At 37.3% G+C, this 60,948-nt stretch overlaps 2 protein-coding genes across 4 annotated transcripts; one reads left to right on the top strand and one right to left on the bottom strand.

The window, feature by feature from the left end:
* Window positions 1-13,152: 13,152 nt before the first annotated feature.
* Window positions 13,153-36,083, bottom strand: Proser1 (proline and serine rich 1). 2 transcript variants are annotated; one of them, XM_076872449.1, is made up of 13 exons: window positions 35,290-36,083; window positions 33,376-33,441; window positions 30,951-31,019; window positions 28,612-28,706; window positions 27,297-27,390; window positions 25,239-25,349; window positions 24,593-24,676; window positions 23,256-23,334; window positions 22,550-22,645; window positions 20,168-20,212; window positions 15,667-17,449; window positions 15,035-15,188; window positions 13,153-14,459 (listed from the first exon to the last, which is right to left on the bottom strand). In XM_076872449.1, exons 1-13 carry the CDS (start codon window positions 35,332-35,334, stop codon window positions 14,337-14,339), a joined length of 2,844 nt encoding a protein of 947 aa, XP_076728564.1. In that variant the 5' UTR covers window positions 35,335-36,083; the 3' UTR covers window positions 13,153-14,336. The 2 variants fall into 2 exon arrangements, with proteins under 2 accessions (XP_076728564.1, XP_076728565.1); XM_076872450.1 differs by lacking the exons at window positions 27,297-27,390; window positions 28,612-28,706; window positions 30,951-31,019; window positions 33,376-33,441; window positions 35,290-36,083 and adding an exon at window positions 26,840-26,906.
* A 426-nt stretch (window positions 36,084-36,509) lies between these two features.
* Nhlrc3 (NHL repeat containing 3) lies at window positions 36,510-47,010 on the top strand. 2 transcript variants are annotated; one of them, XM_076872049.1, is made up of 7 exons: window positions 36,510-36,781; window positions 37,093-37,245; window positions 37,555-37,702; window positions 39,731-39,931; window positions 41,381-41,472; window positions 43,823-43,935; window positions 45,209-47,010. In XM_076872049.1, exons 1-7 carry the CDS (start codon window positions 36,698-36,700, stop codon window positions 45,459-45,461), a joined length of 1,044 nt encoding a protein of 347 aa, XP_076728164.1. In that variant the 5' UTR covers window positions 36,510-36,697; the 3' UTR covers window positions 45,462-47,010. The 2 variants fall into 2 exon arrangements, with proteins under 2 accessions (XP_076728164.1, XP_076728163.1); XM_076872048.1 differs by lacking the exon at window positions 36,510-36,781 and adding an exon at window positions 36,822-36,921.
* The last annotated feature ends 13,938 nt before the right edge of the window (window positions 47,011-60,948 follow it).

The following is a 60,948-nucleotide window of genomic DNA, read 5'->3' as shown; positions in this document are numbered from 1 at the left end:
GCATCCTAAGTTGGAAGTGGGGGCAAAAAGTAGGCAAGCTGTCAGTTTTAACCAAGTCCTGGCCACTTGGGGCTGATTCTTACAGAAGTTGTTTGGCTTCCTGGATTAGAGATAGCAATCTGGCTTTCTACAAATCTGAAATATACAGGCCGGCTTCCTGGGCAAATAGCTGCAAATTACGGGCCAGAGTTCCATGTTTATATATGGCCTGGCCATTGTCCCTTTGTACATTCAGTCTCCCAAGTCAAACACTCAAGATATGTATGTCATGTTCCAATAAATAATTCAAATACAAGCCACAGTATATAATACTGGGCTAGTTCTGGGGATGGAATTTCAGTACTTGCTCTGCATCCTTAGAAAGAAGAGAATAGAATATACTCAATAAAGCCAGCCCGTGGGCAGACAGAGGACATGCAGAGCAGGGACGAGAAGTACAGGCCCTGGGCCAGACAGCCTCTTGTTCTGTCCCAGCCCCTCTCCTCTTACATCTTGGTTTCTTCTCTGTAGCATGACCATAATGACAATAACAGCTAGTTGTGAGGATTAGGTAAAACAATGCATGGGAAGAACTATTAGTCACATGACTGGGCTCTGTTACCACCCCTACCCAGGGTTTTCCAAGAGGTTGTGCTTTGAACCAAGACAGCCTTAGAGCCCCTCCGTTCCATTCAACTTTTGACAGGCATCTTTCCTTTCTTAGAGCATTTCCCCCCAAAACTTGTCAGTGTGAATTCTTCCTATGCATCTTTGAGATCTGATGTGAGGACTTCAAAAATTCTCTTCCCAGTTTTGCAATCTGAGACTCTCTTTCAGAATTTTTTTTTTTTTTTTGCATGTAAGCATCAAAGAAAATAGTGCACTTCTCTCCCAGTTTCTGTGGGGAGTAGGAGCTCAGTTTCAGTGGGCACCTTTCTCTCCATCTTATAAATGTCATATTCCAATAAAGACCTGAGAAGCATATTAGTGAACTCACATGGCTAAGACCCCCCCACCCCCGCCACACCACACACAAAGTCCTTCATAACTTTTCTTTTAGCTCACCCCAACCTTTAAAATCCCAATCACCCTTAGTTTTAGTGAGTTGGGCTCAGACAACCTTCTGGCTTCTCTCCTCTGTTGAGATAGCTTTAAGTAAAATCTTCCTTGTTTGATTAACTGCTCAGTCAAGTTTTTCTTTGGCAATTTATATTTTATTTATTTATTTATTGTTACCAAATAAATAATATATTTATTTTGAGGAATTTATTTCACTGAGTCATATAATTCGTGTGCAATAAAACTGACCCTTTGAAGTTGTGTACTTATGTGATTTTTCATAGATTCACAATGTTGTGCAGCCACACCAATATCTAATTCCAGACTACACGTCCACAGCGTTCTCCTTTCTCAGCCCTTGGCCTTCTCTGTGCCACCGCTTTCTCTGTGGGGTAATGGTTCTTATGTATGTGCAAGAACTAAATTTTCAATAATATACAATGAAACATTTAGATTGCTGAGGATTTTTATCTGCTAAAGTAACCTAGCTACTGACATTTCAACCACTTTCAGATAACTTTTGGAACCTTAAGAAAGAATGCAGAGAGGCAGTGAGTGACTCAGGAGGCTGAGGTAGGAGGATTTCAAGTTCCAACCCAGCCTTAGCAACTTAGCAAGGCCCTGAGTGACTTAGGAAAACCCTGTCTCAAAAACAAACAAACAAACAAAACAGAAAAGAAAGAAAAAATTGCAGGAAAACCAAGTCTTTGGTTCAGAACTACTAAGTCAGAGGTGGATGGTGATCTTATCATCCAGGCTAGCCCTGTGAGAGCACAATATGATGTTATCCTGAGAGTCTTCTAAAAGATGTACATTTCAGTTCCAGAATTTGTGCTTAGCAGTTGAAGCATACGGTTTCCCAGTGGATGAAAACATATCATCCACTGTGATTTCCTTTCACCATTTGGTCTCTTTATAAAGAAATACTTAGGATATATTTTGAAATAGAACATTCAAAAACTTGTAAAAATAATGCATTTAATGCCTTATACCCAACACCCAGCTTAAGAATTTAAACATTGCCCACAAAGTGCAAGCCCCTTCGTATAGTCCCCTCCCTGGCACCCATCTCCCAGTCATGCCCCACAGCTCCCTTTTTATGATTTCCATTCTTTCCAGCCCAATGCATCTACAACCCCAAGGCTGCCATTTAGAAACAGGCTTGACACACAGGCTCTTAGCACAGCAAGCATTCAGATTCTCAGGTGGCAGGGATCACAGTGGTCTCCATTATGGGTCCAGTGACCCAGCTAACATGCTAACATGACTAGAGAAGGACATTCAGGTTTTCGCATATATTTATCCTTTTGCCTTTGGGTCCCCAGCCCCCCTCTTGCATCCCACATTCTCCCCTATGTCACCTAGCCTCAGGGCTCAACTTATATCACTTTCTTTCCTAGGAAGGTGACTCTCATCCTCACCCTTGGATTCCTCTCTTTTAATTTCTGAGCCTACCTCTGTCATCCCTTTTCCTATTTCATTGTCATTTTTCATTAACTCCTGTGTCTTCCCTATACATTTTTAGTGCTTTGAAGGTAGGTGTTTTATTTTTATGTCTTCACCTCCTGACCCACAGTAGATGCCATACAAGTGAAGTGAACGGTACCCGTGTACCCACTTTGAAGTGTCAGAATAATGCTCAGTAACATAACAGAGTTTGAACTGCTCTTGTCTGGAAATAATGATCCATCAGGCGAGATTCTGTTTTCTCCCAAGAGAGTCAATTAAGCTGAGAACCGTATGCCCTCGCATTTTCTCCATCGTGGTTTCTCCCTCTCTTGTCCCCGCACCCCCACATCATTATGAGAAGAAAATGAAGAGAAAATGTTTTCCTTGCATCATTCTCCACTGTCCCCATGCTCCCCCCACTTCCAGTCCTCTCTAAAATAACAGCACTGCTAACAACAAGTACAAGCACTTTGTCCTTAAGATTTACGCTTAAATATTCTCATGATGGTGTCATTTCTACCGGCAGTAAAGTCGAAAACACGTGGAGAGCACAACAATGGCGGGATAATTAAGTGACCCCTGACATACACACACACACACACACACACACACACACACACACACAGAGTTTCATGTTATGCATAATTGCTTTAAAGTTTAAAAAAAAAAACATGGGGAAATCATTATGGTGAAATGTTAAGAGAAACATGTAGTAGAATTTTATATAGTAAGATTTTATGGCCAGTAAGACCCTAATTATAACAATACATGCATGCATAGAAAGAATTTTAGAAGAAAATTAACCAAAATATGAAACGTGGTTATTTTTGAGTGGTGGAAATACAGTGATTCTGAGTTTTCTTTCTTTCTTTCTTTCTTTTTTTTTGAGTTTTCTTAATTTTTGATAGGTTTATAATTCTGAATTTTCTGGATTTTTAATATAATTCTTAATATTTATTTTTTAGTTGTACACAATACTTTTATTTTGTTTATTTATTTTTATGTAGTGCTGAGGATCGAACCCAGGGCCTCACAAGTGCTAGGTGAGCGCTCTACCACTGAGCCACAACCCCAGCCCTTTAATATAATTTTTAAAAGTAAATTCAAAATAAAAAGCATGTCAAGTGAAAAAAAAAAAAAAAGATTTTTGTGTTTGCAGAAAAGAGAAGACCAGATTATTTCCTGGAGAAAAATAAAAAGTGTTTGGAGTGAAACAATCACCTTCCTGGGTTTGGGAAGGGGTGTTATCAATTCTCTCTATTCACCTTCAGTCCTGTGAAGATTAAACTGGCAACAGAATTCAGCAGCTTTCTGGTTCTTTCTGCTGAGAATCAAGGGTTTTGAGCATCAAACACAAAATCTAAGTAAAACCCTAGGGGTAAACACTTTCTTTTCATCATCTGAAATTCAGTTTCCCTCTTGTGTTTTTCTCTGAACTAGGTATGAACCTATTTCCAAAAAAAAGAACATTTTTCAGGAAAGTTCAAAATTGCTTAAAAAAAAAAAAAAAAAAAAAAACAGTGGTCAGAAAGCACAGGCTCTGGCAACTTCTCTGGAGCTGGTTTAGTTGCAGGATCTCAAACCCAGCTGGACCTAGAACACTAGAATTTTTGGGAGGGAGGGACCAGTTTGCATTTAGACAAGCTCCCCAGGAAGTTTCTTTTGCATATTAATACATTAAGAAGAATATTTAAGACTTGGGTATTCTAGATTCCAATTAATTTCACTTTGGAAAAAAGGGGGCAGGAGTGAATGTCAAAAACTAGTGAGTAGCAGTGTGCTAGGAAATGTTTAACAACATGGTTACTGGAAGGGGGCAGCCCTCATTTGTAGGCACTTCTAATCATGTAAATAACACCTTCACCCGCCAGCCCCCAAGCACCAGTTGATTCTAATGCACCCTTGTGATGTCATGAACTTGAAGTTAGAGATGTGCATGAATGTTGCTTTCTTTCTTTCTTTTTTTTTTTTTAGTAGGGGGTACTGGGGATTGAACTCGGGGGCACTTGACAACTGAGCCATCTCCTCAGGCTTATTTTGTATTTTTTATTTAGAGACAGGGTCTCACTGAGTTGCTTAGCACTTTGCTTTTGCTGAGGTTGGCTTTGAACTTGAGATCCTTCTGCCTCAGCCTCCCAAGCTGCTGGTATTACAGGCATTTGCAGCGCACCTGGCATGAGTGGTTTTTAAAGTTGGCATATGCCAGCAGCAAACTACTGGTAAGACGACTGCTGGGGGTGATGGCAAGGACTCAGTTCTCATTTAAATCCCTCACCACCTGCAAGTAGGAATTTCCGTACTATGTAGAAGACTGTCTAGTGCATCCTAGTTGGAGGAGAGTGAGGACAAACTTATTCCACAAACCTCAGAGAATGGTCAATACTGCATTTCTCCCAAATAGCCCAAAGCTCAGGAAATTGGAAACTGTAAACTAGAAGTCCTAGTCCTGGTTTTTCTGTCATAGTGCAAATTTTTCATTATATTAAAAGATCAAAACCAAGAAAACTTATGAATGCTTTCAAATATCTCACTGGTGATGGAACTTCAATCATGCCACCTTCCCAGCCACTGCCTTAACCTGTTAGAACGGAAACTTTACTGTCTCAAGGAACATCTTGTTTAAAAAGATGACAAAGGGTATCCTGGAAGAGACCTCCACTCCACTACCATTTCCAGGTGGTATCTGCTGCCTGCAGCATATCAGTGTAGCTATGCTTACTTCAACAGCATAAATGACTTTAAAGTACACTTTTTCTTTTATAAATTAATAATAATAAATGTGTTCTCAATTTCCAACTTAGACTACGACTTTTTGGTCACATAAGGTATAAAGTGTGCGTTAGATACATATGCACATATGCACACCATCAACACCATCATCATGGTTTTCCGGACCTTCAAGGTTTTTCTGGGGTTTTTGGTACCATGGATTGAACTCAGGGACACTCGACCACCCCGAGCCACATTCCCAGCCCTATTTTGTATTTTATTTAGAGACAGGGTCTCACTAAGTTGCCTTAGTACCTTGCTTTTGCTGAGGCTGGCTTTGAACTTGTGGTCCTCCTGCCTCAGCCTCCCAAACCTCTGGGATTATAGGTGTGCGCCACTGTGCCTGGCTGGACCTTCAAGTTTTTAAACCCTCTAAGACTCAGTCTTCTCATTTGTAAAGTCAGATTATAAGAGGATCTACTTCAGAAGTACTATAAGATTTGAAAACATAACATAAGCAAACTATTCTCTAATATTTAATAGTATGTAAGGTAGCAGTTAGTACTTAGGGGCTGGGTTTCATTTTCCACAACTTCTCTCCATTTATCAAACATGATGAAACTCAAACCAGCTTTTTCTTAATCATAGCATCATCAGATGTATTTGAATACATCTTTAATATATCTTTGCTATTTAATGTGAAAAAAAAAGAATGCAAAGATAAACATCAATTCCATCTCAAAATGAAGAGAAGGAGCAAATTATAGACGGTCACTCAAGAAGCAAATAGAACCAACATAAGCAAGGAATCCAAAGTGATGGGCTCTAAATGGAATTGGAGCCAATTTCAATACCTATACCCCGTGCTTACTCTGTAACTCTAAACTATAATTCTTGCTTTGCTTCCTCTGTAACATTAACGTGCTTAAAACAGGAGAGAGGAACATACCCACTAAATTGTCTTTATCCTGCTTCTCAGGCGAAGACATGCCAGCATCCATCTCATGCTTGGGAAGCTTTTATACTTGGCAACTTTTCATGGGTGTAGAGCCAGGCCTGGACTGTGGGCAGCACGTCCGATGTGCTTGCGAGACGGCAGAACAGAAAGAGTGAGAGAGCCAGGGAAGTTCCTGCTCTTCAGTGAGCACCCTGAGGACTAGTTACCCTGGTGAAGGAAGCCCAATAACATAAACAAAAGACTTATCTAATGAGTTCACAGTGTCTTTGTTCATAGAGGAAATCCAAAAGAATATGAACTTCTGGTGGTCGTGTTTCCTATAAGATATAACTGTGTGATTCTCTGTGTCATCTGTGTTTTATGAAACGTTTCTGTGTACCTTGTGAAATTGGTCACTATGATGAAATGCCTGATACACAAGGCAAGTATATCCATCCTTATGTTTTAAAAAAGGAAACTTAATCCAATTCATTCAACACAATACAGTGAGACATCTTTTAAAACTTATATCTAATGCTGTTATCTTCCTTCTTAAAATAATCCACGATGGTATAAACTATTAGGACAGTAAAGGCCAAAGTCCTGAATGTTCTAGAAGACCCTGCTGGTCTGTCCCTCCCTCCTTTTCCAGCTTCAGTCACATGACACCCCATTCATTCCCGCTATCAGTCCTTCTAAGACTTGATGTGTCTTCTTGCCACAGGGACTTTGCATGTGGTATCATAGACATAAATATTTGACTTGAATCTGTTTTTTTCTTGTAGACCAGGGAATGGCAAACTACAACTTGCCTGCTAAGTTGCCTCTACTACCTCTTTACTTTTTTTTAAAAAGTTAATGGTTACTGGAACACAGCCATACCCTGTATTTCTGTATTGTGTACAGCCACCTTTGCACTGTATCAGTAGAGTTATTTGCGACAGAGACCATCTGACCTGCAGAACCTTTAAATATTGATTAGCTATTCCTTTGCAGGAAAAGCCTGCTGTCCCCATCCTACACTGCACATTTCCTTGAGGGTAGTGATTAGGTTTGGTATTATTTACCAATGCATCTGCAGCATTTAGAGCAACACAGGCCCATAGCAGATGTTCAACGATTGTTGTTGAATGAATGAATAAATAATTGGTCAAGGGTTATGGCTCATTGCTGGGAGCCATCAGCCAAGTAGGTATGACAAATTCCTTGCCAGCTTACTCCCATGCTGTCTAGTGGAAGGACTTCTGAAAGGTGACCTTGCTCAAGGACCAGGGCAGGATCCGTGTTTAGGGTGTTCCCCCTTTAGAATAGGGCAGTTTAGCATAATAGGAGAGTAGGGTGTTTCCCCTTTAGAATAGGGCGGTTTAGTAATAGGAGATTAGGGTGTTCCTCTTTTGGAATAGGGCGTATCCTGCTGCTGAGTTCCTCTTGAGTGCTTAGGGTCAGACAGTATATTTTGGGAGACAGAAGCCCATGCGGAGTGGATTTAGGCAGGAGAGGATTTGGGCAGAGAACGGAGTGGATTTGGGCAGAGAACGTGGATTCCCCCAGAACGTGTTTGTAGACGGCCGGTGTGAGTTCGGGAATAAAGAATTGCTGTTTGAATCTACAAGCTGTGTGGAGACTCGTGATTTGTGCCCAGCCGAGAGACTGCGGCAGCTCATAATGGCAAACCCCTTTCTTGAATCCAGAGTCAGGCTCCTGGCCAGGACTCTTTCTTTCATCACATCACATGGAATCCCAAGAACCATGTCAAGCTTATTCTAATACCAAAAACACCAGTTTTCCAATTTCCCAATATTTATCTTTCTCATAACAAGATCCTAAATATTGTGTCCTTTGTGTGAAAGCAAAACAACACAAAACAGACTCCAATCTCTCCTCATTTTATCTCTTCTGTTTTCTTCCTAGCAACATCATCTTAAAATATTTCCCAGAGTCTGAGTTACTTTCAACAAATACTTAATGATCTGCATTGCATTGTCCACTAATTCAAATTGCAGTAATAATGATGGCTGCCACTGTGGTTTTATGAGCTAATGTGGAGCTTGGGAACTTCAGGGAAGGAGACTGAGGACCAGAGACAGATGAGAGTAGACACATGCGCATGGTCAGTGTGTGTCACCTTTCTACATTTTCTTCTGAATTGACCTTATTTACACCCTTGGTTATGGCTCAATATGGAAATGATGCCAGACGCATGGGGTGGGGGGGGGTAAGAAAGGAAGCTTTGTGCTCACATCACACTGCTCCATGGAGAGAAATTCTTGCTCCACTGTGAACCCTTGAGGTGACCTTGGGGAGGTTATATAACTCCTTTTTCTTTCATTTTTCTCATCTGTACAATGGAGATAATAATATCTACCTGAGTTGTCTGAGAATCACATAAAATGTTACATAGAAAATTCTGAGAGTAATGACTGGCATTCATAGACTGTAACCATCATTACCCTGTGTGGGACCTGAGCTATATATCTCAGGGTTCAGTTATCATCTAAAATAGGAATATTGGGTTCATTTTCACAATGTCTCCCTTTCCCCCTGGTTTCAAGTGAATGCAAGATTGGCAGTTGATTCAGAATGTCAATACAGTCCTTGATAGTTGATTCAGAATGTCAATACAGTCAGCATCTCTTTGCTTCCTTGTGGAGTCTAGGGTTATTGTTTGCTACAAATTTGAAAGCGCGAGGCCCATTCCTGGGCTTGCCTGCCTGTCAGTACATAGATTCTATCTTGTTTCTTTCTAGCCACCATGTCATCATCACTTTGTGATGAGAGCGACAGAAAAGCTTCCTGTTTCCAGCATTTCTCATGAATGGGCCATGCCAATCTTCCCTGGAATGGGAGGCCCCTTTGCCTTTGAATCAGATGCCCCTCCACAGCCCTGCTGCGAAGGCTCTAGGTGAGCTCATTTCTAAATACATTTCTCCTTCATATTGGCCAAATATCATTTATGCTGGCCCTGCCAGTCACTGAGGTATAAGGTTCAAAACAACACAAACAATAATTGTTCCCAAGGGACAGCTGGAAAGAACCTCAAGGGACCTTGCTACATACATCCCCTTGGAAGATGACTAAGCAACTGTTTTTCTTCTTCCTGCAAAATATTCCAAATGTCTTGGCCTAGAAAGCATGAGAGATTTCAACCAGTAATGAGCATCAACAAGCTGGGTCTCGGTACAGAAGGACCTGGGGAAATAACACCCAAGCCCATTCTTAAGTTGCCTCCTTCTTTGTCCATAAAATATCCACAATTACGCTTCAGATGATGAAGCTTTATGGAATTTTTCCCCACTTCATCTTCAAGGAGTGATGGTGGTAGAATTGCTGGAAGATGCTTCTGATGAAGATTTTTCCGTCCCTACACAAGTCCATTCCTACACTAGTGAAAGTCCTGAAATGAGGAATTTCCCCTACCTCCTCCAATGTTTGTAAATACTGTGAAGTTTCTACTGTCTTGATAGCTATATCTGCTGAACTTTCAATAACAATAATTGCTCATATTTACTGAGCTGGTTTTCTGTGCCATTTACTGTTTCTAGCTCTTTAAGTGCTATCTTTTATTGAATCCTTACAACATTCATGAGAAAAGCACATTACAAACTTTTTCCCTTCTTTTGCCTGTGCTGAGGATTGAACCCAGGACCTCATACATGCTAAGGCAAATGTGCTACACCTGAGTGACATCCCCAGCTCTTTCTTATTTTAAGAAAGGGTCTCCTGAAGTTGTTCAGGCTGGCCTCAAATTTATAATCCTCCTGGCCCAGCCTCCCCAGTATCTGGAATTAAAGGCGTGCACCATTATGCCTGCAGACAGCTGTTTTTAAATGTTCAAATTCTAATCTCTTTTGACACATAGGACATCTATTCCTAAGTATGAATATTTGCTTTTCCTTAAATGATCATCTTAGGCAAAACTTTTGCTTGAAACAATTCCTTTTATCCCTGAGTCTTTCTCCTTTCCTAAGCATCCAGTTTCAGGAACATTTTTTGGCCAGGTGTAATTCACTATGATTTCTTGCTAAAATGCACACAAATATTCCAGGATATTTGCTACTTCCTTAGAAAATTTTCCCTTTTCTTTAAATAAAGAAGTTCTCTGATTTCATTAACTCTTCACCATACACACCATTCACTGTATCTTATTTCTTTTGGAGGGAGGGACTTTTTCTTAGTTTTATATATAATATGTACATATACACACTTCATACATTATACTTAATATATAAATGATACTTGACAGTTATGAGTGACAAATATGCTTTCCAAATTCTTTTTTTTCCATTTACAATGTACCTAATATCAAATATGTGAAGTTTCAATGTATTCAATTTCCAAAATAATTTGTTTAAAAATCCTCCCCTTCCTAAGGTTTTAATCACCTAAACCTCTAAATATCAGTCAGGCACAGTGGCATACACTTTGAAGGCTGAGGCAAGAGGATTACAAGTTTGAAGCCATCCTGGACAACTTAGCAAGATTGTCTAAAAAAAAAAAAAAAAAAAAAAAAAAAAATTCTGAATGTTGGGGATGTAGCTCAGTGGTAGAGCACCCTTGGGTTCAGTCTCCAGTACCAAGGGTGGGGATGGGGGCTCTAAATATTTGGTACAGCAGGTCCCTCCTCCATTCACTGCCTTCAGAAGTGTTTTGCTTTCCATCCTTTGGCTGTGGACATAAAATTTAAATTAAGCTTGTAAAGCTCTGTTGGGATTTTGATTGAAATTGTGTTGAGTTCCAAGGCTGACACTACCGGTAACCATGATCATTTGTATATTCTCCACCTTAAATAGGTTTTCTTTAATGATGTTCAGTTTAAAAAATCCTCCTTGAAGTTATCATTCATCTCATGTTGGATTTTTCCCTAGGTAACATGTCTCAATTGCCTTTAAAAATTATTTTCTGGAGTTGCTCATGTTTGATAATGCAAACTGATCTTTGAATATCTGTGAATCCATTAAACTTTGTTATTTGTCACCTCTTGAATATCGTCACTCTGTATTTTGTTTTTATACCTACCTACATTAGTATGTCTTGTTCAATGGTGGATTACACTTTCCTTGATTTCTGATTTTATGCTGATATTTCTAATGTTTCATAATTAAGAATAATGTAAGCTATAAATACCCCATATAGATTTCCTTTAGCTGATAGCTTCCTTCTTTTCCTAGTTTGCCAAGTTTTAAAAAAACTATGGTGAAGTTTATTACATGCTTTTATGCCTACGCTAACAGCATTTTTCTTCATTTGTCAAAGTGGTGAATTGCACTTTCCTAGTGTTATTTGACTCTTGCACTTCTGATACAACCCTAACTTGATAATAGTATGCCATTTTAAATGTTTGTATTTTATATTTATTTATTTTACTATTCTCGAGAATACTATTCTCATACCATTCTTCTCAGAGTTTTGGTTCACTTTCTATTCTTTTGGAGAAAACTCCAATTCTTCTGATCCTGCTGCTTCCTTTGCATTTAGAAAGGTTGTGATCACTAGTAAATGGGAAGTTCAGCTAACATCTTCCTGTGTGCTTATTTCTTCCACTTGTCTGGGCCTTTCTTCTCCTGCCTTCTTCTTTTTTTTTCTTATTGCAATATTCCTCTCTATCAACTAGGAATTATAAACACCATTGATTTTTAGCTATTATCATAAAATTTTATTAGAAGTATTTAAATTTTAAAAAATCATAATGCACCATCTGAATACAAGGACCTTTGAGACATTTTAATTTTGATTACCCTTCCAAATTTACTGGCTAATCTTGTTCAATATTAGTGTCTTAACTAAATTAGACATTGTTTAGTAATACGGTGTCACCTTTAAAATAAAATTGGAGGAAGGTCTTTTCTAAAATTGACATCAATTATATTTTATGAATACACAGGTTGAACTTATATGGGAAATCAAGTAGTGAGGATTAAATTTAAGTTTAACCAATTATATTAATCACCTTTACTTTATATGAACTATAGGACTTTACATTAACACTTCTGTTTTCTTTATAGAATGCCAGTCTTACAATTTTTATTTTTGGTTTTCTATAATAACCACCCAGTCTATCACCACTAATCCAACCTCCATGTTGCAGCTTATGTGAGTTTTCATATATATATTACCTTTATTTTTATGTGGTGCCGAGGATCAAATCCAGTGCCTCACGCATACTAGGCGAGCTCTCTACCACTGAGCCACAACCCCAGCCCTCTCTTGCTTTTTAATTTAGAACTGTATATTATGCTTCCTCATATACTACAGTCTATATACTATAGTCCCTAGTAATTAGTGTGAGTGTTCCAAATGTTTTCTTCACTTTTATATAAATCTCTGAGTGCCAAATATGTGCAAGATGCCAGAAATACATCTGAGATGAGGATGATACAGTTTCTCTGCTCAGAAGCTCATAGGATAACAAAAATACACCTTGCAGTAGCAGCACTCTATAAAGATCACTCATTCAGGGCTGGGGATGTGGCTCAAGCGGTAGCGCGCTCGCCTGGCATGCGTGCGGCCCGGGTTCGATCCTCAGCACCACGTACAAACAAAGACGTTGTGTCCGCCGATAACTAAAAAATAAATATTAAAATTCTTAAAAAAAAAAAAAAAAAAAAGATCACTCATTCAATAACTATTTTCTGAATGGTCAACGTATATAAGCAATTAATACAATATCATCTTAAAAAGTTTTATGAACGTAGACTTAAAATGAAAAAAATGATAAATTCTGGCAACTGGTATCATTAACTGTAGGAAATAGATGAATAAATACATTGAATTGTCTGAACACATATGTTTCAATTGTTAGTTATAACTTTAGCATATTAGTTAAAGGGTTGGGTAATCAGTAGTATAAGTAGGGTTTCAAATAAATTCAGACAAAGACCATTCAGTATGTTCGTTCAAGCACATACACAAAAACCCAAAAACCCTATCCAAGCATTTAATAAAACACTTACAAAATATTTGTCATATCCATAAAGTTTATTTTAAAAAATTGTTAAAAACTAACCATACAGGAATATTTAATATACTTAAAAAGTTTGTTCCCCATGTTGAAGGAAAATACATTTGCAACATCTTCCAGACACCATCTTTATAAAAGTAAAACTTCTAGATGCTGAAATGTACTACAGTAGATTCTATAATTTACAATTTTAATCACAGGATTGGAATTCATTCTTCCTACACCCCCCGCCCCCAATGTGGCAGTTGTTATTCTTAAATTAATGACATTCAATCATGTTATACTACCACAGGTCCTTAAATAGAGTACACACTGCATTACTAACAGAGCAAGTATTCTCTATTTGCTGTCACATAATTATTTCAGATAAGCATTTGACTTTAAGTACAAAGAGAAATACGACATCCCATGATTGTAAACATTCACCAAGAGCTTCCAGAGTACAATGAGTAATAGAGGTGGCCCAAGAGTCAGTCAAGTGTTCCTCACTCATTTGGATACTGCTGAGATTGGGAAAAATGTTTTGAAGGCAAATATTATCATAAGCCTCCCTTACTTATATTTCTGTAAGAAAGTAGTTCTGGATATATATTTTTAGTCGAAAACCTGAAAGTCATTCTGAAGACTACATTAAGCACCATTTTCACTTACCTGAAATATATTGAGTTAAATTCAGCAGTATGTATGATCATTAATATCAGAAATAAAAAATAACAGTGGGTGTCAAGTTCCCTTTTGCGTATACATATGGAGTATTGAGTTCCAACTGATGCTAATAGGAACCACTCATGCATACCAAGGGTAGTAAGTCCCCCAGGGCCACATGCAACCCATAAGTCTGAGGCACAACTATTACTTCTGTCCATGGACGCTATACAAGCAGATTTAAGGCTGTATTCGGCTATAAGGAGTTCAGTCTCCTGCTTAATATTCTTTCTATGTAGATCACATACATGATTCAAAATTTTGTAGACTGGGAGGTGAAAAGTTCCCAAATACTTTTTAAATACTATTCTCCATACAATTTATTGTCAGCATATTTACATAAAGAAATGGGGAGTATTCATACTTAAAACCATTTTAAAAAATGCAACCAGACTTTTCAAATTCTTGCCACAACTTTCCTAGGATTATCCTCATTTTCATATTCTGACTTTTGGCCAACTTCACATTTGTCAGATTGTTCACTGCAGTTCTTAAGAAAATCTCATGTTGCTCCCAAGAATAATAAAAAATAAAAAATATTCACTGCCATCCACTTTGGGACAGGCTTGGCTGCAAAGAAAATGGAGTTCCTGGTGTTGAAGGATAGCTAGGAAACCCATCAGGCTGAGCTGGATAGCTTTCCAGAGCTGAAGCTGAATGCACCTGAAAGAGAGAAGAACACACATGCAGGTTAGCACAGGGCCAAGCTCAATTAAACCTGACTTGCTTTGGCCTGTGCCACACTTCAGATAATCAGAATAGGAAGAACATATTTTGGGCAAAAGAACATTTGCTGAATCTTTTAAAGAAATATTCAGTCTTCTTCAAGTGGAGGAGAGACATAGAAATGCCAATTAAATAAAAAATATTCTTGCAAAGAAAGAGTAACAGGTTTTCTACAATGTGTTTGAAAGGCCTATTATAACTTAGAAGACAAGTTAAAATTTAATTTTCAGGAATAAAGATTACATTTTATTAAGTAAAATCTCCAAACAGATTTTTAAAAATCTGTTAAGTGGGAAAAACAACTCAATACAGATGGACTTTATCCTACCCTTTTGTTATTCTTCTGAAAGAAGATAAGCATAATTTGCAAGTCTGAGGAGAACTACATATTAAAACTCTAGGCATTCTGATAAGAGGCACTTTTTGCCTATACTGGGATGTCACAACATCAACATTACTGATTACCATTACATGGGTGACCATTTTATTCATGCAAGACATCGCCTGCCTACCTGCTGTAACAATGCTGACTGTGCCGCTGCTGCATTATGCTGTAATTCTTGCAAGGATGACTGTGAAGGATTCTGGGAAAACCCAGGGATACCTGGGAGGGACAGGAGGCCTGGAAAAACAGAACTGCCTGCAGCTTGAAGTCCAGACGATAAACTAAAACAATTGATAGAAAAACAGGTCAAACTGCAGACAAGATAGCAAAGTTCTTTTTAGATTTACCAAGTAGTATCTTAAGGTGTGGAAAACAAAACAAAAACTTAGAATTTATTCTTCTGTTGGAAAAAACCATAAAAGTCAGCCACTCACTAATGTAGAACTTACTGTTATGAAGTGTATTATTCTGAATTCATCAGTCTGTGTTTTACATATAATTCTTCCTATTTTGAAAGCAAGTTAAATTACCAAATATAAATTCTACAACTTTGCTAATAAGTATTAATATTTTATATGCATCTAAACTAACAGTCCAAGAGCCATAAAACATTTTTTGAGCACTGACGTTTTGGCCCAGAAAGACATAATTCAGCACGACTGAATGACTACATTTTGACTTTCATTTGAATAACTTAAGACAATGAATTACATGTTAGGTGAAGAATGATTCAATCCGATTCCCACATTATTCACATACCCGGCTTGTGCAACAAGAGCAGAGTTGAAATTAGAACTAAACGCTGAAGCGAATCCCGGGAGGACAGGAGCTGGTGACGGGGCCGTAGCTGCGACAGGTAGTTGTGTGACAGCTGTGACTGTGGAGGGCGCCTGCAGCCCCGGGAACGAAGGGAGAGCAGGGGTAACACTTGGGGTATTGGAGACAGAAAAGCCAGGATAGGAGGGATTTGAAGGGGGAAGAGGTCCTTGGGTAACTGGAAAAAGTGAGGGGACGGCAGTGGATAAGTTGAGGGGGAAAGGTGCTGCCGAGACTGGTGCTGAGGCAGAGAGCCCTGAGAGAACAGCTGCCGTGGAGCTAGGAGGCATAGCTGCGGAGGTGGCAGTGGTAGATGAGGTGGCTATTAATGACCCTGGAAGAGACACCGATGGATTAAGAGATGGGTTGCCAGGTAAAGGAAAACTATTGGTCAGAGAAGTAAAAGGAGGAAGAGCAGTAAACACGGGAGCAATAGGAGTGGAGGAAGCATGAGGTGGAAGGGAAATAGAAGAAAGGGGATTTGAGCCATTTAAGGGAGTACTCAAACTGGAGAGACCTGATAATGCAGGATTAAGGCAAGTAGATAAACTGACGGGCACTGACGCCGAAGTATATGCACGACCCAATGTCCCTGACAAACCTAAAGTGCCATGAGAGGGAGTCACAGAATGAGATGGGCCTTTGAAGGCCGAGGGAGTAGGACTTGTGGGCTCGGTTTTGATCATTACAGGAATGGTAGTAATTGCAGGGGTAGGTGAAATATGCAGGTCTGAGGTACCTGGGTGGGGGCCATGCAAAAGGGAGGCTGAGGAGCCACAGCTAACGGGCACTGATGTTGAGGAGGACGTAGCAGTAGCCAAAGGAGACTGCACAGGCAGCGTAGGGGGAGTGGAAGTTGGGTTAGCCACAGGGGATGGCAGGCCTGGGAACATGGCCAGCCCAGGAGTGGAAGACCCCTGCGGGGTGGGGACAGCTGGGGGTGCATAGCACTTGCTAGGCGCTGAAGCAGGAGAATCAGAGTTTCGCTTAGTAAGAGAGGATAATGAAGCCAGCCCACTCGTGACAGCAGATGACAAAGCAGAGGAGTTGATTAAATTGGTGTCATTTGATGTCAGAAAGCCTTTTAAAGCAGACAGAAGAGGACTATTTACACCAAGTGGACCAGCAACACTGGGGGCAGAACCACCCGAAATTACAGAAGGAGTCGGGTTGGATACACCTTGGGAGGTTGGCGTTAAGGGCAAGGGGAGACCTGCAAAAACCGAAGATAATGAAGCCGAATTTGGATTGTTGGTAGAAGCAGCAGCAGAGGTGGCAGAAAAGGAGAGGCTAGTGAAAGGAGCAGAAGTAGAAGTAAATGATTCACTGGAAGCCAGAGTAGCCCGAGGTGTGGTTGTGGCCTGAGGGGCTGGGTTAGGAGTAGGAGAAGGACCTGGCAGTGGCACCAGGCCAGAAAAAACAGAAGGAACAGGAGCAGATGTTGTACTGTGGATGGAAGTAACGGGTGCCGTAGGCAATGAGAGGGTCCTGATAACTGTAGGGTTTGGCGTCGATGGCTGAGGTGTATGAATGGCTGCGGAGACCTGCCCTGGGAACACAGGGAGGACAGTATTGGGCATGTTCATTCCAGAACCGGTGGCAGCTGCTGAAGCTGATGGATGATTTACTGTCTTGACTGGGGATGCAGTAGGGACGGGAGTCGCAGCAGGTGTTGAAGGATTAGAACCATGGGGAGAAAAGAGTTGACTTGCTGGGGTAGAAAATGCTGTGTGAGGAAGAGAAAAAGGCAAGAATTTATTATGTCGAAATGTCCAATTTAAACTCCAAAGAAATGTATAATGATTTTTGTCATATTTCACAAATATATGACATCTATAGTCAGTTCTTGAAATATCTAAATTTCTAGATTCCACTATCCTATCTTCACTCTGAAGTCTCAGTCAGATCCAAATGTCTTCTAGACAGTGCCCAGAACATCCACCAAGTCACACTGAGGAAGCCTTGAGAAGCTTAGAAAATTTCATATTTTTCTACTTTTTTAAAATAAAAAAAAAATCATTTAATTGTGATTAGTGTTAGTACATTGACTTTCTTTCTTTCAAATCACTTACTTAGAGTAATAATAACAAACCAGTCCTCTTCTCAAGAGCTTTCATGACACCACTTCCCTTTCAGGGACATACTAGGTCTTCCAGGATTCACGTCCCTCTCTCTCAGTATTGTTTGTTGCCACCCAGTGAGGTGAATTTAGTAGTACATGTTATTAATATGTACGGTCCCCACTTACTGCATTTGCTAATACTGACCAATATTGCACTCATACTGTACTTATACCGTTTCAACAGGGAATGTTCCTTCTGCAGTGATAATCAACTGAAATCATTTTTATGAACTAAAACAGACATTTAAACATCTTCGCATGTGTAAAACTATTTGATATGAAGAGATGACATGTTAATGAAATAATGCCATGTTAATCACAGGGGAAGGACATCCAAGGAATAATAGAGGTAAACAAATAGACCTAATTCATTTGTAATGGTCAAAGAGTACACTGGGCTGAATAAGCATTGCAGTTGTTTTACAATAGAAACATAGGAGGAAAAATTCACAAACCATAATACATAAATGCATAAAACTGCAAACTCAAAAGGCCAAGCCTAAACCATAGTCATGCCTTTGTTTTTTTGAGGGCAAGCTTTGAGACTGAACTAAAGCACACATTCTACCACTGAACTATATTCTAGTCCCACCGTGTTTGTATTGTTAAGTAGTGATTTAATTTCAGGAAAGCTAGACTATCATTTTAGAGTACCTATGAAAATGGATTTAATCTTATTTCATAAGAACTAGACACATAAGAAATATATTTCTAATTTTCATTTTGTAAATAATGTACCAAAAAAGTATTTAAGTCTACAATGGTTGGAAAAATTTGAGAATCCACTATCCAATTTAACTATGTGCTGAAGACTATATAGTCAATGATAATCTCAAGAGAAAACCAAGCTAATCCTAGAGTAATCTTTATAGCTACTTCTACTAGATACTTTTTAATATAATAAAGCACAAGCTTTGCCCTATTAATAATTGTGCCTACAGTTAAAAATGAAACAAAACAAGGTGCCAGGGTTGTGGCTCAATGGCAGACTGCTTGCCTTAGAACACATAGAAAAAAAAATAAATAAAAAAATTGTGTCCACCTAAAAATGAAAATATTAAAAAATTTAAAAAAAGAAATAAAAACCCCTATAAAATCCCAACTACATACTATGATAAACATCAATTTCTGCTATATAATTTAGTTAATAATTAAAACACTATCTGTCACAACCCCTGCTAGTAATCTATAGCTATCATTTCATTTGTTCCCAAATTAATCCTGAGATAGACAGTAACACTTCCATTTTATAGGCTTAGTGTGGCTAAGCAAGCTATTAAAAGATCATGCATCTATTAAGTGGTAAAGCCAAGATCTGAACCTAGTCCTGTCAGATCCTTACTCTTAACTATTACATTAGTTTGTCTTTATTAGTGTTTCCTAACATGGTTTAAAAAAAAAATAAGAAAAAACTCCTAATCATGTTCACATAACATAGCATAGGAAATCAAACTATGCTACTCCTACCAATGGTATTTATGACACCTGGTTACCTCTTTCCAAAAACAGATTCATGAATAAAGCTGAACATAAAGGATGAAGTTTCCCTAATCATCTTTCCATAGAAATTAAATGAGTCAAGGTCACAAAACCTCGTGGTTCCAGAGACAGGATGAGAAACTAGGTATCCTGACATCTTACTTGGTGTTCTTTTCACCCCATTTTGCTCCTTCCTTTAGAAATCAGCTCAAAAGCACCCTTTATACGTACTGTTCTCAGGGAAGGGAATTTCCCCACTGAAACCATCTGCTATAGTAATTAGATTCATGTGCTACTCTGCTACATAAGAACTTACTCCAGGTCTCATAGCTGAAACCATCTCATATCCTCCAAGAAAGGAAGAATATAATGGTATCAAGCTGCTGCCATGGGACAACACTGTCCTGGCCACACTTCAATTTACTTTCTGCTTTGGCATCACTTATTCTTTTCTACATTCAGTTATGTTTAATAATACTGAAATAATTAAAAGTAGAATCCAAAATAGCACTTGTCAAAAAGGATTTTTATCATTCCATGTGTTTATATCAAAAAGAAATGAGGCTTTCAAAATCACACAATGTAAATATGGATCCACTTGCTACACAGCACTTAGATTTCATTACAAGTTTTGCAAATAAGATTAAAGTAATAGGATTAATTTTAAATGTAGTTATTATATGCATTTCATCAAGCCACTTTTAGTAAGTATCAATTACATTCTTTATCCAGAAACTTTTCTTAGAACATTCCAAATATAATCAATTCAAACTGTCCTCAGTGAACAACAAAGAGCAGACAACCATGAAGACATGTTATCTCTGGATCAGATCTGGTACTTACTTTGATTTTGTGTAGGTTTTGACTGATTGGAAAGGTCTTCATTTTCTATGTAAAAGTAAATAAACAGAAGTTGATTTCAAACTTTAATCAAATTTTTTCACCACCATAACAATCAGAGATTGGTATCAAAATGAGAAACACAAAGGATATGAACATACAAACACTAAGTTAGAAAACACAATGAATACCTATGGAGAAATAAAGGAAATACACAAAAGTCATAATGAATCTGAGAGGATTATAAATGATTGTTCTTTCCTTTCTCTTAACCCATTCTCTTCCCCTGCTGGTCTCCCCTGAACTTGTCAAGGTTTAAATTCACATTATTGAAAAGGAGCCAGCCTGAGTGTAAATGCAGGAGAGAGTGCAGCCTGCAGTTAGAGTGCAGAGACCATTTTTATTGGCTAAGCTACCAGCAGGCCCCTCCGCACTGCTGCCTATAGGAGTGGAAGACTAGGAAGACCGAAGCAGGAGGCGGCTGCTGGGTGAATGAGAGCAGAATCCACTGAGTGTAAGAGGGCAAGTAGAGTAAAAGCTACATATTTAAAAATCAACATTAAAGTAATGTGAGAGTATACAAGATACTTTCATACTTTTTGGCTGAGGAAGGGATGTCCTGATCAAGGCACAAAAACAAAGAGCTAAGTAAAATATAATTAATCCAAATAAAAACTAAATTTTTGTCACATACACACACACACACACACACACACACACACACTCTACAGTCTATTAAATTGGCAAAATTAGAAAACTGATTATCTACCATGTTGAGAAGGTGTGAAGAAACTAATTCATATATGCTCATGGACAGATGTAACTGGTACAGGGTTGCTGGAGAAGAGTTTGGCAATAAATGAAAAAATATTTATTCTTCATATACAGTATGAACCCTTCTCATCACCCTTTACTTTCTTACTCTCTTTTTTCCCCTCGATGTTGGGTCTCAAATGGAATGCTCGCACTACCTTTTCAAAGTCCTTGCTCCCTATGGTAGGAGAAATTTAGCCAAACTGTACACTGTACCATTAAGTTAATTACTTCTTCATAGTTTGTCAAAAGTTTATCACCCATGAGAAATGGTTCTTTTTTCTATAATAACCTGCCCCTGTTCAAACATGTGGCTCAAAGGCACTCAAGTAGAACCCTTGTCATTAAAGAATGAGTGGGCACAATCATGCCAACTGGCAGCCGAGCTCAGGCTACAGGAGGACAGATTCCAACTCCCTTCCTGTCCCTCTAAGACACGGGGTGTCCAACTCTTCCATAGGGTTTTACCCTTCCAATATGCACAAAATAAATTATCTTAGGGCAGAGTATCCTCTGCTACTCCACCCTCTGCTCCACATACCAATATCCATCAATTCTGGTTTCCCTCTCTATCACTCCTTTGGCAAACCAGACAGGCATCTGTCCTAGTGTCTGAAATTCTCAAAAAAAGGTTGGAGGCACAACACCCTCGGTTCTCTTTAACTTTCCAGCTAATAGACAGTCTTTTAAAAAAACCCTGATATGCTGATACTTTGGGAATTCTGTGTGCACAGATTCTAGTATTTCCCAAACATGCTTGAAGATAAGAATCACTTGGAGTCATTGGAAAACTGAAGATACCACAGCACCACCTCTCATCCACTGAAGCAGAATCTCTACTGAAGATGTTTTTAACTGTGCCCCAGGTATTTCTAGGCCACAGAGAAACTACCTTATTGTCACCTTGTCATTCCTCTCACAGTATTTCATTACCAGTCTGTTTTTACCTGTTTGTGCTTCAACTTAGGACATTACTGAGTCAACCATGTCTACTGATACATGACACAAGCAACTCATATTTATTTTAACAAGACTGGTTTGGATGCCCTTCCTCTGAGATTGCACACCACCTGTACTTTTTCACAGAAATAATCATTTTTCTTCTATCTCAGAATCTAAGCTGCTATTTGCTATAAAGCACATTCCAATTTCAGAGAAATTAACCTATAAAAATGTGCAGTTTAGAATGAATGAAGTAAAATAAACTGAAATTGTCTTCTCCTTCCTTGCCTATATTTCTCATTGATTGCAAATTCTTTGCAAACAGGACTTTGTTCACATTCTTTCATTTACATATATATAGCACATTGCAGATCATCTCTCTAATGTTAGTTGAATGTTACTAAACAATAGTTTTTAAAGTATTATTCTGTATTTCAAATGGAGAAATGGAAGTCATTAAGATTATAAAAACTGCCCAATGTTACCAATGACTCATACCACACTGGTAAGGCTCTTGAGCTTGTGCTCCTGTTGTTAGGACATGCCATGTCAAACAACTGTCCCTGCCAAATGTATGTTTGTGAATGACTAATTTAGTTACTTTTAACACTCCAAATATCATGACTTTACCTGTTCCTACAGGATTCGGAGTATATGGAGATGGAGGGGGTACACCTGGAGCTATCATGTTGGCTAACGGTACCAGACCTGCATTGTTGTAAGCACCTAAAATAATAGAATATATGTAATTTAGTATTTTTCTGTGGTTAGGAGTTCAAAGAATATTAATGCAGCTATCTCATTTATTATTTGAAATTATTTATATAATGGATTTATAGAGATTTATAGAGATTTGGGTCTAGGGTTAAATAAAAACTGAGATAATGAGATAACAGGAGATGGCTATTCCCATTACATGTTCATTTCAGGCATAAGTTCACTGAATGGCATGGCAGGCAGAATCTGCCATTCATTTAATTTAGATATCTATATTTGACAATACTGTAAGTTAAATTACCAAAAAAATAAAAAAGATTCAAGGTCATTTACCACAGTGAAAACCCATAATAAGGAATGATTAAAAATAATCTGCAAATAACTTATAGTAAGAAAAATAAATATAAATAAATATTAACAAATATAAATAAATACCACAAGGAAAATAAACTCTGCCTGATATAGTATTGCAGACCTAAAAATTGGTAGCTGACTGTGAGCAAACTCTCAGAGAACTTCATAAATGCTGCAGGTTTCTCAATTACATAAAATTAGAATTTACTCTCAAATTAATAAACAGGAAAAAAGAAAAAGAAGTAAAAATAAGAGAACTCCTTACTTGGTGCAATGGTTGCATGTGGCCGGCATGGAGGTATGGGATAAGGAACAGGTTTATGTGGGTTGTATGTCGAAGGAGGCTAGACGGGACAAGAACAGCAGTTAGAAGGAAGCCAAGTAAGATGTCTCCTGGTAAAACAAAATACAACCTGCCTTTTAAAATGTTTAGTTCTAATAGGCTAAAAATGTCCCCAAAGATCAAATGCTACTGGCCTAAGAAATGGCATAAAAGAGGGAAATTTCTTTGCTTTAATAAAAGTAGTTTCTAGGTATTCTGAAAAGTAAATTCTGCCAAAAATGGCCAAGTATTTTTTTTTTTTTTAATTTCACTACCCAATCATCTCCAATGAAGGGTTAGAACTTATCCTAAATAGCAAACTACTCTCTGATCCAGACTAAATTAATCCAAGGATTCCTCTCCTCTTAATTTTAACTAATGCAATAAATCCACTAGGTTTTGGAATCTCAGCTACATAAGAACCCCAATGGCCATATCCTCCTCAATTGATTAGGAATTCATCCTATCATTCTTACCCTCTTTTCTTCTTCTGGAAGATAAATGCACTGTTTGTTTTAGCATTTGGCATTTTGAACAACTTTCATAAAAATGTATACTAGAATTAGGAATTGAATATTTCAGGGTTTTTTCATTTTCTAAAATTCATAAATGTACAAATACTTTTATAGTTGATGGCATTACATAAATAACAAATATTCAAAGAATGGGTTTTTAGAGAACTGCAAGTATTTGAAGCTAAGGCAAATGCTGTACTTTTTACCTAGAGAGGGCAAGCATGAATGCCTTTAGTGCAGAAGGGACCCACTGGGGGAAAGGGACCCAGTTTCTTTCTAGCTGTCACAAAAAACAGCCACTGGCATTCTTGTCATATGGATGGGCAGAGATTACAAGGTGGCTGAGTACAGGCCTCTAATACTTCAATTCTAACAATACTTTAAACCCATAGGGCTATCTCTGCCTGTTCCGTTTACATTCTAATCACCATAATCACACCCTTGAAAAGATTCTCAGTCTCCTGGTGTCATTCTTGTTTCACTAATATTAACCCCAGTTTTGTTAAACCAGAATCTGTTAAAGCAAACATCACACTTTGAACTGAACAACTGAATGTGTCCAGAGAAAACAATAAAAATAATTAACTCATCTCACTTTAAAATAATGCTTAACCTCAAAAGGGGTCTTAACACTGCTGATTACACTATACTTCTCTAGGCTACTCTCTCTTACTCTTCCAGCATTTCTAACATAATTAAACTTTGCAATTTAATAGAAAACTACTAGGAGTTAAGAGTTATTTTCTCTTTTATTTTCATACATACTGGCTTGGATGGTCCAAGAATCCGTGCAGCTATGCCTTTGCCCTCATTTGTACATTCTTCACCATCCTTTTTCAAAGGGGTTCCCTGTGTTATTAAAAAAAAAAAAAAAAAAAAAAGAGGGGTGGAGTGGGGAAGAAAGGTAATTGAGATTTCAAATAAACCCAAGCCAGAACAACCACATTGTATTATATTAAAACAGAAAACAACAATAAGAGATAAAGCTGGTAAGAATAAGACTTGAATTCCAGACCCAGTTCTGCCCTGGCTGGCTGCATGATCCTGATGAAGTTCCTAAGATTCCTCTTTTCATGCAAAGTTTCCCAAACATATTTAACTGTAAAACTGAAAATTACTGAGGATTTGAGAAATTTTCCTTTATTAAATGTAAATCAGTACTTTTAAAATACGGAAACAAAATCATCATCTTTTTTTGTTTGGCTTGAAGATTTTACACAAATGTTAATGAAATTTACACATGAACTTTCAATCAGTGATGAATCCACGAATTATGCTGATGACATGATGAAATTCCTTTCCTTTGCAGAAGCATCATCAACTGGTATTTTCCCTTAAATATCATTAACTTGGGTTATATTTCACACTTAGTCATGAGAAGTTTCATATACAGTCATAAAAGTATTCTTACTGGGAAAATTCCATTTATACGACTAGGTCTTCCTTTGGGATATGGATTTCCTGGGATTGTTCCACAAGAAGATATCATAGCATGAGGAGCTTTGCAGCCCCCCTTAAAAGCCTGTAATATAAAAAAAAGGAGAGTGGTTAAAATAAAATAAAAAGTCAAACCCATAAAATCAAATATTTTGGTTACTAGGAATCCCAGCTAAAAAACATGAATTAAGGAACAGCATCACATTCAATCTGTTAACACATCAGTCAGCACTTGCAATGATTAACATGTTCAAAGGCAATATGCAAAATCACTTTATTTAGGTGGAATTATTAAAATGGTATAATATACTTTAAATTGCAACTAACAGACCCTTAAACAAAGAAATCTTCACAATGCATTCTCTAAATTATGTGCAAAAAAAAAAAAGTCTATTTATTATCAAATCTGTTCCATTTCACCAACCAACAAGAAATAATACAGTCCAAATCTTTAAACATCAAGTTCATTAAAGGCAAGGCAAGAAAAACACAGGGGTGAAAGAGGCAAAGTCCTTGCTCTGAAGATGTTTACATTTTAGTGGGAAAAATACAAACAAATAACAGAGGATGCTACTGTTCAAAAAACTGCATTGCTCAATACACTTGACCACATGATGTCCAGAATAATGTTACACCCTTGAGACACAGTAGCAGAAGGGATTTGGGTCTCGGCTTTTCATTACTAGATCTCTAGCTTCTAAAATGATGCTTCACATATACAGAGTTGGAGCTCAATATTTATTAGATGAGGTCTGGGGATGTGGCTTAAGCGGTAGCACGCTCGCCTGGCATGCGCGGGGCACTGGGTTCGATCCCAGCACTACATAAAAATAAAGATGTTGTGTCCACTGAAAACTAAAAAATAAATATTAAAAAATTCTCTCTTAAAAAAAATTATTATTAGATGAATGATAAACACTGTATAAGGCAAATATATTCCAACAAGACTATACTGTATTACAGGAATATTCAGCTATATATAGACATGTAAAACTTAATATATGTGTGATTGTGATTATATGGTTTTACATATATAAAAAGATGTTTTACAAGTATGCATGATTTTACACACATTTTTTATAGTTATATCAGTTTCATAAATTCATCCATAACACATATCATATCGGTGATATAATCCAGCCCCCCTACTAAACACTTCAGCTCTAAAAATCATCCCTATTTTTGGTTATTATAAATTTATGTAAACGCATTTAGATAAGACTGTATTTCTAGTTGTTCCACTGGAAAAAATTCTTAGACGTGGAACTTCTGTGTCAAAAGGTAACATCAACAAAACGCTTTGTAAGGAATAAAACAACAGTGGCAGAGGCATGATACCATAAAGATTTCAGTCAAGAAATCCAATGAAGTAATTAAAAAGTAAAAGAATTGTAGGTTCAGACCTTATCTCTACTACAATAACATAGGACTAAAGCAAAGTTGCCTACCCTCCCTAAGCTCAGAGGAAGATATAAGAATTAAATAGGACAGAGTTACAAGAGCAATATGCATCTTCTTCAAGGAGGTTCTGAATTATTAATTCAATTTATAGACATCACAATCCCAGGAACTTACTAACTTAGATGACATATCAAGTTTTCTAGGCTTGGACAAGAACTGCTTTTCCCACTTTGGTAGGTTTAAATAAACCGGAACTTGGCTTTGGTATTAATCTCTTAGGAATTTAATTAACATAAGCCTGAAAACAAAGCAAATTTGAAAAAAATCAAGTTCCTAAATACATAAAATTAAAGACAAAAATCTGCAGCAATGGCAAAGCTATCAAAGGACCAAGACGTAACAGCTTCATGGGGCACAATGTGATACTTTACACTCTCAAGCCATCTCTCCCTGCTCTACTATCCCCTTCAACCAGATCTATTTTACTCCATGAGCTGCAGGAATGTACACTCCTAACTCATCACATACCAGCATTCGGGTTATTCTCAAAGTTAACAGAGAAAAAAGACAGGTGCTTTTTTCATCTGCTACCATTCAGAAAAAATGGCACAGCAATCTTGAGAACAATTACCTGTTCAAGTACTCTTTTGCACCGTTTCTTCTCAGACATATTTATCCTGAACAAATCTTCAATGGGACGAGAATTCTGTGCATCGACAATGTTTCTACCAAGAAAATACAATTTAGTTTTTCATTTAAGAATACACACAGAGTTCAGCAGCTTTTGATTACCACACAGACAAACCTGAGTAAAGCTTTCCCGTGACATAGGGAGAAAATGTGATTATTTACTTTTAATAGGTCAATTTATATTATAAAGATAAATATAATAACTGAACTGAGGTTTATCTTTCTGATTACTGGAAAGTGACAAAGTAATACTGTAAATAAAAATGATTATTTTGAGAATCTTGAAAATATACCCTCTCTGATGGTGTTGAACGTTATTGCAATAGAGCCAAACCATGTATTTTTTTCTTAAAGAGAGAGTGAGAGAGTGAGAGAGAGAGAGAGAGAAAGAGAGAGAGAGAGAAAATTTTTAATATTTATTTATTTTTTAGTTTTTGGCGGACACAACATCTTTGTTTGTACGTGGTGCTGAGGATCGAACCCGGGCCGCACGCAGGCCAGGCAAGCGCGCTACCGCTTGAGCCACATCCCCAGCCCCATAAACCATGTATTAAATGCATAAAAATTATACAGTTAATCTAAAAATGAAGTTTTACTTTATGTTTTATTTTAATTTTGTGTATTTATGGACATGCACAAAGACATTAAGGACTGTAAAATAAATGCTCCATAAATAAACAACTAATACATACTTTTCAATCATGCAAAGAATTAGGTTAGGTCCTCTCCGTTTCCCTTCATGCTCACATTTATCATGATCACCTATCAAATGCTGTCCTAGGTAGAGACATTTTAAAAGCTCTTCAAGTTTACCTTCCAGATAAGTTGTACTAATTTACATTAATCAGAAGGACTATTCCACAGAATACTTAAGTATCCCCAAATATGCTATGGGTGAACAGAGAACCTCTGCTGTAAGTTGTTCATTCTATTGACAATTCTTAAACTCCTATGTCTTTACCAACTTGCCTGTTAAGTCATTCAGAATATGAAGGCAAAACAAGCTACTAAAATGCCGAAAAGTCAAATTAAATAATCTTGATAAGCCCCACTATTTTCTAAGTTACAACCATATGTGTAATAAGTAAATTGAATGTTTATCCACAAAGAAATCTGAATTCATCCCTATGCTTTCAGACTATATTTTATGAGAGATTTGTTTACTTATATAATTTGAATACATTAAGATATAACAATAAGTTAGAAGAATTAAAAAGCATCCAAATTTGAAGTAAATAGAAAAAAGAAATACTTACGAAGCTAACAGTTCAAGAGCAACTAGCTTATCTTTACTGAAGGTGAAACAGTTGAGTATATTGACCACTTCTGCTGGGTGAACAGCTACCATTTTCTATTAATATAAAAGATAATTTTATTTTCAATGTAAAATCTTCATGCTGGAAATTGCCATATATTTATATATACGTATACATACATATATATATATATGTATACATACTATATATATATTTGTTTCAGTTTTTGATGGACCTTTATTTTATTCATTTATGTATATGTGGTGCTGAGAATTGAACCCAGTGCTTCACACATGAGGCAAGTGATCTACCACTGAGCCACAATACAAACCCGAAATTGCTCTCTTTTTGAAATAGTTAAATACTCTTAATGTAAACATTTTAGGTGAAATATTGTATATTTTCGGTGAAACTTCAAATGAAAGTTCCGAAAATATGTGAATTATCCTTACTTTCTTTCAATGTAACAATTTCAGATCAAGATCTCAGTTCTCTTATGAGCTCTCTTTTAATCCACATTTCTCAATGCGTTCATTTATAGAATAAAGAAACTAGCATGTACTACCTTCCTCAGAAAAGTACATATCTAGGAGGCTCAACTGGTCAAGGAGTGAGAAAAAATTATGTTCCCGAGTTGGGAGGTGGGAGCAGGTATGCCACAGATCACTTGCCAAAAAGCTGTGCAAGAGGCTAGTGTTACATAGCAAAGGATATACTAGTCACAAAAGCTAGACCAAAATTTAGTTAAACTGGGCTCCCTGTTGAACAGCCATCATAAGATTGATACGTTAAGCATACATTGTGACTATCCAAGATGATGTGAGATGTTACATAATTATTTCTCTAGGGTATCTCTATTTCTGAAGAGCATTCAAAAAATTTGAGCTGGGCACAGTGGCGCACACATGTAATCGCAGGGGCTCAAGAGACTGAGGCAGGAAAATCTCCAGTTTGAAGCCACCAACAGCGAGACACTAAACAAAATAAAGTAGGGTTCAGGATGTGGCTCAGTGGTTGAGTAACCCCAAGTTCAACCCATGGTACCAGAAAAAAAAATTTTTTTTTGGTCGATTCATAGTTAGTTAACAGTTATAGAAATTCAAATGCAAAAATCAATTAAGAACTAAGATTGGTTAGGATTAATACCTTAGCTCCTAAAACTCAGAGCAGTGATTTTTCAAACCCTTTTATTAATGTACTACAAGGAACTGATTTATGTACCCCTGATAGTGTATATTTGTAAAAATAATACAGAACTGCTAATTTAGCTCATTTAGTTTCTAGAAATGTTCATTATACAACCTTTTTGGCAAAGTTAAGTCTTCAGTGTGAAAGCACCAGTAAAATCCAATTTTTTTTTAATCTCTCCTTTGTTAGAAAAGGTGAGATTTAATTTAATTCAAGTAAGTGTATTGAGTTGTCCCTGCAATGTACTTCTCACCTCTAAATTTTAATCATAAAGTAGGTAGGCAGGCAAGCAGGCCTCAGAGTTGTCCTGGGTTTGCTGTCCTGATAAAATAAGGCAAAGCCCTCCCAGATATTTCTTGCTGAATAACTGTACTCTGCTTATCTTTTTGGTTCACAAAGATTTTCACCCTTTCTTTTGTAAAGTAGAAAACAACAATTGTTAAAGAGGTAGATAGAAGCATAACACACCTAAATTCTTTCTTTCTTAGGCAGATCAGTTTAAGGAAGTTAGGTCTTGTAAATTGATTCTATTAAAGTATTCATGCCAATCACTTCTTAGAAAATCTTCCTCTGCAGCCAGCTAACACTGTATAATCTACATACTGTTGTTGATCTAGGCTCCAGGCTATGTTACCTCATGCAGTAACCACAAGGCACTTGTGCCCATTAAATCTAATTACAATAAAATAAAACTAAAATAATTCCTCAGACTAAGTGTTCAATAGCCACATGTGACCAGTGGCTCCCAAAATGGACTGTGCAGATATAAAAATCTCCATCACTGAAAATTCATTTGAACAGTGCTGATCTAAAGCATGTAAGTGTAACCTGATGACTCTTCTAAGACTAAATACAAGCAGGTAAAGATAAGTATTGAACAATAGAAGAAAGTGCTTAAAAATACTTAAGAATTCAAATCCTTTGTCAATTTGCCACTTAGGACATTGTGGCATACAATTTAATGATACAGTATATGCAATTTAAATTTCACACTTCAGAAAATTTTATAACATAGTTTTGAATAATCAAAGTATAAAATTTAAGGTCAACTTTTCTAATTCAAACACATTACAAGTTAAGATGAATCCAAGAAAACTGGGAGAAGTAAAAATACTTAAGATCTGTATTCTAAGCAAAAACAAACTACTTACATGCTGTAATGCTTTCATTGCTTTCAACTGAGGCTCAGCCCAGGAAAAATATCTCAGTAAATCAACTACCTGAAAGCAGAGAATTAATTACAGTGTGGTTTACAAACATTTCTTTAAGATTTATTTCAATATGTGAAATTCAACACAGCCCAAGTCCAGGGGATGAGCATGCACCAGAGTCTCCACCTGCTGTCAAACACAGTTAAGTGTGGTTGTTCAAATTTAAATCACTTAAAAATCAAGATTTAAAAATTCAGTTCCTGGCTGGGTGCAGCACAGATCTATGATCCCAGTTACTTAGGAGGCAATGCAGGAGGATCCCATGGTCCAGTCCAGTCTGGGCAACCCTGTCTTAAAATTTTAAAAGGGGGATGGGGACGTAACTTAGTGATAGAACACTGGAGTAGCATGGACAAGGCCTGGGTTTATACCCCAGTATCCTCCACCACCACAACAAAATTCAGTTCCTTTTTAGTATAAGCCACATTTCAAGTGCTCAACAGTCATACCAAATTTATGGCTAATATAAGGGACTGCAGCTGAAGAACATGTCTATCATTATAAAAGTTCTATTGGATAGCACTGGTCTAGCAAGAAAGGAAGATATTCAATGGGGGGGGTATCCTAATGAGGGCAAAAAATCTGAAAAGTACTAGTGGAGATAAAAATGACAGCTTATGAACACAAAGATGTATTTGAATGAAAAACTTTTAAAACAATAATGGAGAGTGGCATAGTTTTAATCATTCACAATGGTGTGACAGTATGATTCAGTGTAAGTCCACTAACTTCTACCTTTTTATTTGGATCTGTAATACTCATAACATAAATCATGTAAGAACCACCAAGATTTACTCTCCCAGTTTTTAAATGGTACATCATTTTCACAGTTCAGAGAACCAGGCTACCACCAAATCCCACCACCACCAGAGAACTTCAAATGAATGAAGGGGACATTGTGAGATGGGCAGTAAGAGGTGAGCAGGGCTTCAAGATCTCAACTTTCAAGTCTCAGCATGATCAATACTACTCTGGTTCACAGCCTCTGAGGATACTCCAAAAGGGAGAAGAATAAAATAGGAAGAGTCATAAAATCTGAATTTTTTTTACCCTGAATTCCTGAAAATGTGCTAGGAATTTAATTATTCCACAAGAACCAGTCAATGGTGTTAACTAGAGTGATATGGGAAGAAAGTGAAAATACTTTTTATTGCTTATAGGGAGATGCATAAATAACATATTAGGCATACTCTCCTGTTACTTTGGGAAGAGTTTATGTCCTTATTTTATGGGAACAGTGTTCTTACTGTACAGTGAAGGCTGTACTTTACAAACCATAAAACTTAACTATCAATCTTCAATAAGGTAGACTCAGAATGTCTCAGTGTTTAATAAAGTTTTAAAGGATGTCAGCAAAGGCATCACTAAAGGAAGATGTTTTCTACAAAATGTCACATGCATGTATGTGGAAAAAAAAAGCTGTTAGCTGTAAGAAATCATAAATCTTTCAAAACATTTAGATTTAAAAAAAGAGCAGCATAAAGCAACTTGTGAAGCAAAGGGAAAGCTGAAAAACTATCCCTAAAAAGGCACTAACAGATGCAAATCCTAAGAAGAACTTCAGGCGTAAAGTTATTCAAGCTGACATGTATTCAAACTCTGGAGAAATAAAAAGTTAGTACTATCTCTGAGTCTGCAGATTCATCCATGATTCACCCTTTCCCAATTTCTTTCTAAATGTACGTTTCTATGTCTGCCCGATTTTGCTATCAAGAATTTTCCTAGTGCCCTTCAGAAATCCTTCTTCTGTATGTTTATATACATACACAATTTTTTTTTTTCTTAAATATGATCAAAGTTGCCCAGCACAGTGGCTGCACTTCTTCTAATCCTAGCTACTGGGGACCCTGGGATTGGGGGAGGCAGGGGATGATGGGCTAGAGCCCAGCCTGGGGAATATGGCAGATACCATCTTGAAAAAAGAAAAAGAAAAAAAGAAAGAAATCAAACTCCTAATATGGGGTTAAAGTTTTCATTAAACTATTATGCTTAAAACACTAGTCTTCTGGCTATGACAGAAACTACTTATTAGACACAGTGTTTACATTTCCTTATTGCTAAGATTTTTATTTAGTGGCTTCACATAAGAACACATTTCATCACTTATTCATGTTTTCTTTTGAATTTTGCAATTACTGACATTATATTGTAAGTTTATCATTAAGTTTATAACTTTTGATTACTGTGTCCAGACTAATTCACACTTTTAACTACTTTCAGGCTCTGTCAAAACCACAAGCTTCTAAAGTTCCTGAATAAATATAAGAACAAAGTACAAGCAATTCTGAATTTGAACAGCTGGTAAGTTGGTATTAACCAGAACAATGGTGTAAAAAAGTTCATTTAAACAAATAATTAAAAGTACCTGTTCGCTAGAGAAGTATCCATGCACATATTCAATTGCTTTTAATTTATATTCTGTCAAAACAGCCTAAAAAATAGAAAAACATCATTAATATATGTAAGCAGCACAGTAATATGCATATATCAAAACTGCCCAAGCAGCTCAATGGTGGCAGGGCTTCTTTAGCCCTGGCACATAGCAGCAGCTAAGGTCATGTGGTGACAGAACAGTCTATCCTTTCAGGTTCCACATTGTAGGGCCTCCCTACTCACTTTTATAAAGAAAGGGAATAAAATTGTAATAGGCAGATTCCACATTAGTAGAAATTACACAGATAATTCCTGAATATGTAATCAATATCTGAAAACCAAACAAATTTTCATTGTTTAAGAGTAAATGTATAATTCATCTATTATTTGTCAAGTACCCATTATGTGCTAAGTTATAGGTAAACAAGAGGACAAGGTCTAGCTGAGGCTTGGTATTTCACCAGGGAAATGAGAAAACAAAAAGCCCCAAAGTCCGTGAATTCAAAGTCTTTGCTAAGCATTTTAATTCCTTTAGGGCTTCCACATTCACAAAAGGGAACAGAATTTACCACCTATTTCAAAAAGTTACTGCGAACATTTAGTTAATGGTTCCTTTTCTGCATAGAAATCTATCAATAGGTGAAAGAGATGTTGATGGCCTTGACCTCCACTATCTAGAGCTCAATGAAATCAAATATCTCCCCTTGCAGGTATTTGCAGAGCTTAAAGATGGAAACAACAGGTTATCACAGCTTTGTGGCTCTAATCATTAAAAATAACTAATCCTTTTGCTCTTACTACAAAACAATTATACACTGACATCCTGTATCATCCAAAAATAGAAATCTGCTGGTCTAGAACTATTTTCTCATAAACAGTATTTACAAATTAGCTCATGAACAAATTGTGACAAACTCTAATTTTACACAGTTAGCAAATTGGTATTTGTTTCCAAACTTGTGGACAAACTAGATTTACAAAAGTAGAAATTTGTTTTAAAAAGAGCATTCAAAAGTATCAAATATAAAAAATGAAACATGTCAATAAAAAAGATTTTATAAAAAACAATATGAAACAGCAGCTCCAGAAACAATTTTAGTAAAAAACTCATAAGCTGATATAAATAATAAGCATGGAAGCACGTGGTAACAATTCCTTTGGTGTCAGTTAATGAGCCACAGAAGTGCTCAGAAGGCGAAGCAAGGCACTCAGTTAACAGAATAATGGTACTAGAAGTCCTTTAAATTCTAAATGGGCAACTAATTTTTGAGCTTCAGATAATGCTAGGCTCAAAACTACATTCCAAAATTTTTTGCTGTGTTCACTCCTAGAGGCAGGATACCCAACTATATCTCAAAAAGAATCACGAAAATAAGAAAAAAATTGAAACTCAAGTTATCGATGGTCAATTCATCAACAGAGTAAACTTAACCACATTTAATCATCAGAACACTAACTTTGTTCTGGCCGAGGCAATAAATATATTCTGCCTATCTTTAGATTTGGGGGAAAAAAAAACACATCATTGCCGTAATAGAAACTTTCCACGTGGTACTTCTGGTTTTCAGACACTTTCGTGTTACAGAAAGGAAAAAAGTGGCCGCAGAAATATTAAATTACTTATTCGAAAATACACAGCTGTTAAGGATTTGCACAGCTGGCTTCACAACTGAGGAGTAATACAAATTCCACAATGCCGCGCTGATTCTCAAACTGGGACAACATCATTGCTATCCGTACGGTGAAACCCATCAAGGCACGAGCTCCTGCACTACACGTGAAAATTCAAACCAATTAGGCAATGCTCTGATTCTTATTTTGTGCAATCTACACACAGTACCTCCAAGAAACTAAACCACGATGATTCCTATTTCGCAGATTAATTTAAGGCATCAAGTGCAATTACCTTTCTGATTTCATCCAGCACCGTCTCGAAGGACTTTTTGTCCATCTTGACTATACTATTTCGACGTGGTTTTTAATGGTTACACTTTCAATCACAAAACGTTCATCTCTGGTTTGCTCCACTGATAGTAAAAATGTTTACAGCTGAGGAATAAACCACTCCAGGAGCAGGAGAAAGAAGGCGAAGAGGTAGAGTGTAATGCAAACTCCGCGAAAAATTCTAAAAACGGAGACTTTAAAAAAAAAACTTTATTAAAAACAAAAATCCCTCCTGTCGGCTTCTCCAGATGCTTCACACAAAGCTTCGGGGCACCTCGGGGAAGAGCCAGGTCCTCTGTGTCCTGCAGAGAAACCCGGGGTCTCGGGCCGGGGCTGAGCGCCGTTCCTTTGCAGCTGAGGGCCAGGAGCTGCCCGGGAGAGGCCGGGAAGCCACTTTCCCCAGTGGAGCGGCCAGGAGAGCAGAGGCACCAGCTCCCGAGCGCCGCGGGCGGCGAGGAGTGGAGCGCCGGCGTCACGGCCTGCACCAGCGCCTCGGCCGCCGGCCGCGCCCCTCACCGCAGTGATCTTGGACTCATGGCCCGGCTCGCGGTCATCCCCAGCCACTCCGCCAGACTTCTGGGTCCCCCAGCCCGGGCAGCGGGCGGCCCAGCAGGGTCTTTGTTACCAGTTTCTGTGGCTTCCGGGAGCGGGCCGCGGCCGGAGAGCACCAGAAGCCGGGGAAAGGGGTACACGGCCTCGCACAAGGGGGCTCGCGAAGACCGCAATATCTACAGCGCCAGGCGCCCTGCCAGATTACCCCTACAGCCCCCACCGGCTCCTAGGGACCTTCAGTACAGCCTGTCGCGCCCGATGAAACTCAACTCTGCGCCGCCAGCAAGGGCCGCACTTTTCTGGAAGCCAGTGAAGGGTCCTGGTGTGGGAATGTAGGCATCCACAGCGGTGCCTGGATATTTTGGAATCGGGTGTAGCTTAAATCTTTCTCAGAGCCTACGAATCATTTTTTGAGTGAGACTCCTCCCTTATCACTCAGGTGTTTGGTGTGAAGCTTTGATCATCAAACCTGAATTAAAAGCAATCAACGACAAGAGGATAAGGCATATCTAAGGGAGCCGCGATATGGATGGCTGGGAGAAGTCGGATGCAGAGACCTCCCGGAGGGCGGGGAAGGGTGGTCACTGGCACCTGATATGGGGGCGGGAACCTGGAAAGGCGCTACAAACCCGGAACTAGTCTTCCTGAACTTGAGTTTCTTTTACCTTCTGTTTCCTTGTACCTCTGGGAAGGGGGTAGGAGATAAGGGTCTTCAGCCGGGGCATCCAGACTGACGCTCTGCAGCTACCAGCCTCTCAGGCTTGGGGGGTTGTCCGGCACCCCTCACCTGTGGACCCTTCCCTCCCCTAGCTCTGGTCATGGCGAGATTTTGGGTCTGCGCGGCCGGTGCCGGCTTTTTTCTTGCAAGTCTAGTTTTGCATTCGCGTTTTTGCGGCTCCCCGGTGAGTTGAGTAGTGAGGAAACGATTGTCAGTGTTGTGAATGGCATGGTTGGGATGAGATGGTGGGCCCTGGCTCCTGCACCAGCTTGTCCCCCAAACCTGCACTTGAGGCTGAACCAGTCGCCTCTTGATGTTAAAAAGGTGTGTGGATACTATTTTCGCCTCTTCCCCAGCTCTAGAATAATTAAGAGTTTTATTATGTTCGTTTTGGTCTTTCGATGTATAACCTCATTCTTTGGAATCTTTAAAAAAAAAAAAAAAAAAAAACACCTGGAGGGCACACTGAATCTTTATCTTCTAACTTTACTTAAGGTTTTAAGGAACTTTGCTTTTCAAATTTCCTGGAGATCAGAGAAAGTTACTTACCGGCTGGATTTGGATTGGCCTAAGTATTCAGACTACTTTACAGGAACAACATTTTGTGTTACAGTTGACTCACTCAACGGATTGGTTTATGTAGCCCAAGTAAGTAAAATGAGGATTTTTTTTTTTTTTTTTTTTTTTATGACAGAGCAAACAGTAGACTTCCTGTTTCACTGCACTAAGTATACATGTACACGCATATTATTCGAGCTATGCAACTTTTTAAAGTTGGCTTAAGAAAATATTTTGGTTTAAAATGTGATAGATATTAATATTGGTGGTTTTGAAATTGGTTTTTTTAAACATTACTAAATTTCTCAATTAACTTTATTTTTGTTTCTCTCCGACAAAATAAAGATTACCATTCCTTAAACCGATGCCATCTAAGCAGTTATTTTTGTATACCTTCAGAGAGGGGATAACATCCCAAAGGTATTAGTGTTCACAGAGGATGGATATTTCCTACGAGACTGGAATTATACAGTTGACACACCTCATGGTATGTTTGCAGCCAGTACACTACATGAACAATCCGTCTGGATCACAGATGTAGGAAGTGGTATGTGTAGTAATATCTATTAAATTACCGTGTGGAAAATTACATCTTTGCCCATGTTCTTGCTTGTACATTTTAAAATCAGAGTTGCCAAATCTAATCAAAATTTCTTTTATAATTCATTGAAATCACTGGTTCCTAAAAATCTTTATATTGTACTCCTGCAGAATCAAGAAGTTAAGCAAGGAGGCTGTAATCATTATGATCTTTTAAACTTGTCAGGGTCCTTTCCTCTTTAAATCATTGGTGGTTCTTCTCAAGTTAAATAAGACTACACCTTTTAATGAAGCCCAATAAGACAGTGATCCTTTAAATGGAATGACTGGAGTCCTTAGCTCTTATTTTCTTGCACCAGTTCTCTTTCAAAAGAGGTTGTGCTAAGAAGTCTTAATTACTTTGTTGCCCAGAGTACAGAGATTTATAGAAACTGGTGTTAATGGTTTTGAATTTCCGCTGACTGAAGCATGTCTGAAATCTTCTGTCTCAAATATTTTCAGTAGACAGTGCAGAAAAACGAAGTAAGCATAATTTAATTTGCAGCTATGAAGAAACTTTTCAGAGAAAGCAGTTCACTTGGACTGGTGGCTAAGACCACACCAGAAATAGCCTGTGATTACCTGAAGAATTCAGGAAGGCATGGGATCATAAATAGAATATTTCTAGTGTTCCTGGGCCCAGTTATGTTCTTGACTTAAGGGACATCCTGTTTTCCCATGTTAGCTAGTTTAGATATTAGGGTTTTGTTTGTTTGTTTGTTTGTTTGTTTACTTTTTTCCCCCTGTTTATGTCATTTTTTTTTAAACATTCCTTATTTTTTTTTTAACATGACTTCACTTGTTCCCAGAAATAAAAAGAGCAGATGAGCTTATATTTCCATAATTTATTTTGCTACCCATGGATCTGGAAAGCAGGTTTTTTTGTTATTTCTCCTTTTTCAAAGGAGAAGATTTCCTCTAATGAAAATGTGACTGCAAGTCAGTCATTAAAAAAAAAAAAAATTACTAATATTCTATCCTTTTTGTCAATTCTTGAGAAATTTTGAGGTTTGCTTTCTCTGATAATACTGTGTTCTCTTATTGCTGCAAACTTTGGCTCAAGGATCCAAAATATGTGTTATACTAAATACACTTTTTAAAATGGAATGCAAGCTGATAGCTTTATTTCTGGTAAGCTTAGGGTAGCCAATTAGTTTGTTGATTACCTATCCATTAGTTCCATCTTATATGCCTTCAAGTTGATTTCTGGTAACTGCTTTGTGATTTAACATTATTAATTAAGGTTCTGCTTTTTTCTTTTGCTTATCAGATCATGTTAACTCAAATTTCAATGTATGTGAGAAAATAAGTTGCCAATGATTTGGAAAGATTCTTTTTTTCCATGGGAAAAAAATCAGTGGGTTCAATTTTTAATTTGTATAAGGAAAATATGTAATTTAAGAAATCTGTGTTATAGGGGCTGGGGCTGGGGCTGGGGCTCAGCAGTAGCATACTTGCCTGGCATGTATGAGGCACTGGATTCGATTCTCATCACCATATATAAATAAATGAAATACAGGTCTATCAACAACAATAAAATATTTTTTAAAAAATCTGTGTTACAGAGAGCTTTTTCTTGCCCACTGAAATTTAAAATCTGTACATTTATGATTGAAATAACAGTTTCCCATGTAAATTGTTCATTTTAAGTTCCTTCTGATTTGCTTTTATATTCCATCTTTTTTAGGTTCCTAAGATAAAAGAAAATAGTACACATAGTTTGTTAACATTATGAGCATTCTTTGTAGTGAGCCAGTGTTTTTTATTTTTTTGAATTTAGAATTCACTTATGTTGGAGTAACTAAGATTTTAATTCATGAACAAATTTGTAATTTATAAAGAAGCGCTATTGCTTATCAATTATAACATTTAACTATTTCAGCCATTTAACCTTGAATTACTGTTTAATTCTATCAGGGTTTTGCCCCCAGTTTATTTTAAAACTGAATGTTGTACAGTAATTTTATTTGTGAGACATTTGTGTGTATCTTTACAGGATCGTATGGCCACACTGTTAAAAAATACAATACCTTTGGTGATCTTGTTCAAGTCTTGGGTACGCCCGGGAAAAAAGGCACTGGTTTGAGTCCTCTGCAATTTGATAACCCTGCAGAACTCTATGTAGATGACACAGGAGATATTTACATTGTGGATGGAGATGGTGGATTGAATAACAGATTGATCAAACTGTCCCAAGGTACATGGCCTTTTTTCTCTGGTATTAAAATAATCTCATTTTTAAATTGGATTTGTTTGCTATTTTGTATAATGTTGTAATAATGGTGGCTGCTTATAAAGAGCTAAAATGTATTTCTGGGAGAAAACTACGGGTGGCATTATCAACAATAAATGATTCTACTATAGGTCTACTTGTTCTTCATCAAGGATAAGGGTTTTCTTCAAAAGCAATTGGAAGTGAAATGGGAATGTACAATGGGTGCAAGAGATAAGTAGAGCTGGGTGAAGTGGCACATGCCTTTAATCCCAGTGGAAGCTGAGGCAGGAGAATCAAAGTCAGCCTCAGCAATTTAGTAAGACCCTATCTCAAAAAGAAAATAAAAAACCAGGCTATGGATGTGGCTCAGTGGTTAAGCACCCCTGGGTTCAATCCCTGGTATCCCACAAAAACAAAATAAAGAGAGGGCTAAGTGGATATCCTATTCAATTAAGAATGGAGAGTTAGGAGCCTGGAATCCCACAGTCTGTTTTAATATAGAGTAAAAATTAGGAGATGGAGAAACTAAATTGGTGAATAGGACAAGATTTCCTAAAGAAGTAGTCCATCAACTAAACTGGTTTCTGTGGGAGGCAAATAGAGGAATGGGCAAAAAGTTCTGGGAGGCTTTATTTTGCAAATCCACAGGTGGTAGATCTAAGCAGGAAAGGAGCTTTGTGTCAATCAAATCTCCCCTTCCTTTCTCTTGCAAACTGTGAAAATACATTTCTGTTGGCCACCTGTTTGTAGCCATTTTTAAAGGGAGCCACAGGAAACTAATACACCCATATTCAATCTGTCTCTTAAATTTGGTTGGTTGGTTTTATCATCGGATTTTTTAGATTTACCACGCCCTATTTTCCTTTAACTGTTGCTGAACAAATTTACTACTAAATGATAAAATGACTACATAATCTCCAAATGATAGAGCTCACTAGAAATATATCCTGATATAGTCCTTCTCTAAATTCAGAATAATCTCATTTCAACTTAATTGCATCTGCACATCCCTAATTCCAAAGACGGTTACATTCACAAATAAAAGAGATTAGGACCACAGTTAATCTCTCGAGAATTGATAATAAAGGAGACAAACTATAAAAACATAATGTTAATTTTTAAGCTCAGTGAAATGATAATATGAAATAAAAGTTGGGAAGGGAACCTATTTGAGAGAGAATGATGTGAACTCTTAATGGTGATTTTGAAATCATTAAAAAATTCAAATGGAGATAATGATTAAAGAAGTAGATTAATTGCTTGAAGCATTGTAAAAATTAGCAAATTGATGAATAGATAGAAAGCCAGGAAAGCATAGTTAAGTGAATGGGTGCATAATTAGTTTTTTGCAATTTATATCACAAAATGTAATATACAAATACTTATGACATTCTATATATTGCACTGACCACATAAATTTACTATTTATAGATTTCATGATCCTTTGGCTGCATGGACAAAATGGGACAGGGCCTGCTAAGTTCAACATACCTCACAGTGTTACACTTGATTCATCTGGTCGGGTAAAAATACAGTGTCATTTGTGTCTGGGACAATTTCTATGCATATGTGTATGTATGGGCGTGTGGATCTGTGTGTTACTAGGTATGTCTGGGCACATGTTCTGGTATGCACTCACACTCATGCAAATGTTGGGGTTCTGTACTGAGGGGGTTCCCCAAGTATTTAGAAATGAGCACAGTAGATTAGAAGGAACAAATAAGGATCCAAACATAAAGTTAGGTGAAAAAAAATGTTGCCCTAATGTTGAAAATAAAGGAAAACTATTTCCAGTTCATGAGAAAAATGTGTTGATCATAAAGGGGATGGGAGAGGTTAATCTTAAACTTGAAAAAGAGCCTCATGGGCGAACTCTGATTCCTACTAGTTCCACTCTGAGGGACAGAAACCTTTAACCAAAAAATTTCGTCTGTTCTTATCTTTTCCACCCCTACCTACTACCACCTCTTCAGCTTTTACTTACCTTCTGAACAGATATCACTTCTTTGGGATTACCTTTCCACAATCAATCGCCATCAAATATTTTTGTATTTCTCTTCATGTTTTCTTACAGTAAGTAGCTTGTACCTCCTCATTATAGTAACTATCATGCTATATTATCATCATTTAATTGTCTCCTGTAATAGATTGTAGGCTGTGTGAAAGCACATATTGAGTCTCTCTTGCTTTGTATGTTAGTGCCTGCACATACTAGCCACACAGACTTATTAACAGCTATTCCTCTTGATTCATAGCGCTTCAGTTTGCCTTTATGCCATTAGACATTTCTTCCATTTTCATTTCTGATTCTGTGTGCAGTGAACAACTGTCTAATTATGATTTGACTTTACATATTGATGAAGAATGTTTTGATCACTAAATCTATCTACCATAAGAACTTAACTGACCACATGAACTTTGCATATAAATTGAGAACTAGAATGTTAGAATTCTAGTTTTATATATTATCTTCCTGAGTTTGGTTAATTATTCCCTTTGTGGACTAATAAAAAGACCAAATTTCAAAGCGTGCAAGACCTAGACCCATGCAAATAAAGAATGGTGAGGAATATTCCAGGAGGCATTGGAGATCATTCAATGGGAGTACTCTGTACTTAGTGATAAAAAGTGAGTGTTAATTTCTACACACTTGTGTTTTTATAACAGCAGCAATGCTATTCTAAGCATTTTACATGATTAACTCATTTGATCATCATGACAACTTTATATGATAAGTTAATTTACTCCAGAGTTAAAGACTTAGTATTTCTTAAACAGGATTTCCTATCATCAAAATTTTTGAGTATTAAGAAGGAAAGATGTTGCTAACAATATAAAGTGTCAGTCAATCCCAGAGTGTTAACTTTATTTACACCTTGGTCATTTGTCTAAGAGAGTGATTCCAAAATCCTTGAACAGACCTGTCCATAGTAAAGAATCACAGATCAGGAAAATGCCTTGAGAAATCACCTTGCATTGTGTTTCTGCTTGAAAATGAAGTCAGTGGCTATCAAAATTCACATGTTGATGAAGATAAAATCAGAATATCACTGCAGAAAAAGTCCCTAAATCCATAAACCCAAGAAACCAATGGACCTGAAGTGCAGGGTTGGGGGCAAAGATCAGCAAAGTTAGCTCTCCCCTCCTGTTCATTCTTCATACATCTCTACAGCCCCTAGGCACATATCATCAAAATTCTTATACTTTATACATGATGTAAATTGCACACACACATGAAATGTCATTTAGAATGAATCTAACTTCCTATTTTCTACCAGGAATTCCTTAATAACTCATTACCTATAACAAACCTAAATTAAGCATATTATTATAATAGTTTATGTGTTACTAACATCCCACCCTCCTTTAAATAGTTCACTTTGGACAACCCTTAGTAATAACAGCAGTTTTAATGATATTGCAATATGAATGAGTAAATGCCTCATTCCCCACTATACTGAACTGCTGAGGGGCAAGGCTGCTTTTACTTACTTGTGTCTAGTAACTGGCAGACCAGCAGTGCTCAATGAAGGTAGATGCTTGTTCAAGGATTGAATGAATGTTGTCTTTTCAGTACATCAATCCTCAGCATTGTGTCCAGTTTTTAGTTACTTTCACGTTTGGTTAAGTAGACAGACCATTACAGCCTGTGGATTAAGACACTTGGCCATAGACTGTGGCTTTCTTGCTTGTAAGAGCTTTATAGACAATGATTTTAACCTTTCTTTCCTTATCTGAGAATGGGGTTGATACTCCTTAGTAACTGTAAGTACTAAGAGATAATGTGTTGGAAATGGATGAAAAAAAAATTTATTATTCTTTTTTATTGTATCGTGGATCTTTTTTACATTTCGAGTGTTTTCGGTTTTTCAGGTATGGGTTGCTGACCGAGGAAATAAAAGAATCCAAGTATTTGATAAGGAAACTGGAGAGTGGTTAGGAGAATGGAATAATTGTTTCACAGAAGAGGGACCTTCTTCAGTTAGGTAACTATTTCTTTTTAGTTTAAAATGCTTGTTTTAACTGATTTATATGATTAATTTCCTCTGAAGCTAGCTAAAGTTTATAATATTGTTAACTTTAAGCAGGGGAAAATGGACAGAAAAGTATACAGAAATATTTGATGTCTGGGATTTTTAAATCCCAGATAAAGTGAAAACAGTTAAATTTCCAGTGCTCTGTGGAATGTCAGTATCAAAGATAATAAATATGTGTTAGACATCTCCTACAGCCTTTGGCAAATTTCTTTTTTTTTTTTTAAATTTATTTATTTGTTCTAATTAGTTATGCATGGAAGCAAAATTTTGATTCATAGTACACAAATGGAGCACAATGTTTTATGTCTCTGGTTGTACACGAATTAGAGCCATACCATTCTTGTCATCATTATGTACCTAGGGTAATGATGTCCATCTCATTCCATCATCTTTCCTACCCGCATTCCCCCTCCCTTCCTCACCCTCCCTTTTGCCCTATTCAAAGTTTCTCCATCATCCCATCTCCCTCCCACCCACCCCACCCCCTTTATGAATCAGCATCCACTTCTCAGAGAAAACATCTGGCCTTTGGTTTTGGGGGGGATTGGCTTACTTCACTTAGCATGATAATCTCCAGCTCCATCCATTTACTTGCAAATACCATGATTTTATTCTCTTTTAATGCTGAGTAATATTCTGTTGTGTATATATACCACAGTTTCTTTACCCATTTATCTATTGAAGGGCATCTAAGTTGGTTCCACAGTTTAGCTATTGTGAATTGGGCTGCTATAAACATTGATGTGGCTGCATCACAGTAGTATGTTGTTTTTAAGACCTTTGGATAGAGACTGAGGAGTGGGATAGCTGGATCAAATGGTGGTTTTCTAAGGAATCTTCATACTGCTTTCCAGATTGGTTGCACCAGTTTGCAGTCCCCAGCAATGTAAGAGTGTGAGCCTTTGGCAAATTTGTAAGCAAAGAAGGAAAATCAAAATTTGAGTCTATAGTATTGGACCCAGCCTAATGCCAATTCTCTATTAGTTTCTATTTGTTTGCGGCTATCATTTTTCTTAATTTAAGCTAATTTTGGGCCACAAGTACTATTTTAGATGTTTTCCCCCTCAACAGAATTAGACCAAATTAAAATTCTTCTTAAAAGAATATTTCTGGGAGTAGCTGCCTATTTATTGTTCAGTATTGTAGGGGAATAAAAATATTTACAAAAGTAAGCATTTATCTTTCTTCTGTATAAATTTATGTAAAATGTCTTCCTCCTTAGATTTACTCCAGATGGGAAGTACTTGATTGTGGCCCAGCTGAATCTCAGCAGGCTGTCCTTTCTGGCAGCACCCCCGGTGGGAAGCATTGGTGACTGCTCTGTGATCAGCACAATCCAACTACCAGATCAAGTTTTGCCGCATCTCTTAGAAGTTGACAGAAAGACTGGAGCAATCTATGTAGCAGAAATTGGGGCAAAACAAGTTCAAAAATATGTCCCTCTGAATAGCTATCTTCTTGCATTCGATGTATAGAATTTTATTCCTGGCAATACTTGAGGGCATGCCAGTTCAGGTTCATAGATTCATTAAAGGTTTACCATTGCTATCCAAGCACAAACATTTTGTTTATTTTTACCTGATACATTTGATCAGAAGTATTGATTTTTGATTTTATGCCATTAAGAATCATGTTTTGTTGATATTCTTGGGATTTACTTTTACTTATTAAGTGCATAAGGACATTTTAATGAAAGAAATATAACTTAAAAAAAATAGTGTCAGAAAGAGGAACTAAGATTGTAACCTAGTTATTTGTTCTGGCAACTTCCTTGGTTTACAAAAAGTGGGAATCAGATGAATTCATAGGATAATTTATTGAATATCACATGAAGAACTACATTCATTCAACTTATAAAAAATGACCCCTTGAGAAATTGTGAATAGAAAGGGCTTTTGAGTAATTTTGAGTACCTGCAGAGTGCCAGGACCTGGAGATTCAAAAATGAGGCAGCAGGATTGTCTGCCTTTTGAGTAGCTCAGGATCCAGTGGGGAGACAAGTGGACAGTCACAGCACAGACAGCAACGCACAAGTGTGGGACTTTAGTAGGAGAGTGGTACTCTGATTGGATTCATGGAAACTGTGGGGGAAGTCAGCTTGAGCTTGAACTTCAAAACTCAGAAGGATCTTGGCAGGGGATGCAGAGGCGAAAACATGTTTCGAAACCCAAGTTGTTTTTTGTTCTTTAGCTAAAAGATGCTTAATGACATCTTTAAATATAGGAGTAAAATTACATTTCATAAGCACTTTACTAAGAGGAGTTTTTATAAATAAGTAGAAATTTTTTTAAGTTAATGATGGAAATAGGGCCTATCCTCAATTTTTCCTATTTTTCTTTTCTATTTTTAGCATAAACTAAGTACATTTCTAATATTTGCTACCTCAAAATTTTTTTTTCAGGAGAATTATTTGTATGGATATGTGCCAAATATTTGGAGCAATTCTGCTATTCTGTTTCTGCTTCTATTTCTGTCCTCTTCCCTCACATTGGTCTGAATATTGGCTTCCAAATTAGGGCCATTTTTTCAGTTTGTTCCAGTTTATTCTAGGTTTTGGGGGAACCTTATCATTGTGATCTTTCAAGGTTCCTCCCCTTTATCTAGTGTTGTACTGTGAATTGTATAGCATATGAAGAGTCTTGAGCTAACTTTGCTCCTCCGCATTATGACTGGAGTCATAGTGAATTTATGACTGAATCTGTACTTGTTTATATGCATGGATCATAATGTGGTTAGGAAGGTAAATCTACCACCAGGAAACCCTAAGGCCATTGATAAATGTGTCTGTGCAGCTTGAATGCGTTGTCTTTGTTGAGTAATGTGGGAGCATGGTGGCTTTTCCTCCTCCTTGAAGGCTGTGAGGGTGAGGTACAGAAGTGCCCTTCAAATCTTATAAAACTTGCGGAAAATGTTTTTCTGTATATATGCAAAAAGTGTTTATTTGATTGGTAACTTGCAATCACAGTATTGCACTTTTTTCCTTTGGATTAATTGGTTAAATTAATAAGAAATGTGTTTTTCATTTAAAAATATGCATATTAAAATTTTGAAAAAAAGTTAATATTATCTGGCTTTCCAAATAAAGATTGATTTTATTGTCATAAAAAGCAGTTTATGACTTCTTATTCCATTAAATATTCAGCAATCATAATATCACAGGTTGGTGCTAAGAGAACATATCCATCTTTATAAAATGTAAGCTGCTCTGCATAAATATTGATAGAGGTTGCTTGGAAGATTTAAACAGCGTGGCTTCATTTGAGGTGGCGGGTGGTTACGACTGGGGGTGCTAACTACCTAATTGTCTTATGTTTCTATAGCAGAAGTGGAACCTCTTTATGCCTCAACTTTCTAGGTTCATTCTTGGGGTAGAGAGGAGAGGAAGTGTTCCAATCAAAAACAAAGGCTAAGGTTTTTTGTTTTGTTTTTTACCTACTCTATAAGAGTAAATCTTTAGAATGACATGTTTGTCATGCAGAGAAAGCTTGGGTACAGTCTAATGAGAAACAAAGAGGATCTGTTAATTTGTGTGTAGGTCTCTTAGCAAAAGACTGCTTCGGTCACTGTCTGTAAGGCTAAGACAACAAAATCCTAACTTTTTTGACTTTTGCTGGTTTTAAACACTTAGTATTTGAAAGCAGGATGGATTGTATGTGCCAACAGCATTAAAATTGGGACCCAGCCTAATGCCAATTCTCTATTAGTTTCTATTTGTTAAAATTGGGAACTCCTAGGATTTTACTTCTTAAACTCCCTAAAACATGTCTATATTTTTTTAAAATCCTGCATTTATGACTTTAAATTGCTTTATTTTCTGCAATAATTAAAAAAAATTAAGTCAGAATAAATAAGCTTTATTCATAAAAAGGGGGTGGGGTTGAGCCAAAAAAAAAAAAACTGGATAGAGTTACTCAGGTAAGTGTCCTCTGCCTTAGTAGTTGGCAGCTGGTTAGAAAACAACCTACTTAAGCCATTGCTCTACTTCTGGGAGTTACCCTGTTTTGCACTTGGGTTGCATTACATTCTTCATACAAAAGAGGGCACTAGAGTTCTGCTTATGGTAAACATTTCTTGAAATAAATGTGGGCCAATGTCGACCTCTATAACTTTGACTTTAAAATTGAATCTACATTAATCATATCTATACTTTTTGTTCATCTTGCTTACATCTTGAGGAAAATTAGTTTATAGATGACATTTTTCAAGGACTGGAAATCCACTGTTTAATTGAACTTTTCTACATTTAAAAAAAAGTTTAAATTTAATTTTCAATAATTCAAACTGACAGATTGAGGTGAATAATTCCCTTTAAACAAAGGAAAAACTATAAACTGATTATGTGAGTTCAGTACAATAGAAAATGCATTTAATCAGCAATTCCTTTTCTTATACTAGTTTTTTTTTTAGACAATTTTGCCTTCTGGTTTATGATTCTTTTAAATATAAGAAAAATGGGTTATTTATAGAAATGCCAATTCATTTCTGCACCTGACACTTGATCAATACAGTCTGAGTTGATAGAGTGAACTAATCGTCGAACATGTAGATACTCATTTTATACAAAAGAGCTAAGTAGAATTGGAACAATAAAAACAGCATTTCTTAAAACCTTTACTTCCTGTATTGTAAATAATAATAGTTAAAATTTAATTCTGCTTCTGTGTAATTTGTAAAGAAAAGATAAGTGGTTTTTGGTGTTGATGTATACTATCTGTTGATGTAATAAGTGTTAGAGATTTTTTTCCCCTTTCATTTACCATTGGAAAAAACTTCTGATCATAATGACTTGCTTGAAACTTTCATTCATGAAACAAAGAGGGCAGTAGAGTTCTATTCATATACAACTTATTATGTTCTATATATCGCCCAAAGGAATTATGTTTCCTTAATATAAAATATATTAAGAATATATTAAGGTAGACTGTCAGACATTGTATGGGAGAGGGGATAAAAGTACATTTATTCAAAACCTTAGTTAATAATAGTTACAGAGATTAAGCATTGAGTTATTTCTGAGTAGCTGTAGCAAAGAAGGAAATAAAGATATATATCTCTTACCTGATTAAAGCAAATGAATTAATTCTTTAGGGAGCAAGGACTTTTTTTCTCTTTTCATTGCAGGCATCCTTACAGGTGAAACAAAATAGCGTGTCTTCAAATTTTAATAGAACACGAAGAAACTTATTTTTTATGTGATGAAGAATCAAGGGCAATGTGAGAAGGGGATAAAGTCTTTAAACCAGTAACAGTAAATGTCAAGTATTCCTATTTGGTGCAGACGCCATTCACTGCATGCCGTCTTCAGCACTATCTAATAGAAATGATGGTGGGCAATGACCTGTAACTCTGGCATTCAATATGGTAGCCTCTCGCTCATGTGGATGTTGAGTACTTAAAACATAATGTGGGTTTGAGGAACTGAATTTTCTACATATTTTAAATTTAGATGTCATAGGTGGCTATTGGATACTGTTTTGGATAGCATAGGAGGTGACTGCAGCTTTGTCATCCTAACTACAATTTATTTTCATTCAATTTCTTTGTTTTCAGAGCCCCAGTTAAATTGGGGTTTGCAATACTAGAGCAACTAGTAATCCTACACTGATGGGAAACAGGGGGCTGGATATGGGTGTTTCCAGTGTGCCACGCACAGGATATACTTTAACCTGCTGGGTAGCCTAATACTTAGTTTTCAAACCAGAGACCAGGTGTTCTGTCACAGGAGAACCTGTTCATCCACCCAGATGCCCTTGTGGCTCTTATCTGACCTGTGTTTAGCTATGCCTGCTTGACCATCCTGCTTGCATTTGAAGCTCAATCCTACGTTCTCTCTGGTGTCCAGGGAAAATCCAGCCTGGCACAGACCCTGGTTCTTCAGGTAGAAGTCACCACTACAATAGGAAACACATTCAAAGATTTTTGCCTTGAAGATGCTGGCAAAGAGGGGATAATGAATCAGGGAAAACCTCTTTCCTGGATTGCATAGGTCAATTTAAGTTTTAATGAAATGCCAGAATGTTCTATTTAATGAAAGCACCAGTCTGCTAGTGGGGAAATGCCTCTAAATTTTCCTCTCTGGTTGCTGACTTGAGCCATTTGGGTGTGGTGTAGAACTGAAAACTGCATTAAGGGAGACTGAGTCCAACTTCAGGTAGAGAAAGTTAAATTTGTGTTCAAAGTTGATGCTGACACAATATAAAATTACAAGAATTCCCTACAGCCATCTCATAACCCCTTGAGATCAATAATTATCTAACGTGATCCTCCTGATTAGATATTTGAGTTGCAGCTGTTTGGATTTTAGATTTTCACTGGATATAAGCCCAAGGATATGGTCACAGACAGAAAAGACCAAACATCTTCTCAAATGTTATTTTGGAATCTGAACCAAAAATGACTCTAAATTTACCATGCCAGAGTATAAACAATACAGATCTTTATCTACTAGACCCTGCCAAGGCAATTTAACCAAGAAAAAATTGGAGAAGATGGTGTCTTGTATCCACTTAACTTTTTCAAGGAGCTCTGCTGATTTGAGACTTTCAAATTGAGTTAGCTACAAAAATGCATGTAACTGAACAAATGACCTGTAAAAGGGTTGTTCAATATTTTTCATTTGAACTTTACAAAATACCTGTGCCCCTTTCCCTCCAGTGATTTTCACTTTGGTATGATTAATACTGGACTCTTACTATTAGGAGTAATTATAAAACATTTAGTTGTTGTCAGAGGATTATCCTTATATCTGATTGTAAAACTATGTTATCAGGGTTTTGTTCATTTTATTCACTTGACAATTTTTGGCACATGCCCTGTGCCAAGCCCTGAGGGTTTTTAACTTTTTTTAAAAAAAATTAATTGTAAAAAAAATCCATTATAAAATCTCCTTTCTAATCATTTTTAAGTGTATAGTTCAGTGATATTAACCATATTCACAATGTGGTCTAACATCTCTAGAACCTTTGCATCTGCAGATCCAAAACCCTACTCAATGAAAAGCTCCTCATTGCTCTCTCTCTCCAATGATTCCTATTGTGGTGGTAACTTCCACCTGAAGAACCAGAGACTGTGCCAGGCTAGGTTTTCCCTGGACACCAGAGAGGACATAGGTGGAGCTTCAAATGCAAGCAGGATGGTCAACCAGCAACCAGCTGCTTTCTGTTTCCATGATGGTATGCACCCCAGATGTCCCACATTAAGTGAAATCACAGAGTATTTATCTTTTTGTAACTTACCTATTTCACTTAACATTTTGTCCTTAAGCTTCATCCATGTTGTAACATGTGATGGGATTTTCATCTGTTTAAAGGCTGAATAATATTCCATCGTGTGTCTGTATCACATTTTCTTTATCCATTCATCTGCCAGTGGTCTGTTGGCCTGCTTCCTCTTGGCTTTTGTGAATAATGCTGCAATAAACATTGAGTGTACTAACATCTCTTTGAGATTCTGCTTTCAGCTCTTGAGGACATATACCCATTAATGGGATTAGTGATGCTATTTTTAAGTTTTTCATGAAACTCCATACCATTTTGCACAGCAATATTAATTTTTTTTAAACAGTGGCCATCCTGAGCGTGTGACTTCTGACCTAGTAATTATACTACTACAAAATGATGTACTTTGAGTGATATTCCAATGAAAACTGATCGTTGAACTGTATTAAAAACTTAGTACTTGAAAGATACTGCTCTCACACTTGCCATCCATTAACTCACTAAACCCCATGATGGCCTTGAGGTTGAGAAGGCATTATTAGACGAAGAGACTGTCACAGCAAGGATGAACAACTTGTCCCAGCTGGTAAACTGCAGAGATGGGATTCAAATCCCAGGTAGTCTGGCTCCAGACCTGTGCTCTAACCACACTAATGTGCTTTTTGTGACTAGACACATCTAGACACATCTCTGAGTTCAAGCAAAGGTTTATTGACAGAGAATATCTGCCAGGCTGCTACCCTTCTGCAAGGTGTAGCAGACTGCGGGAAAAAAACTTCTGAACTATATAGTCAAGTACAATGGAGTAGCTAAAAAATAAGCTGTCTGGTCCTGTGATTGTTACTTGGCATCTTTGCTGTGGTTTCAGTAGTTAGGGACTCTTGCAGGGTGGGCCTAACGGGAAGGTCATGCTTGAGTGGGCAGGTGGTGATTTTCAAGATAGAGTAAATAGAGTTACCTTGGCCTAAGGACCTAAGACTTTTCTCTTAGAAGGATGCACATATACATGTGCACAAATGTATGCACGTATTAAAAAAAAAAATCTAGGATCAAGGTGTTTACTAATTAAATAGCAAAGAATTAGAATTGCCAATGTCGTAAGACAACAATGGTTTGTTTATCCTACATAGACCATTAGGTGGCCTTTGAAAATAGTGATGAAGAAGAGTGAATCCACCTGGAAGATGATTGGGAAATTACATGAAGCAAGACTTGGAATAATACAAGACTGTAAGATGTTCTTTATGGTTATGTGGTTACAACTAAATAACAACATATGCAAAACTTTCTCTGAACCAAGCTCTGTGAACTATTTAATCCTTACAGAAATCCTTTGAGTAGGCATTGTTACTGTTCTCATTTTACACCTGAGGCAACTGAGCGCCAAACAGACTGAAGTCAAGGTCTCACAACAGGAACCAGGATTTCAACCCAGGCATCAGCCCCAGAATCTAAATGTTGAAAGAATGATCTATGCATTCTATCAACAAATGCCAGGAGAGATCAGAATGATAATAATGGTATTGTTTATGTGATAGTAATATGGAAAATATGTATTGTCCATGTACTCCCCAAAGATTTTGATCTCCTTTATAAATACAACCAAAAAAGTAAAAGGAAAATCACCTTTTTAGATTGCAACCCTCCCAGGCCAACGTCTTTGAGCTGCTTCTCTGTTTCTCCTTTCTTTCTCCTTTTTGAAAGTTACAGTCTAGCAATCCCTAATCAGTGCATGTTTATACTAATTTTAAATATAGTATAAAAAATCCACTGGTAAATGTTAAATGTTAGGAGTCTGATTTTCCAAATTGCATACCCTTGAAACATATTTTTCACATGGCTTCCAGCTTTCCACATTCCTCTGGATTTTCATTTATTCTCCAGTATCTTTATTTGGGACTGCATCTCTCTTCCTGACTCGTAAATGCTGGAGTGCCTCAATGCCTGGGGCTTATTCTTGCTCTCTATCTGTACTCAGCCCACCGTATCCAGGCCAATTAAATTAATTACCATCCAAATCCAGTGACTTTCAAATTAGCGTCTGTAGTTCTGAGTGCTCTTCTCTGCTCTGGACTTGGATAGACAAGTCCTTGACATTTCCACTTGGAACCTTAATAGTTATTTCAAATATAACAGATCCAAAATAGATATTTGATTCCTCTCTCTCCTTCTCAGATAGAATAGTACCACCATTTATTGGCCTAGCTGCTCCTCTGTCTCTGTTTGGAACACCATTATTCCAGATCTTCACTTGGCTTAATCCATACATTCTTTCAGGTTCTTCTCAAATACAGCCTCCTCAAAGAGATAGGTATTTAGTGCTACCCTTTGATCTTAAATATTCCCCAGATGTCCATGTGTTAAAGATTTGGTTTCCATTCTGTTCCTCTATCAGGAGGTTTGGGAACCTTTAAGAGATGGGATTGAGTGGGAGGAAGTTAGATCACTGGATTGAAAGGGATATTGGGACCACAGTTTCATGCTGTCTCTTATTTTTGCTTCCTGGCCACCATGAGGCCATCATGTGCTTCCATCATGATATGCTATGTCACCGCTGGCCCAAATTAAAGGGGCCAAGTGGCCCGAAATCTCTGAAACCATAAGTGTTATAAAATACCTAAAATAATCAATGTAAATAGAGGAAAGGTTTATTTTGATTTATGATCTCAGCCTAGGGATGCTCCGCCCCATTGATTTGGGGCCTGTGACAAAGCAGCCTAGCATGGTAGGATGCATGTGGTAGAACGAGCTGCTCAACTCATAACTGTCAGAAAGCAATGAAAGGAAGGAGTCTCTGGAGTCCCCAAATCTCCTTCAAGGGTATGGCCCCAGTGACCTAAGTTCTTCCCATTAGGCCCACCTTTTAAAGTTTTCTTACCTTTTTTTTTTTTTTTTTGAGTATCAGGGATTGAACTCAGGGCCACTCAACCACTGAGCCACATCCCTAGCCCTATTTTGTATTTTACTTAGAGACAGGATCTCACTGAGTTGCTCAGCGCCTTGCCATTGTTGAGACCAGCTTCACTGGGATTATAGGTGTGCACCACTGTGCCCGGCAACTTTTCCCACCTCTAACAGTGCCACAGGCTGGGGACCAACCCTTTAACACATGGACCTTTAAGGACATTACATATCCAACTTATTGCAAGGTTTGACTTGAACCTTTGTTCTAAATAAGTGTTTACACCCTCCTTTATTTTCTGCATTGCTCTTATAATCCTCCAGTACTACTCATTTTTTTCTTACTCTTGTGCCACCCATTTCTCTCACAGGAATATTAACTTTGTCAGGGTCGAGATAATTTTGCTTTGTTCAGTACCACAGTGGCACATAGAAGGAGGTCAATAAATACTTGCCAAGTGTTGACTACATGAATGAATCTTAGTACCTTATAACTTACTTTCTCTGTTAAGTTTCAATTGCTCAGTATATCATTAACCAGCTTAAGCATCTCAGCTGAAATGATTTCTTCATTTATCCACATGGATCTCATTTGAGGCCAGCCTTCACTAGCCCTAGCCTATTTTCTGGAGACCTATATCCTTTCTCTGTTCCTTTCTCTCTACCTTTCTTTGTCACTGTTTCAGCCATTTCTGGATTTCTCATTTCCCATTTCTGGATTTCTCTCTCTTTCTCTGAAGCCTGAATATCCAGGGCGGCACTCAGCATTGCCCTCTCTTGTGTGTATTATTTTTCATTGTGAAGATACAACTCTCATGCCACCTCCTACTTTCTCCTCATACACATATATATATAGGAATCCTAGGTCATTTCCCAAACTCTCTGAATTTCAGAGAGACTTCAAAAATACCCTATGTCCTACACAGCATTTTACACACATATCTTCAGCCTGCTTCCTAGCGTTTCTCCCCATCAATCCACCTTGGGAAGCTATTTCCTCACAACTGCTGAGGTTTGTGTGTCCAAATGACACTCCGTGAAGCTGGGAGAACGGGGACCATTGCACTTGAAAAGAAGTACATAGACCATTGTAGTATGAGTCATGCCCCGTCCATGTTCAGGTCTCTGGGACCTGCAATTGTTATTTTATATGGCCTAAAAGAAAAGGTTATTGAGATGAAAGGATCCTGGATCCTTCTGGTGGCTGTAAGGTGACCACATGGATGGGGGGGAAGGAGATTCAACACACAGAAAAGGAGTCAGTGTGGCCATGAAAGCAGACATGGGAGCAACGGAGCCACAGGGCAAGGAATGTCAGCCTTCTCCAGAAGCTGGAAGAGGTAAGGACAGGATTCTCTCCTAGAGCCTCCAGGCTGGACGAATGTGGGCTTGCCTGGACTTTGATTTTGGCTCTGTGATACTGAACTCAGTCATTTGGACTTTGGTATTGTGAAAGAATAAATTTGTGTTCTTTTAAGCCACTAAGCTTGTGATAGTTCCTTACAGCAGCCACAGTAATCTAATAAAGACTTGGTGCCTAGAAGTGGAGTATTCCTCTAACACACCCCTGAGAAGGCGGGAGGAACTTTGGACTGGACGCAGGTGGAGGCTGGAAGAATTTCGTAACAGGAAAAGTCTTAGATCTTCTTATCCATAGTGTTGGTTGACATTAAAGGGCTGCAGCAAGGCTCAGCGGGGAGTGAGCCACAGAGGGTAAGTCCCCATCCTCTTGGGGAACACCTGCAACCTCACAAGTGGATTCCTAATAAAAATGTGAACACCCAAAGTGCTGCAGGTATGGGCTCAAAAGAAATTGGGAAATATATTTTTAGAAAATATGTTTTTTGTATGTGATGTGGAATAAACATAAAAATGAAAACAAAGATTATGCAGCAATAAGAATGAATATAAATCATAAGATAATGGAATAATGTGTTTAAATTGCCAAAAGAAAAAAAAAAGTCAATCTAGAATTCTATGCCCAGCAAATATTTCCTTCAAAAGTGAAGACAAAGGGATAGGGGTGTGGCTCAGGGATAGAGTGCTTGCCTCATATTCACAAGGTCCTGAGTTCAATCCTCAGTACCACACCAAAAAGAAGAAAAAGACAAAGATATTTTAGGTTCTTTTTTTTAATATTTATTTTTTGGTTTTAGGTGGACACAGTATCTTTATTTTACATGGATGTGGTGCTGAGGATCAAACCCAGAGCCTCATGCATGCCAGGCGAGCACTCTACCACTGAGCCACAACCACAGCCCCCAAAGATATTTTAAGCAAATAAATGTCGAGGATATTTACTGCCATCAACTGTGTACTACAAAAAAATATTAAAGGATGATCTTCAGGCTGAAAAGAATGGAAATGGTACCAAATTATAAAAACAAAACAAAACCAAGTGAAATTGGATGCACACAAAGGAATAAAAAGGACCACAAGTAATAAACATCAAAGACATTTTCCTTTTAAAAGTTTTCTTTTAAAGTTGAATATCTGTTGGAAACAAAACTAATAACAATGAATTGATACATTTATATAACATGTAAAAGCAAAAAATATGATAAAATAGCACAAAGAATGAGAACTGGGAGGGAGAACATGCGATTATAACAATGTAAGCAGTGGTACATCATTCAAAAGTAGACTGGCGATTTGAAAAGGAGCATTGTGAATCCTAGTGCAAGCAATCAAAACGAAAACAAGAACATAATGATCATAAGCCAATAGAAGAAGGTAAAAGAGTGTACAAATAGTCAATTCCAAAAGAAGCTAGAAAAGAGAGAAAAGAAACAAAAAACAATTAGGACAAAACAAAAACTTAAAACCAATCATACTAAATATCACATTTAATATAAATGATTTAAATACCCCGGTTAAAATCAGTGATTGTCAGAGTGGATTAAAAAAAAGAAAGAAAAGCAAACTGTGTGTGGTTTACAAGAGATAGACTTTATATATACAAAGTTAAAAGGTAAATGAATGAGAAAGGATACATCATTGCAAATGGTAATTATAAGAAAGCTAAAGTGGCTGTATTTTTACCTGCTAAAGTAGATTTCAAATAAAAGTTTATTTACAAAATTTATACATCCAACCACATGAATGAATGCTGAGCACAAAAAATAGAAATCAAAGAATATATACTGTATGATTTTTTAAATTTTTTATTCATATATGACAGTGTAATGTATTACAATGCTCATTACACATATAGAGCACGATTTTTCACATCTCTGGTTGTATATAAAGTATATTCACACCAATTCATGTCTTCATATATGTACTTTGGATAGTAATGACCATCACATTCCACCATCATTTCTAACCCCCTCCCTTCCAACCCCTCTGCCCTATCTAGAGTTCATCTAAATTCTAGAAAAGGCAAAAGTTCATCTATAATGACAGGAAGCATATCGTTCTTTGTCTGAAGCCATGGTGGGCATTGTAAATCAATTGAATGATATGAGGTAACTTTTCACATAGTGAAAAAAACATTCTCTTTTTTCATGTTAGTTTGATGGATATATACACATCTGTCAAAATTCATCAGATGGTACTCTTAAATTAGGTATATTTTATTGAATAAAGTTAAACTTCAATAAATTTGATTAAAAATAAAGCAGAAGATTGGAGAATAGGAAGAAAAAAACAAAATAGGGAAGATTGGAGAGTAAGAATGAAAACAGAAGATTGGATATTGGAGAATGAAAACAAAAAAGTGAATTTTAGGTGGAGAAATGGTAGGTGAAAGAACACTTGCTCAATTACCTTGACCTAGAAGTCAAGGTTAGAAGGGGATAAGAGGAGGTAAAGGGAGTTTGGATAGCTATTGCATAAAGCATGTTATGAAACACAAAATCAATGAATTCCTTACTAACTGGAATCACAGAGCAAGAATGTTGAATATGAGCAGGGTCTGGTAGTCCTTACTTGTAATCCTGGCCACTTGATAGGCTGAGGCAAGTTCAAGGCCAGCCTTGGCAACAACATAGGAAGACTCAGTCTCAAATAAACAAACAAACAAATAAATAAATAAACATTGTTGACTGTGTCAGGTACCCATTTTCCTTATTTTCTCTGGCTGTAATTTTCAGCCCAGAGAAAGTAGAGTAGGAGTTGCTAAAGATTAAGGATTTCAGAACATATGATCAGTAAGAAATATTTTATGTTAAGAAAAGCAATATAGATATGACTCAAGAGCTTGAACAGAGCTAAGTGTGGTGGCACATGTCCGTAATCCCAGAGGTTCCTGAGGGTGAAGCAGGAGGATTGCAAAGCCAGCTTCAGCAACTTAGCAGGGCCCTAAGCAAGTTAGTGAGAGTCTCTCTCTCTCTCTCTCTCTCTCTCTCTCTCTCTCTATATATATATATATATATATATATATATATATATATATATGGAATGGAGATGTGGCTCAGTAGTTAAGCACCCCTGGGTTCAATCCCTAGTGCCCACTTGCCAAAAAATACAAAAATGTTTGAACAGAAAACTTAACAGGTGGGGAATGAGAGGGAACGGTAAATCTTAGAGTGAAGAAAAAGTTAAGCTCATATGAAAGACAGTAAAAAAGTAACAGGTCAGAATTATTTGGACTAGGAAAAATTACTTTCTATGATAGGTTGACATATTATGTAATATGAGCTTACCAAGTTGCACAGCAATTACAGGCAGCTACGCTAAAAATACAAAACACTTCTATCAGGTGCAGACTTATAGAAAGTCCTTCTCCTTTCTATAGGGAATATCTATGAATGGAGAATGTCTTATTAGCTTCAGTTCTGGCAAATATAAGTATTTTGCATCCTCCTTAATTTATGGCTTCTAAAGACAAGATTGCTTATCCAATTCCTGGTGGAATTTGTGATCTGTAATTCAGGTGGTACTCCAGGGTACAACTCCAAAAAGATAAGTCCATTGCAGAGAAAAAAATGGAATATAATGTCCTCAGCCTTTCAGGCTCTTAATAGGGTTGATGATGGATGATTCTACCTGAAAAAAAGAGGACAAAGAAGCTTTCACTCATCAATAAAATGTCCAACTCCTTGGAAATAACTGGAGATCATATTTAAAGTCGATCTTAATTTGAAACAATGCATATAAAGGTTATTACCTACTTCATTTGGATATGTCAGACCTTTAAGTATCTATGTAGAAACAACAGCTTATAATTAACACAGGGGAAAAAAATGAACACTACTTTTCCTGTTTAGAAGAATATCAAAAGGTTGGGTACAGTGGCACATGCCTGTAATCCCAGGGCTTGGAAGTCTGAGGCAAGAGGATCGTGAGTTCAAACCCAGCCTCAGCAACTTAATGAGGCCCTAAGAAACTCAGTGAGACCCTGTCTCTAAATAAAATACAAAAAGTTCTGGGGATGTGGCTCAGTGATTAAGTGCCCTTGGGTTCAATCCCAGTACAAAACAAAGAAACAAACAAACAGATAAAAAAAAAAAAACAATAATATCAAAGGCAAGTTTTAAACCAGAGCACTATTGGTGCATTTGATGTGACATCAACGATCAAGACCATTATGTTATTTTTAAATAGTTTTGAAGTCTTTAAGATTCCTCTCTGCCCTTTCTCAGTTCCTACAATATTATTCTTCATTCCTCAGTTTGCACTAAACTAGATCTTATTCTTCATTGTGTCCTTATATCTTAACCTACATTGTGTTTAATAAATAATTGAGAACAGAATCTTGATATTGTCCAGGGGCCTCACCCAGTACCATGCACTGTTTCTGGATCCAAAGATACTTCAGTGGTAGAGAATAGGAAAGCTACATAAATGGAATTCCCCCATTTCCTCAGAGTCCAGCAAGGGACCACAATGCTGTGTCAAAGGGTTGATTGACTCTCACAAGTTCCATGAGTGCAGAGAAAGACAGGCAGTTCCCCTAGAAACTAGGTTGCTAGTTCCTTAGGCCCAAATGACCTCTCTGTTGCTAAGACAGCAATAGAGCCATAAGCAGGTTTTTTCCTCACATTAACACAAAAAGGTAGGGAGACTTACCCCTTCTCATCAGGAAGAGATGGAAATGGGGCACAGAGGTCTGGCATGGACATGAGCTACTTGATTCCCTGCAGTCTCTTATCCCCTATCTATGGGCCTACAGGACCAAGGATTCCACCACCTGCTACAATTCCTACATGGGATGAAGCAGGGAAGTGAAGAATTGGAGGGAATTCTTCCCAGATATAGTGTCTCACTCACTGTCTGCCATCTTCCACCTTTGTGCATTTAGTCCTCAAAACATCAATACATTTTAAATAAATTGCCAACTCACACAGGTACAGAGCAAGAAATGTATTCAAGGCACTGCCCCTAGATAGAGAACAATTCTATTCAGGGATATCTCCATGTCCACAGATACCTAGAAGTAAAAATTTTCATTTTAACTATACAAATCCACTGATAATTGGATTGCTTCTGAGTAGGAATCAACATTTTCTCTCACGGAGTCCTTCATCTTAAAAGGAAAGAATTTGTAAAAGCAGTGGGTGATGGCCCAGTTTTCACCTCTACTTGAAGTGCATCTCAGGAAAAAAATCACTTAACTTCATTGGACACCAGTTTTCTTCTCTATGGTGAACAATAGCTTTTCATGGTGGGGCACTCTTGTATCCCCATTACTCAGGAAGCCAAGGAAGGAGGATCACAAGTTCAGGGCCAGGCAGAACTTATAAACTTTGAAATTCCCTTGAATTCAGGTGAGTCTGGGGCCTCATATTTGCAAGACCCCACCACATATCATCACAAATGAAATAAAATATAATTTTATTTCTGATGTCTTTTTTCATTTTGGAAAACAAATGTTTAGGTCTAAAACATTTTTAAATGATAA

Source organism: Callospermophilus lateralis, chromosome 12 (genome assembly GCF_048772815.1).
Source record: "Callospermophilus lateralis isolate mCalLat2 chromosome 12, mCalLat2.hap1, whole genome shotgun sequence".
Taxonomy (NCBI): Eukaryota; Metazoa; Chordata; class Mammalia; order Rodentia; family Sciuridae; genus Callospermophilus; species Callospermophilus lateralis.
Note: the sequence above shows the minus strand (reverse complement) of the source record. Positions and strands in the feature narration are given on the sequence as shown.

Excerpts from the sequence above, each read along its gene's own strand:
- Proser1 (XM_076872449.1), bottom strand. The coding sequence starts at position 35,334 with ATGGACAAAAAGTCCTTCGAGACGGTGCTGGATGAAATCAGAAAG. Across the intron at positions 27,391-28,611 it reads GCTCTTGAACTGTTAGCTTC|AAACATTGTCGATGCACAGA; the intron begins GTAAGTATTTCT and ends TTTTCTTGGTAG. Across the intron at positions 20,213-22,549 it reads TCCGAATCCTGTAGGAACAG|AAAATGAAGACCTTTCCAAT; the intron begins GTAAAGTCATGA and ends ACTTTTACATAG.
- Nhlrc3 (XM_076872048.1), top strand. The coding sequence starts at position 36,826 with ATGGTTGGGATGAGATGGTGGGCCCTGGCTCCTGCACCAGCTTGTCCC. Across the intron at positions 36,922-37,092 it reads CGCCTCTTGATGTTAAAAAG|GTTTTAAGGAACTTTGCTTT; the intron begins GTGTGTGGATAC and ends ACTTTACTTAAG. Across the intron at positions 39,932-41,380 it reads ATTGATCAAACTGTCCCAAG|ATTTCATGATCCTTTGGCTG; the intron begins GTACATGGCCTT and ends TACTATTTATAG.